Raw genomic sequence first — 72,089 nt, 5'->3', positions numbered from 1 at the left:
TGGACAGAATACAGGCTAGGGTGGTACCTCGTAACCAAAACAGGGTTGATATCTTATATCTACAGCGGTAACGTGCCATCTGTGGCATGGGTCTTAAATAGTTCCAGTAGCTCATCCCATTCCAGTGCTAGGGGGTTTTCCTCAGCCCTCTGGCTTCTTCACATTTAAGCAGAGTGCTATCAAAGTCAACCCAAAGGAGAACTGAACTATGCCACATTATTACCATCAGAGGACCACTAACTTTCCAGCGACAGGTTATGCAGCACACAAGTAATAGTATAGCTAGGTCCATAAACTGGTTCAGGACGTTAGGTTTGTTCCTACACACAAAAACCACAGAAAGCAAACTTCTAAGTAGGTTTCTATGACAGAACAATCTGGTCAAGAGTTCCGTCACTACTGTCCGATAGTGACCCAGTCCAGATTATGACCAGAACATGTGGCACACAGCAGCATTCGTTTGAGGCAGATTCTACAATGCTCCAGCTCCCGGGTAGTGATCATTAATCTTTGTGGGAGTCAGATACGCTCTGTGTAAGACCTAGAAGCTAATTAAGCTTGAACCTAGCTTTCTTGGAGAGGATGCACCAGTATACTGTCCCATTTGGCATTGTTTAATTATTTGCCTAGTCCAGTCTCCCATCTGTCATGTAGCGAGTCAAGTAGAAACAATGTGCGTCACCATCCCTTTAACTAAACATTCAATGAAGTGTTGAGCACTGCTTATTGTATGGATTATTTGCATGAGGTCATGTGTCAGTGGTTCATCTGCTGTTTTGTACTTGTTGTGCTGCAGCATGCAACTTAGGGTGTTGTGAGAGATGCAGTTGCCCCATAGTACGCCATACTGCTCACAGAGTTCTTCAGAGGTCAGCAGGTGTCCCTCTTGAAACAGCTTGCCCGTAGGTTCCAGTTCAAGAGTGTGCCACTGTCTAACAATAACAATGGCTGTCATGTCACTCTCATGGAACAGAGTGACAAGGGTAATGGCCGGTGGGTAAGGAAATATGTGAGCCATCAGAGTAAAGGTTCTATGAAAGCACATGTGCGAGATTTACAGCAAGCAAGGGGATGGTTGGGCTGCATGATCTACTGAGCAGTAGCTCCCGGTTACTCTCGAGATCAGCCATAGTCCTGCCATGGTTGCGGTATCCTCCAGACAAGTGCTGGTTGCCCAGAGGCAAAGCCATTACTGCTGTGAAGCAAGATAATAGCGCTCAAAATTTGGGACTCCGAGGCTGCCTGCTTCTGCTGGTCAAAGAAGCTTAGCTAGTGGCACCTTTCATCTGCCATTTTCCCAGATCAGTTCCTCTATAAGGGCATTTTAAGGCTCAAAAACAATGTGCAGTCTGATATAGTGACAAATTACTGACGTAATAAAGTTGACAAGTGAGCATCACCATTTTAGCAAGGGCAATTCTGCCCATCACAGATAGTGGCAGCATCTTCCAGAAAGACACCTGACTCCTAAGGGCCACAACAGTACATGTCACATTACCATCAAGCAAATCCCGATCACCATGGAATATGTGTATACCCAGATGTCAGAAAGTGCGCTGTTGCCATTGAATTCTGCTACCATCTAAATCCAATGCCACCAACTGGACTGGTTGCATGATGTTTTGTAACATCTTTTAGAAACAGCATGATATTGTCTGCATAGAGGGAAATCGCATATGCCTTGTCCAATGGAATACCATATTCCTCCCCCCATGCAGATGGCTGGAGAATGAATCCATGGCCAGGGCAAACAGTAAAGGTAAACCAGGACCTAGGTGCAATCTGATGCTGATTGTGCTGCAGCGCAGATCCGATACCCCAGCCAGGTTTATACTGGGATTTTAATTTCTGACTCAGTCCTTTAAGTCGTAATTTACCACAGGCATGCACTTCTAAAGCCCCTCAGGAGAGGCACTAACAGATTCACTTGGTAGCAGGCAAAGAACAATAGTAGGGTCTAGGAGATCAACCTAATGATTTTTGGAAACCACTTCTTTGTCCTGGTAACAAGAGGGAGCAGGTGCAGTCCTTCAGGGCTCCTCACAGGTCACCGACAGCAGGTCTAGTCCTCTACTGATCTTCTGCAGGTCCAGGAAGGAAACTAAGGTGGATGACTGGAGGTGCAACATTTATGCCAGGCACTAGCTAGTGAGTGGGAATTACTTCTGAGCACACCCTAACCAATGGGGTAAAAGTTCCAGGGGCCAACCCTACCCACTTTGGACAGTTTGAAGATGGTAATATCCTTCTACCACACTAAACTTATCCTCTAAGGGCTGGTTGTTTATGTGGGGAGTGTACTATGGTATTCCTAATGTCCTCCAACATCTATAATGCTAAAATAATGTTTCAGACAGCTACTGTATCCACAATATACCCAGAGCCAGACGTATGGTAGAACACATCAGAGTCCTTCAACATCCAGCCAGTAAATCCACAAGAATTGTCTTGATATCCTTTTTTTCCCCTTTCAAGTTTTCCCCAGATGTTGCATGTGAACCCAGCAGACCTGTCAAGCAGGATTTGACACTCAAGCAGGACTTGATACTATAGAGTCAAAAAGGACAGCCCCACCCTGCATATTCTGTGCATTTTTCAGCAGTCATTTCTGCTGATTAAGGCACCTATTGTTAGCTCCTTGGAGGCATTTCACACTTGTTCACACCTATTTGGGGCGAATTACTAGCTGGTTGCTGCAAGCTGTCAGATGTTGATGTTTATTAGCCTTCTGACAGTTCAGACAGTTGAAGAATAACTTTCTAAAGTTATTTTTCCTCAATATTTATTGAAAATATGACTTCACCATTGCATTGGATTTTTAATAACTATTAAAATAGTTCTTTAATCATTTTTCTAGTTGGTCCCTTTGCCGAGATACAGCATTAGTATTTTAATTTGTAATCTGGTTTTCTATATAGGGCAGCTAGGCCTGCCAAATCGATTTTGCGTGCTAGTCACTGTAAGGGCATGTTAACATTGTATTGTATTGCAACATTTATGTAGCGCTTACCACCCCTATGTGGGATGCTGAAGCACTTGCCTACATGGGTGTATGGCACGTGATTAAAAGGATATTATCTTTGTTTTGCTCCAATATGGGAGGTGTTTCCATGTTGTGCATGACTACTGCTTTGCAGCTATTTTGTTATGGGAGGCAGCACTTAGAAGTATTATGAATGAAGAAGTGTGAGAAACAGGCAGACAGTTTATGGTTTTCTATTAGCTGGCAGCTTTGAGCTTCTCTGCCGACTCCCTTATGTATTTCTTAATTTCATGTTCCACTGAGCAGGTTACTGCACTGGGTTGTTCATTTTGAGATATCTTGTTTAGGTTTATAGTCCTGAGCAGGCATATGTTGGGGGGGACATGGTTCAGACATCTTCTGGGATGGAATTTATTACTATAATCTCAATAAATCAGGATTTGTAAAGCGCTGCTGCTTCACCCATAAGGGTCTCGAGGTGCTGTCGGAACTTGTTTGCCTATTGGTTAAACATTCAGGTCTTGGGGTCCTTCCAGAAATGCTGGAGTGATGGTGAGGATTTGAGGTGCAGGGAAGGTTGTTCCAGGTCTTGGCCACCAAATGGGAGAAAGAACGGCCTCCGAGGTTTGTCTGGCGGATGCGATGGGTGGCAGCTAGGGCGAAGGATCTGGATCTGACTTTGCTGGTGGGCTGGTGAATAGTCACACGTTGGTTGAGGTACGCAGGCCCTTCATTGTGTAGTGCTTTGTATGTGTGGGTGAGTAGCTTAAACTGACATCTTTTCATGACTGGTAGCCAGTGAAGTTTCTTGAGGTGAGGGTTATGAACATCTGTCTGGGGAGGTCGAGGATGAGCCTAGCCGCTGCATTCTGGATTGTCTGGAGTTTGTTTATTAGTTGGGCTGTTAGTCCTACGTAGAGGAAGTTGATATTTGATTGCCATTGTGAGATGCCAAAAATTGTTTTTGTATGTAGGTAGTTGGAGCCCTCAGTGGTGAACTAAATTATAGTCATTCATTGGCCAGGGGCATGTGGCAGATCTCTTCAATTATTCCATGCCTGTTAAGTTGGTGATGGGTGGTTTATTGCTGTGGATTGGTACAGTACTGGGTGATGGATATGACTCATAACAGTTTTGTCTTATGAAAGTGTGGGAGTATCAAGCATTATAAAGAAATTATAAAGCAGTCTGTATACACTTGACTGCTCAACTGCTGAGTGTAATAGAATAAGTATTATTATGAGGCAGTAGAGTTATATATGGTATTATATTATTTTTGGTTATTGGGATCAATCTTGTCCTGTTAATGAAATCATATTTGAACAAATAGGTCAACCCAGTAGTCCAGCAGCCAGCAGGAAATTGAGTAAAAAGTCTCATAACAAAACTTTCCTGGAGGAATTGCTTCCAGTATAATTCAGTCTTGTTGGTGTACTAATCCAACGCTCTAATTTAGGTCAGCACACGAAAAATGTTTACATGAAATAAACAAGGTGATTCTCAGGCATACCGTAAAAAATCTTTCATTTACATTTTCTTCTATCATTTCTCTTTCTCCAAACATACAAAAATAATTTATCACATCAATAATATACAATCAGGATTCATGCTACAAAGTTCTACAATACCACTGCCGACCCCTACTGATCAAACCAAACAGTTGCATGATGATTCAAAAATGGTCAGTGAGTAACGGTATGTACTCCTAAAAACAGTTCAATAATGTCTCTTCCTCCTTAATCCAACATTTTTACTGACAGTTAAATGGATTTTCTCTTTTAATGTTGTTAGAAAGGAAGAGACGTTGATGTTTCGGTCTCTCAAGGCCAAACAGTCTACAAGAACATCATCAGAACACAGTGAAGATAAGCCAAAACAAACAATCCCCGGACTAGTCTAATGAAACTCAAAATTGTGGGTGCAATGTGTTTGGTAGTCACTATTTGTGGTGCTGAGGTCTCACATTGTGGATAAATGTTCCACATGTTTTCAATTGTTGTGTCTGGCGTACATTTCATGGATTGTTCTTTGTTGTTTTGATTTATGATACTGTTAAGGGCATTGTCCATTTTGGCTTATCTTCACTGTGTCCAGATGGTCTTGTGGACCGTTTGGCCTTGAGAGACTGACATTTCACCACTTCTTTCTCTCTAACAACATTAAAAGAGAAAATCCATTCATATGTCTTTGTAAATGTTGGATTGGATTATTCAGGCAGGGACATTATTGGACTGTTAATGTATATACTTTGTTAGGAGGATATACCGTTCCTCGCTGACCATTTGTGATTGATTATTCAACTGTTTGGTTAGATCAGTGGGGGTCGGCAGTGATATTGTAGAACTTTGTTACATGAACCCTGATTGTATATTATTGATGTAATAAATAATTTTTGTGTTTTTGAAAAAAGAAAAACAATAGAAAAAAAATAAATGAAAGATTTTGATCAGTAGGCCTGTGTATCACCTCATTTGTTTAATATAAACCTTTTTTGTGTGCTGATATAAATTAGAGTGTTGGGTTAGTATACCAACAAGACTGGAATTATACAGGAAGCATTTCCTCTAGGAACATAGGAGTTAGGTGAGATTCTTAGGTGAGATCCTTAGTGGGAGAGAGGGAATTCATGCACTGGTTGGCCATATTAATAGAGAGGCTGCAGGAGATTAGGTATTGTTAGGTCCCCTTTAACGTTGCAATATTTTAAAAGAGATGTGCACAATTTGCAGAAATACAGTAACAGGGATTAAGGCAAATATTCATGTGTGTTCAGAGAGAGAAGGCATGCAGAGGATAGAAATGAAGGAGAGTGTTGTGTGAGTGAAAAAAGGAGAGCTGAGAATTTTCCGTTTTAAATTAAAGTCAGTTTTCAGGCACGATTTTTAGGAATACTGTGGAGGGTTTTAAGACCTCATGCAAACTTGTAGAAAGAAATAGCAATATTTACATATGTTGCAATATCATTGTAGGCCAGGAGAACACCAGTGCGCGCACACACACACACACACACACACACACACACACACACACACACACACACACACACACATAACCATCACCCATAGTTAAATAGTGAACTAGTGTAAAGTAATGCTTATTAGGTCAGATAGTACTGGTGCACTGTCGATTCGTGAGCACCCATAATATAGTCACAATGAAGTGCAAGATTTTGCATCTGGATGACATTCAGCCTTGCTGTAGCAGTAATCAGACACACAAAAGGAAAGGCCCTGCCTACAAAATTCCCCATCTGCACAATAGAAACCAAAGCCCCACTTTTTACCAAACCTTCAGTCCTCAGGGAAAGAAGTAAGCAGCTGCCCTATCCTAAAAAGGCTCTCATTTATATTTTAAGGGGATGCCTGTCTCCATATTTTTTCACTTCAGTGGCTGGTCTGGTGCTCCATCTCCCTTCTCTGCTCTCTATGCAGAGTACTGTGCCCCTCCTTCTATCCCCTCATGCAGTGCACTCTCTGTATATGTTCTGCTCAGTCCTACCATGCATCCTGCTTTCTGGGCTACAAGGCTTACCATGAGGTGACTTATATATATTTAAAAGGAAGGTTTATACGTGGCAGAAAGGGTTTATTTTGACAGGTGGCGCTGCATGTTTTGCACTGTCAGACTATAGTAGTAAGCCTGGAGCCATGCTTGTCCAGTCAATATAGTGGATGGCACAATAGGTGTTGCAGTCCAGTAGTGGCATTTGACTTCCAGGCCCTTGGGTCCACTGGGACTATTTTCTAGTGAATTATAGGCAAGTTTAATATACCATTTAGGAGTATGCCAATTTGACTATGTTTAAGGTGGGAGCACAAACACTTTACCACTGGTTGTCGTGGTTAAAGTGTGCAGAGTTTTAATGCCAGCAAATATATATGGTCTAGAAAAACGAGAATTTGTTTGGGTTTGCTGGCCAGCCCTGCTCTGATATATTATTACCAATCACATTCTTTGAAGCTAGTTAAATGGTAGGAATTATTGAAACTTGCAAAGCACAACGTTAATTTATTGAGATAGATGTAATATGTGTCCCCCTTCTAATGTTTTGGCTTAGATAACACTGCAATGTTTCTTTAGAGCCTGTGTGGGAAACAATGTTGTTTAGTTCATTTGGATGAATACCTAATTATATGAAAATCATTAGAGGATTTAGGCACACAAGAAGTTGAATGTTTAAAAATGTCATCTTCCTTCCCATGACAGATTTGCCAGACCATCCGAGCCTATAGGCTGTTTGGTTACTGTAAAATCATAAGAACCATATTGTATGAAATCAATAAAGACTTCATTCAAAACCAACATTGGACAACTGTCTTCTTCAGACAACATTGAATTAAAGAAATATTGGTTTCATTATATCTACAACTTTTAAAGAGGACCAAATGCTCAACACTTAAAAATACGTTATTGAATATGAGGCTGGAGTGGTCCTGGGCCTCGAGTACAAGCTCCTCATAACAAGATTCAATTGAATAAAGGCAATATAATATCCAGCTGTAGGATTCTTGGACCTCGCTTCATTTCTTCTTCCATCCGAGCCTATATGTGTGGGTAACGCCAATGCCTCTCTCAGCCTTTTCCATCAAGTCAACTTTTTTCTGTGCCCCCTCCCTCTATTGTGAGATTCATTGTGCTGTCATCTTTTTCCACCAGGGATAAGCCTAAACTGATACAACTACAAACAATTGGTATAGAAGAGGGTACCTGCGAGCTTCTAAGAATAGAATGGTCAACAATGCCCTCTCCGGCAGCCCTAGTGGAGTTGCAATGTGAGGAAAGTAATTCTCTGCCCTCAGCTGCAAACTGGCTGAAATTAATGGGCAAGCTATTTGAGCGACTCTCAAGCAAGTCCCAAAACACAGGTAGTATCTAAGTCTAAAGGGGACCTTGTAATCCAGTGCTGATGGTCCTTGAACGAGAACTAAATAAACTGAAGAGATTGGCACACAAAAGAACTGTTACTGCTTCACAAGCAGATGAGATCCAGAAGGCAAGGAAAGCTTTCAGATCAAAAGTCTGGGAAATCTCATGGGCTAATGAAGAACAGGCATGGGTGAAATTATATGAGTCCCTAAAAACGAAAATTCCAGACATTTTTTAGAAGCTCGTGAAGATGAGGTTGTGTCAAAATATGCAAAAACCTTGCCTGTCGTGCTGGCGCCAAGTGGTCAGAATATATTTTCAATCTGTATTACGCTGGGAAAAATGAAGGTGGTCAGGAGGATCCTGTGGAAGAACTAGTGGACCACTCTAGCAAAAGTCTGCTGCACTGGGCAGAAGAACTGGTGCCCCAAGAACTGATTAAGCGTACATTGGTATCTTTTTGAGCTGCTGGAGCTCTGGCCCAAATGGCTTCCCCACAAGAATGTTTAAAATTGTTACAGATGAATGGGCATCTCTACTTAGTCCCCTCTTCAGAAATTATCTGAGGGAGAACACAGTGCCGGATAACTTGCGAGGTGCCATACTCACTCCAATACATAAAACAGAGGCATGTGACAATCCATCCAACTTTCGACCTATTGCCTTATTCGATGTGGAAGGCAAATGCTTTGCCAAAATATTAAACAAGGATTTAGAGAAGAGGTCCAACACTAAGACCCTAATACCCTTCACTCAATTGGGTTTTAGGCATGGACATGGCACTGAAGACAATTTGATGATTTCCTCTTCATTGAGTAAAGCTGCAAACAGCAAAAAGGCTCCTCCACTCTATGTCATCTCAATAGACTTCAAAACCGCCTTTGATAAAGTGGATAGAGAGAGACTGTGGCAGAGTTGTCCAGTTGTTGCAGCGCAGAATATCTTCTAAGAACAGGCAGAAGACTATCCACGGAAACCTGGGTAAAAGTTAAAGTTACAACTAACAAAGTCTCTACCCATAAAATCAAGACCACCTCTGGAGTAAAGCAAGTCTGCCTTCTCGCTCAACTATTGTTCAACCTTTACTTGGCGACATTAACAAAGCGCAGGGGGCGGCACACACTGTTCCACCTGAATGGGTTAGCTCTCATGCACAATGCCTTCAGTACCCGGATGATACTTTATCATTTGATCACATCGCGGTGTGGCTGCAGCATTCACTGGCGGACCTTGCATCTTACCGTGTGGAAAACAAGCTGGAAGTTAATTAGGCCAAAACGACAATCATGGCCTGTGGGTTTAGAAACAGACATACGGCTAAATTACATTTTTTAATTAATAACATGGCTCTAGAACAAGTGACAAGCCTTAAATATCTGGCCATCTATTCCAACAACCGTGGCTCTCATGTCACACACGCTGGATACCTAAAGAATCTTGCTTTGTCAATGATAACAAGCTTTAAAAAGTGGGATGCCAAGATGAGTGGCCCGATGTAACAGGCATCTGTAAAGTGCCTAACGCCAAATTTATGCCAACACTCACGCATGGTTAACTGATTTTTCAAGATCACATCTTGGGTTGGCTGAACAAAGCACAATTGAGATGTTACGAACATCTATTCAACCTCCTGATGCAGCACAATCTTCACAGCTGTGGCTGGAGTTTGATCATTATAAGCACTTAATAGTGTTAAAGGCTCAGTTTTTGGAATACTATGTGAAGCTCAGGCTAAAGCACCAGGGTCCCTGAAGGAAATGATAAAGCGAGGTATCCGCTACGAAAAACAAATTTGAGAACCCTACTTGATGGAGGCAATGGAAGTCCAGGCTGCGTCAAACATCCTTGATCACAACTTAACTCCAAAGCTTCCTGCTAAACTGCTGGTAAAAACTACCAGGATACATCCGGAGTTGATGACAAACAAGAACTTGCTCAAAAAGCACATGGCAGTTTATGTGACGCAGTGTATCGAGAGCTGGGAACGCAGTGTACTTGAAACTGGCCGTTAAAAAGATCTGCTATAATTGAGCGGGAACGAGACGTAGACTGGTGCATGCTGGCTGAACGAGCGGTCTATAAAAGCAGGGGACGCCCCAGAAAGTGGGACAAGATATGGGGGAAATGGAATGCACATCGAGACAATATCTGCACCTTCCCATCAGTACAGGGACACGGATTGGAAATGTCAAGTCAGATGAGAGCGGGGGAGGGGGATACATGAAGAGGTTGTGTGATGGAATGTAATTAACTGTTCATGATCTGTTGTGATGCATTGTCGTGCTGTTTATGTCATTATAACAAATGCCAATAAAAATGTTAGAAAAAAACAAGAGCTGCGGAGGCTGAGGTTTGGTTTAATCCCCCGAAAAGGCTATAAATGCTGGCGTTTAACAGGTTCTATGGAGCCGCACTGCCACCTATGCAACTATAAGAAGTAAAGTCTTTCCCACCTCATATGCGTGTGCCCGGCTTTGAAAAATTTGAGATGTTTCTTATTGAAACCTCTGTTTCGTAAATTTAGCATAAGACAATGCAATATGGGTTGTGTGAATCCGCAGCTGTCTGCTAGATGTGTGAAATTGCTCAAAGAAGCTCTAAAGCTACTGAATCCACAGTCGGAGAGTTTTTGACTACCTTACCCGTTGAAGAGTCATCCATTTTTAGTCAGACTACAATGTTTTTTTTTCTGTGTATGGAGTAGGTTATTATTTTCATTTCATTTGACAAACCTTCTGTGTATGGAGTAGGTTGTTATTGTTGCTTTATTTGATGGCCCTTTAAATCTATGCAGTCATCATCGCATCTTGCACGCTTGTGAATCTGGCTCCTTACAGTCAATGCTGCTACATATCTTGATGGATTAAGCTATGAATTGCTTGTTGCTCAGTTTTATATGTTTTGCCCAGATTGCTTTTTTATATTGTGATGGTTTTAAATACATTGACACAATATCTATCTATCTATCTATCTATCTATCTATCTATCTATCTATCTATCTATCTATCTATCTATCTATCTATCTATCTATCTATCTATCTATCTATCTATCTATCTATCTATCTATCTATCTATCTATCTATCTATCTATCTATCTATCTATCTATCTATCTATCTATCTATCTATCTATCTATCTATCTATCTATCTATCTATCTATCTATCTACTTATTTCCACTATGAACGGATCCCACAGTTAGTGGTGCCGATCGGATCTAAACAACACCTACATGAAGCCTACGCAGAAGGGCACATTTAAAATAAGAGCAATTATTGATTGCATAACTGCTATGCCTTCAGCTGACTGATTCCTTAAACTAAACATACCAATTGATTCAATGGTTGACTTTATTCATCATATTGGCATTGTTGTTGTGTAAATCTGTGAAGTCTTCCAACTCACAAGGTTCTGAAATTTAAATAAAAAACACTTGAGCTTGGCAAAATATAAAGTGTCCAAGGTGTTTATTGAGAAAATGGGGCACAGCAACGGTGTCTCTTTGCAGGAGCAAGAAACCTTTTGGTCTGTTGGTGCAAATGGTCTCATATGGCAGATGGTGGTCTGCTGCTCCATGTCACCAACAAGACATTGCTCCATTGAAACTGCACCATCCCCTCTTACCTGGTTGCCACATTAGGTTTGGAGGATCTGATGATCTCCTGCCTATCCAACCCACTCATTTTCTGAGTCTGAAAAGCACAATAAGGCAGTCAATACTTTTATCCATGCTGCACAGCAAATCTGGTTGACTTCATAAAACGTGTAGTATGCAAGTATAAAAACATATTTCTACCATATCTGAAATATATATTTAAGAAAGTATCTAACTGATCATATCATTCTTACTAGATTTAGATTTGGAAAAGTAACCATACTTTAGCTTAAACAACTGCATGAAAAAGACAAAAGATTGAAAGTTAAATGTACATATATTTACATTAAGCATAATCCCTCAACCTAGACCCATGCCTTTCCTAACACAAAAAGTAGTGTCAGGAATCAAGGTAGGAGGATCCCAGGGCAGACAGGGGGTACTGGACCCCAGTTGTAGCGCCTGACTTCTTTTGTCATTGGTGTGCTGGGTCTCCGATACTGCACACCCTCAGTACTCCTTTTTAGCACTTGACACTCAGGGTAATGAATCAGGCCATTCCACAAATGGACGGAAGCTGAAAGCAGGACTCTCCATTAGGAGGAAGTCAGAAGCCTTCGTATTTGCCACATAGCCATTGTTGAGATGCTATTCTAGAGAAAGTGAAGGCAACATTTCTACATGATGTATCATCCAGTGGGGGTTCCTTTAGGTGTTATCTCCCCAAACTGTTGTTTTGCCCTATTCATTGCTTGCTGCTAATTGTAAAAGGTTCAAACTATCTACTTTGTCCAGTCCAGTGTGAACCTCATCATTCTCTTTTCGACTTCTCCCCTGGAGATTCCTGTAACAGTTGCACACCAGCAAGTCCTGAATCCTGAAAACCGTATGCCACCCACATAACGCAGTAGGTGCATTTATCAGAAGTCATGCCTAAAAGCTGTGTCAAAGTGTCAACATCATAATTAAAGAACAAATTATAAACCCAAAACTCAAGACAATCAATATAAAAACAACACTGGATGGTACCACATTTCAAAACCAGAAGACAATATTTGGCATGATTTACTGTGATCAATGTTTGTACCAATATAGCTTTTAATGTTCAACATAATGCAGTAAATGAGTCTTTCTTGCATCCTTAACCTTGATGTAAAGCAGCCACAGGAACGAATAGCAACGGTCTGTGTACTCCAGAGCCATAAAACTAAAGTCCATTCACCAGGATTGCTTAAAATGTGAGCCAAACACTCCTAGGATAATGCTTTTTGTGACCAAGAATAATTATGGTACCACCAGAAAACTTTCATGTGTTTCACTGTTTCTCTTTGCAGCCTTCAAAACTGGTCAGGACACCTCTGTGGTACTTTTAGGGGTGTACCTGCCCTTCAATCAATCAAACAACATTTGTAGAGCGTACTACATACCAGTGAGGGTCTCAAGGTGCTAGGGGGGGGCGCTACTGATCGAACAGCCAGGTCTTGAGTAGCCTCCTGAAGGTCAGCAGGTCTTGGGACTGTCGTAGGCTCAGTGGGAGGGTGTTCCAGGTCTTGGTGGTGAGGTGGGAGAAGGACCTCCCGCCAGGGGTTGATCTTCGGATGCGCGGGACGGTGGCGAGTGCGAGGTCGGCGGAGCGGAGCTGGTGGTTGGGGGTGTAGAAGGAAAGTCGTTTGTTGAGGTAGGCTGGGCTGGTTTTGTAGAGTGCCTTGTGTGCGTGCGTGAGGAGCTTGAAGGTGATCCTCTTGTTGACGGGCAGCTAGTGCAGGTTTCCAGGTGGGGGGTGATGTGGCCGTGGCGTGGTACGTCGAGGATCAGTCGTGCCGAGGCGTTTTGGATGTGTTGCAGTCGTTTGATGAGCTTGGTCAGGGCTCCCGCGTAGAGGGTGTTTCCATAGTCGAGTCTGCTGCTGACGAGGGCCTGGGTGACTGTTCTTCTTGTATCTGTCGGGATCCACCTGTAGATCTTGCGGAGCATGCGGAGGGTGTTAAAGCAGGAGGAGGAGATGGCGTTGACTTGCTTGGTCATGGAGAGCGTTGAGTCAAAGATGATTTCCAGGTTGCGTGCATGGTCGGTGGGTGTTGGGGCTGTCCCCAGTGCCGTCGGCCACCAGGAGTCGTCCCAGGCTTAAGGGTTGGAGCTGAGGATGAGGACCTCCGTTTTGTCCGTGTTCAGCTTCAGTCAGCTGGTCTTCATCCAGTCGGCGACGGCTTTCATTCCTTCGTGGAGATTGGCTTTGGCGGTGATGGGGTCCTTGGTGAGGGAGAGGATCAGTTGAGTGTCGTCGGTGTAGGAGATTATGTTGAGGTCGTGCTGTTGGGCGACGTGTGCGAGCGGGCCCTGTAAATGTTGAACAGTGTCGGGCTGAGGGAGGAACCCTGGGGTACGCCGCAGATGATCTCGGAGGATTTGGATCAGAATGGGGGAGGTGGACGCTCTGGGTTCTGCCGGAGAGGAGTGAGGCCATGAGGCAGTGCAAGCCTATGCAGCAAAGCTGGCTTTGCTCCCTCCCTGGCACACTCTTCACTGGTGTGGAAGGGGAGGGCAAGGTGCAATTTCTTGTTCCTGCCCGCCAGTAATCCTTATAAGTAGGAAACCAGCTGTTATGTGCTCCCCGCTGACTTGAGTGCAGAAAGCAGGGGAAGGAACACAGTGATTGCACCTGGGCTCTCTCCCTCCCCATGAGAAAACACAGAAAGAAAGGGAGTGCGGCACTTCCAAGTGGATTTTCCCTGATGCACAGTTGCGTGCAACAATGTCTGAAGAAAAGCCTTCTGCCCCCAAGGCATGGGTTCTCTCCAGGGGGTGCATGATAACAAACACTGATTGTTTTGGCCTGGGTGCATGGACTTACATAGAATTTGCAGTGTTTTGCTGCTAGTGGTGTCCTCCAGTCACCTGTATAGCCAGTTACAGGTTTTCAGGGCTCAGATTTGGTGATCTTTCTGGAGCTTGTTCGAACCTGTTCTTCTGCCCCGTTTAGCGCCTCAGGCTACCTTTTTTTAGTTTTTTTTGCAGGTCTACTACCCACTCCCCCCTCCAACAGCAGGGAGATGCACAGAGCTTTGGGCCTGTACTTCTGTCTGGGCTCCTGATAATCTCATTTACTTGGAGTCTTCCTCAGCAGCACACCGTGGCCCTGAAGACAGGTTAGACCCTCTGCCTGCTCTCCTCAGGTCTCAAGACCTCCTGCCCGCTGACAAGCTGCCTGTCTGTTTAGCAGTACTCAAGAGATCCCCTCTAAGGGTCCTTACATAAGACCAATCAACAGACTTTCCATGGGGACCATTGCCTCCGGAGTCTCCAGGTCAATGATCCTGGAAACACATGTCCAACAGATTCCAAGTCAATATAAGTCAAAGGCACCCTAGGCAGGAGTCCATCCACACAGGGTCCATCCTTCTTGAATTCTTCTGGTCCTTGTGCCTCTAAGACTTCTTCCCTTGTGCAGGGGTTTAATATGGAGCTGTAAAGTTTTAGAAGGTGAGAATCTCTGCCCAGTCCAACAATGCCAAATCATTGTTCCAGACCTGATCCATCCTCCAAACATCATTTTGGGATTTTTCAAAATCATTAATTCCAGCTTTGGTCAGTCACAACTCCTCCTGAGCCTTTAGCTCTGCCCGAGCATCTGTGGATGCTGGCAGCAGTCTGGCTGCCTCCTTTTGTTTCTCTGGGAAGGCAGTAGCCAGGCATGTCCATAAGTAGGGTTTATTAGCCGATACAGATTTATCACTCATTCTCTTCCTCTTCCAGGAGCAGCCTAATCCACAGCAAGTGAGCCTACTGTTTAAAAAATGATCTACCTGCTGGCCAGCAGAGTTATTAACTTGGCCAATCAGCATAGCTCAAAGTCTGAATTTTATAAGGGGCAAACTCAGGAAAAACTGCAATACCCCAAGTACATGAATATGTGTAGGTATGGCCAAATTAATATTATATTCACACTTGAGACCTTTGTTAATCAATAGAAAGAGTCAGTAATATTTTCTCTAGGGTGAACCAATGTCAAATTGATATTTTGCCGCAGCTTTCACATACAGCGCGAATACATTAAAACACTGTAAGCTTACAATGGAACTCTACAGACACTCACTATAGTAAAAATGAAATCAGGATTTTTGATGCCCAAGTAAATTATTAAAGCAAAAAGAACAGATGATGGATGGAATGCTGAACAAATCAAACAATCACCCCAGTCACAGATCTGGGTTTAATCCATGGTGTGCCCAGGCGTGGCTCCTGTGCTCACTATGCCACCAAATACAAGCTACTCTGGTTGATGAAGGGTGATGAATGAAAAGGGAAAAGGTTTTACAAAAGGGTCTTCTCTATCGTCGTTGATGATTTTCCAATTCATATTGATTATGTTTTTTATTTGGTTACTCACTTGGGAGAACTTACTGACGAACACAATCTTTTCAGTGGTTTTGTTCTTCTCTTTCTTTCTGTTCATGTCAAGCATGGCCTCCCTATCATAGAACCTAGCTCTTTTAAAATAATTTTTAATCACTTTTTTGGGGTAACCCCTATCCGCTAGTTTCTTTTTCAAATTTTCAGAGTGAACATTAAAGTCTTCTAAGTTAGTGCAGTTCCTGCGCAATCGTAGGAATTCCTCAAAGGGAATGTTATCCTTTTCTCCTTTGGGGTGATGACTTTTATAATGTAATAAAGTGTTTTTATCTGTAGGTTTGCTATATAGCTCAACCTCTAAAGTGTTGTTGCTATTTTTGATACAGATGTCTAAAACATTTACATGTGAGTTACTCCACTGAAAGGTGAAGTTGAGGTTAGGGTCACCTAGGTTGTGCCAGGCTATAAATTCTTCCAATTGGTCACTGGAACCGCTCCAGATGAAAATAATATCATCAATAAAGCGGTACCAGTGACTGATGTTTTCGAAAAACTGAGCTAATTCAATGAACACAAGAAAATGTTCACAATTGCTCAATTAGAGACAGGCCAGACTTGGGGCGCAGGTTGCGCCCATGCTGGTCCCTTTGATTTGGTGGTATGAATCCTTCTTATATAAGAAAAGATTATTCTTCAGCACCATGCTAACGCAACTCATAATAAAATCAATATTACCTCCCCCTAGCTCTTCTGTTTGGAGCATAGTTCCTACTGTTTTAATAGACCCGTCTTGGGGAATGTTAGTATATAGGGCTTCAATATCTAGGGTGACCAAAAATTGGGTCACCCCATTGAAGGTCAAGCCCTCAAAAGTTGCAATTGCATGCGCTGAGTCTCTCAGATAAGATCTCTGTTTGGCGACAATAGGTTTTAGGAAACAATCAGCATATTTGCTTAAAGGTTCTAAAATAGAACCTATGCTGCTAACAATGGGTCGCATCGGGGGATTATTGATATCCTTGTGGATCTTGGGTAATCCATATATTGCTGGAGTAATAGGATCTAAATTACATGAAAACTTATATTCATCCTCATTAATCCAATATTCTTGGGTGGCTATATCTAGCAGTTCAAGCACATCTTTTTTAAGTTGGGTGTTCTTTGAGTGGGACACCAGCTGGTAATGTTCTCTCACGTTGAGTAGACTCATCATTCTTCGATCATACTCGTCTTGATCGAAGATGACAACCCCTCCGCCTTTATCGGCGGGTTTGATAATAATATTAGTATCCTCTATGAGTTCTTTAAGTGCCTTCCTGTGTTCAAATGAAAGCTTATTGTTGGATTTGTGAGGTCGGTCCAATAGATTTTTCATCTCTATCTCTACAGTTTTTTCAAAGACAGCAATATTACTCTTCACTTGTCCTAAATTAGGAGTGAAAGAAGATTTACCCCGAAAGCCCGTGACGTTAGTCCTAGGGTGACTCTCCTTTACTTCAAAGAAATCTTTTAATCTAATCTTTCTAAAAAAGAGTTTAAGATCTTTATCAAATTCAAATTTATCAGGAGCTGCTGTAGGTGCGAAGCTAAAACCTTTCTCTAGAACCTCAATTTCTGCTGTTTTTAATAACTTAGAAGAAAGATTGACAATAGGAATTTTATCTATCGCCAATACCGGCGGTTCCTGGTCTTTAGATATTCCTGAGGATGATAGTTCCTTGCTGAATCTGCTCGATTGGGGTTCCTCAAATTTCCCTGTTCTCGCTTGTGGTGTTGCCCTAAAAAAGAATCCGGATCTTGATTAAATCCCATCCGGCACCTAGTGTCAGGATGTTGATCTTCTTCATCAGTACTAGAACAAAAGTTATCAGAAAAGGTGATCCTTTTGTTTCCACCTCTAGAGTATATGGGTTTTTGATAGTTTGGTTTTTCCCATCTCTGGTCTCCTTTGGCATTATAATAGTCTTTCCCTAAATAGGCATGTATTCTCTCGGCACTAAATTTCTCTGTCATTTCTTAATTTATTAGTCTTTTTGTTCACTAAATAATCTCTATAACCCTTGGTTTCCTGTTTCATTTCTTCTAATCTTTTTTTAATTTCCTCTATCATTGTAGTATCTTTAATTTTACTCTCTAGTTTCTCAATTGCTTGCTTTTCAATTATTATTATCTCTTGGTATGTTTCTATAAGAAGAATAAGCCAATCGCGACTGCAATGATTCGCTATGTGTGACCAAGTTTCTAAAAATATTTTGTGTTCAATGAACAGACCCGGCTCATTTCTAATTTGAAGCCCAATTGGTATCACACCTGCTTTGAGGTATTCGATGAGAAACTCCGCATGTAGCTCAGTGCGGATGAGTTTTTTCTTTAAATCATAGAGTTTGAGAAGTTGTTCATTATTTGTTAAGTTAGTTCCATTAGTCGGTCCACTACGGGTACCTTGGTTGACAAGTTTATTAAATTGTTCTTCTGAAAAACTGAACTTTTTAAAATTGCCCATGATTTTGGTAATATAAATGTACTAACACTTCTTGGCTGCAATACGATACCCAGCCGAATAGCTGTCGCTACCTCTTCAGCCACAAGGGCTGTACTGAAAACTGTCAAAGGAAGAAGAGGGGCCCCTTTAGAACCGAAGGAGTAGGGCACTGTTCAGTGAAAAGGGAAAAGATCCTTTGGGCAAAACTGGATTGCCTAGACGTGTTACAAATTCTACACTTAAAACCAGCCTACACCATTACCATTCTATCTCACTCATTCATACTAGAGAAGATTGAACCATATATAATCAACAGATGAATAAAAATAAAATGAAATTCTCTATAAAGCAAAATTATATATAAATTAATTTATTAACAAGATCTCAGATAAAAAAGAACAATAAATTCATTGACATTACACCTTGCAATATTCACATAAATGGTTCATTACTAAAGTCCAATGGCAAAAGACAAAAACAATAAAAAATAAAAAGAGAGAGTATAAGCCAGACAAACAAAATATGTCTAAGATTTATATATCCATGGTATAACAATGCATAAGGCGTGGAACTTGGTATTTTATTGTTTCTACTCATTCACCACCTCCCATGTTCACGAATTATGTAGTTAATAGGGCGTCGACGCGTTTCGATGGGTGTAAAATATTTCCATCTTTATCAAAACCAAACGATAAACTCTCTTGAACTGTTTAAAAGGCTTATAAAAGCGACCAATAAAAACCTGTGTGATGAAGCACAAACATCAGTTCATTATCCCTGGTCTATGCAAGATTATAACTGAAATTAAGTTGTCATATTAACAGTTATTATGTGTAGCGGTTACAGGAACTCGCTCTTACATAGAAAACATTAAAACATTTTGGAAGTACTTCGTAGAATGTACACTATTCACAGAAAACATTCTATTTTACTATAAATCTTCCAATTATATGCCCCTTTTGATTAGATACAGACAAGACATATAATTGAGTCATTGAAAGGACAGTTCTTAAAAAATAATCTCTAAATATATATAGTACAATCTTCTCTCCACTTATACAGATTACACGTAAAGTGACAGTTAGGAAAAACACTCTACAACCAGGCAAGATTTGCTCATGCCTTCATAATTCCAAAGGGCCCAAAATGGCACCAAGAGTAACATACGCTCCAATCGCAGATACATAATATTCATACCTACATCTAGTCATGTAGTACTTCCTAGATCCACCTCTGTATTCTATATTCGGGTCGAGAAGTAGTTCCAGGACTTCACCCAGGGGCCTCTATATCAGTTATAAAGGGCCACGCAGAATTTCTGTATGCGTAGAGATATAGTCATAGTCAGGTAAGCCACAGAGAATTTTTTTTATCCAAAACTAGCCTGACTAACGGCAAGAAAGGAAAAAACCTCACCTTCTATAATTTAGGACTAGTTGCTTTAGATATGATTCTTAGGACCAATATGCGTAGTGATGGTCCCATTCGAGATTAAAACAAGTGGTTTCTTTAAGGCACAAAAATGTTAAAATCAAGATTCGCTAGCTCAATACTCCAATGTCTCAAAGAGAAACAATAAACTATTAGTTTTTACCTTAAGTAAGGGCAGCTGTAACTTAAATGCAGTCTGCAAAATTTCTAAAGCCGTATCGTAGTTGCTGAGAATGCTGTTCAAATGATTATAGCCTTCAAGTGCTCCCATGCAAATCAGGAAGGGTCTATAGAACAAAAGAGAGGGGCGAAAGACTGATTTGAGTATTGGCTTCTAAGAGTCTATAACTGCTTTCACAAGCCAGCAAAATATGGCTAGAAAGTACAAGGACTACCCTGGATAGAAAGAAGCCCCCCTACTTTAGCGCTCATAGAGGTTAAATAGCGCACAAAGAGAAAGTAAAGCCTGTGTTTCTGTGGGAGCTACGCGCAGATAAAACCCATTAATCGATCACTCTACGCTGGTCAGCCCCTTTGAAAACTACTGTGGTTCATGCATTGCATGCTCCGGTTTGGCCGATGTGACTGCCCAAATGTATTGGACCAGGCTCCTTGCAGATATACTGCCACTAGTTTAAGTTGTTACGCTAAGAACCCTGATCCGGCTCGTAGTACTACCTTTCTAGAAAATTAAAAATGCCACCACTTACTTCAATGGATGCACGCTCCCGCATGGAATCAGTCGGGAAATGGTAGAGGAACAGAAATTACCTGATGTATTTATACTTATAAAGGTTTACAAACACGTCTTTTTCTTGTAATTGATGTCACTCCCATCAATATGACGTCGTGACCTGATGCGTACAATCACTATAGTAAAATAGAATGTTTTCTGTGAATAGTGTACGTTCTATGAAGTACTTCCAAAATGTTTTAATGTTTTCTATGTGAGAGCGAGTTCCTGTAACCGCTACACATAATAACTGTTAGTATGACAACTTAATATCAGTTATAATCTTGCATAGACCAGGAATAATGGACTGATGTTTGTGCTTCATCACACAGGTTTTTATTGGTCGCTTTTATAAGGCTTTTAAACAGTTCAAGAGAGTTTATCGTTTGGTCTTGATAAAGATGGAAATATTTTACACCCATCGAAACGCTTCAATTCCCTATTAGCTACATAATTCGTGAACACGGGCGGTGGTGAACGAGTAGAAACCATAAAATACCAAGTTGCACGCCTTATGCATTGTTAAACCACTGATATGTAAATCTTAAAGACATATTTTGTTTGTCTGTCTTATACTCTCTCTTTTTATTTTTTTATTGTTTTTGTCTTTTGCCATTGGACATTAGTAATGAACCATTTCTGTGAATATTGCAAGGTGTAATGTCAATGAATGTATTGTTCTTTTTTATCTGAGATCTTGTTAATAAATTAATTTATATATAATTTTGTTTTATAGAGAATTTCATTTAATTTTTATTCATCTGTTGATTATATATGGTTCAATCTTCTCTAGTATGAATGAGTGAGATAGTATGGTAATGGTGTAGGCTGGTTTTAAGTGAAGAATTTGTACCACGTCTAGGCAATCCGGTTTTGCCCAAAGGATGTTTTCCCTTTTCACTGAACAGTGGATTACCCCTTTGGTTCTAAAGGGGCCCCTATTCTTCCTTTGACAGTTTTCAGTACAGCCCTTGGGACTGAAGAGGTAGCGACAGCTATTCGGCTGGGTAGCTTGTTGCACCCAAGAAGTGTTAGTACATTTATATTACCAAAAACATGAACAATTTGAAAACGTTCAGTTTTTCAGAAGAGCAATTTAATAAACTTATCAACCAAGGTACCCGTAGTGGACCGACTAATGGAACTAACTTAACAAATCATGAACAACTACTAAAATTCTATAATTTAAATGAAAAACTCATCCGCACTGGGCTACATGCGGAGTTTCTCATCAAATACCTATAAGCAGGTGTGATACCAATTGGGCTTCAAATTAGAAATGAACACAAATTGTTTTTTAGAAACTTGGGCATTCATAGCGAATCGTTGCAGTCGCGATTGGTTTATTCTTATAATAGAAACAGCCCAAAGGTAATAATAATTGAAAAGCAAGCAATTGAGGAACTAGAGAGTAAAATGAAAGATACTACAATGATAGAGAAAATTAAGAAAAGATTAGAAGAAATGAAACAGGAAACCGAGGGTTATAGAGATTATTTAGTGAACAAAAAGACTAACAAATTAAGAAAGGACATAGAGAAATTTAGTGGCGAGAGAATATATCCCTATTTAGGGAAAGACTATTATAATGCCAAAGGAGACCAGAGATGGGAAAAACCAAACTATCAAAAACCCATATACTCTAGAGGTGGAAACAAAAGGATCACCTTTTCTGATACCTCGTGTTCTAGTACTGATGAAGAAGATCGACATCCTGACACTAGGGGTCGGATGGGATTTAATCAAGATCCGGATTCTTTTTTAGGGCAACCCCACAAGCGAGAACTGAGAAATTTGAGGAACCCCAATCGAGCGGAACCAACAAGGAACTATCATCCTCAGGAATATCTAAAGAAGAGGAACCGCCGGTATTGGCGATAGGAAATTCCTATTGTCAATATTTCTTCTAAGTTATTAAAAACAGCAGTAATTGAGGTTCTAGAGAAAGGTTTTAGCTTTGCACCTACAGCAGCTCCCGATAAATTTGAATTTGATAAAGATCTTAAACTCTTTTATAGAAAGATTAGATTAAAGGATTTCTTTGTAGGAAAGGAGAGTCGCCCTAGGACTAATGTCACAGGCTTTCGGGGTAAATCTTCTTTCACTCCTAATTTAGGACAAGTGAACAGTAATATTGCTGTCTTTGAAAAAACTGTAGAGATAGAGATGAAAAATCTATTGGACCGACCTCACAAATCCAACAATAACCTCTCATTTGAACACAGGAAGGCACTTAAAGAACTCAAAGAGGATACTAATATTATTATCAAATCCGCCGATAAAGCCGGAGGGGTTGTCATCTTCGATGAAGACGAGTATGATCGTAAAATGATGAGTCTACTCAACTTTAGAGAACATTACCAGCTTGTGTCCCATTAAAAAAACATTCAACTTAAAAAAGATGTGCTTGAACTGCTAGATATAGCCACCCAAGAAGATTGGATTAGTGAGGATGAATGTAAGTTTTTATGTAATTTAGATCCTATTACTCCAGCAATATATGGATTACCCAAGATCCACAAGGATATCAAGAATCCCCCGATGCAACCCATTGTTAGCAGCATAGGTTCAATTTTAGAACCTTTAAGCAAATATGCTGATTTTTTCCTAAAACGTATTGTCGCCAAACAGAGATCTTATCTGAGAGACTCAGCGCATGCAATTGCAACTTTTGAGGGCTTAACCTTCAGTGGGGTGACCCAGTTTTTGTTCACCCTAGATATTGAAGCTCTATATACTAACATTCCCCAAGACGGGTGTATTAAAACAGTAGGAACTATGCTCCAAACAGAAGACCTAGGGGGAGGTAAAATTGATTTTATAAAGGGTTGTGTTAGCATGGTGCTGAAGAATAATCCTTTCTTATATAAGAAGGATTTATACCATCAAATGAAAGGGACCAGCATGGGCGCAACCTGCGCCCCTAGTCTGGCCTGTCTCTATGTGAGCAATTTTGAACAAATTCATGTGTTCAATTAATTAACTCAGTTTATCAAAAACATCAGTCACTGGTACCACTTTATTGATGATATTATTTTCATCTGGAGCGGTTCCAGTGGCCAATTGGAAGAATTTATTGCCTGGCTCAAACTAGGTGACCCTAACCTCAACTTCACCTTTCAGTGGTGTAACTCACATGTACATTTTTCAGACACCTGTATCAAAAATAGCAACCACACTTTAGAGGTTGAGCTATATAGCAAACCTACAGATAAAAACACCTTATTACATTATAAAAGTCATCACCCCAAAGCACTAACGGATAGCATTCCCTTTGGGGAATTCCTACGATTGTGCAGGAACTGCACTAACTTAGAAGACTTTTATGTTCCCTCTGAAAATTTAGCGGATAGGGGTTACCCCAAAAACTTAATTACAAATTATTTTAAAAGAGCTAGGTTCTATGATATGGAGGCCATGCTTGACATGAACAGAAAGAAAGAGAAGAACAAAACCACTGAAAAGATTGTGTTCATCAGTAAGTTCTCACAAGTGAGCAACCAAATAAAAAAACATAATCAATCGGAATTGGAAAATCATCAACGACGATAGAGAATAACCTTTTGTAAAACCTTTGTTCACCTTTAGGCGCAACACAAACCTTCGCAATTCCTTAGTTCATACTTATATGGACAATGAACAGAATATTCTAACCACTATGTTCCAAACTACAGCACTAGGAAATAATAAATGTGGAAACTGTTCAGTTTGTGAAAAATGCATAGTTGATAAGAAGATAGAGTATAGAGGTAATACCTACTTATCAAAAGATTTGACCAACTGTAGAACGAAAAACGTGGTTTATCTCGTGGTCTGCCCATGTGGCCTAGGATACGTGGGCGAGACAGGACGTGAACTACGGTTAAGACTAACCGAACACAAGTCTGCTATACGGACTAAAAAAGAAAATGCACCACTGACAGCCCCTTTTCTCCAGAATAACCATAAGTGCGAGGACCTCAAGTGGTTCATATTGGAAAAAATCAAATATAATAGACGGGGTGGTAATGTAGACAAACTGAGAAAAACGATGGAACAATGGTTTATGTGCAAATTGGACGCGATAAATAAGGGCCTCAAGTCTAGGGAAAACTGGATGGCATTTATCACGTAGAGAGATCTGCGTGTGTAGGGTGTGAAGGAATAGGTTTCTGTGCTTTAAACACATCAGGAAGTGAAAACGATCACCTCGCAATTTTGGGCATTTTAGCCCCTTATTTCATCACTGTGAAGTTCTCAACCTAATTAGAAGTCTACCCTTTTACTAAAAAATAAAGGATATATTTTCCTGAATGCAAGTCTTAGGTGAATAGGCTGCCGCTCCGCCAATTGCAAAGGGTATATATACCACAAGGAAGTCCCTTAACTAAATTTTTCACTTACTATTTTAGATAACTCATTTGAACTTAGTCCATTCCAAGATGGCGTCTTCTATTCCCTTTTCTCTCGTAGATTGGTTAATTTCTTTTGGAGAATATAAAATCGCCCTCCTTCCATAAACATATAAGGCCAGTTATGCCCAAGATAAATATATAGAATTCCAGTTTGAGGTAGATTTAGACACTTGAAAGTTTACTGTAATCGGGTAGTGTGAGTAGCCTTACGGGCAATATTTAAACAGGCAAAGATGGCACTCATAGCGAAAAGCGCATACTATCACCCAAAGTATAGACTCTATGGTTGAGCTGTACCCGGAAGTGATTGTACGCATCAGGTCACGACGTCATAGTAGTGGGTATGACATCAATTACAAGAAAAAGGCGCATTTGGGAACATTTATAATTATAAATACATCAGGTAATTTTTGTTCCTCTACCATTTCCTGACTGATTCCACGCGGGAGCTTGCATCCATTGAAGTAAGTGGTGGCATTTTTAATTTTCTAGAAAGGTAGTACTACGAGCTGGATCAGGGTTCTTAGCGTAACAACTTAAACTAGTGGCAGTATATCTGCAAGGAGCCTGGTCCAATACATTTGGGCAGTCACATCGGCCAAACCGGAGCATGCAATGCATGAACCGCAGTAGTTTTCAAAGGGGCCGACCAGCGTAGAGTGATCGATTAATGGGTTTGATCTGCCCGTAGCTCCCACAGAAGCACAGGCTTTCCTTTCTCTTTGTGCGCTATTTATCATCTATGAGCGCTAAAGTAGGGGGGCTTCTTTCTATCCTTGTACTTTCTAGCCATATTTTGCTGGCTTGCGAGAGCAGTTATAGACTCTTAGAAGCCAATACTCATATCAGTCTTTCACCCCTCTATTTTGTTCTATAGACCCTTCCTGATTTGCATGGGAGCACTTGAAGGCTATGATCATTTGAACAGCCTTCTCAGCAACTACGATACGGCTTTAGAAATTTTGCAGACTGTATTTAAGCTACAGCTGCCCTTACTTAAGGTAAAAACTAATAGTTTATTTTTTCTCTTTGAGACATTGGAGTATTGAGCTAGCAAATCTTGATTTTAACATTTTTGTGCCTTGCAGAAACCACTAGTTTTAATCTTGAATGGGACCATCACTGCACATATTGGTCCTAAGAATCATATCAAAAGCAACTAGTCCTAAATTATAGAAGGTGAGGTTTTTTCCTTTCTTGCCTTTAGTCAGGCTAGTTTTGGCTAAAAATGTGTATCTGTGGCTTACCAGACTATGACTATATCTCTATGCATACAGAAATACTGAGTGGCCATTTATAACTGATATAGAGGCCCCTGGGGGAAGTTGTGGAACTACTTCTCGACCCGAATATCTAGGAAGTGCTACATGACTAGATGTAGGTATGAATATTATGTATCTGCGATTGCAGCGTATGTTACTCTTGGTGCCATTTTGGGTCCTTTGGAATTATGAAGGCATGAGCAAATCTTGCCTGGTAGTAGAGTGTTTTTCCTACCTTTCTTTTTACGTGAAATCTGTATAAGTGGTGAGAAGACTGTACTTTATATATTTAGAGATTATTTTTTTAAGAACTGTCTTTTCAATGACTCAATTATATGTCTCGTCTGTATCTATTCAGAAGGGGAATATAATTGGAAGATTAATAGTAAAATAGAATGTTTTCTGTGAATAGGGTACGTTCTATGAAGTACTTCCAAAATGTCTTAATGTTTTCTATGTGAGAGCGAGTTCCTGTAACCGCTACACATAATAACTGTTAGTCTGACAACTTAATATCAGTTATAATCTTGCATAGACCAGGAATCATGGACTGATGTTTGTGCTTCATCACACAGGTTTTTATTGGTCGCTTTTATAAGCCTTTTAAACAGTTCAAGAGAGTTTATCATTTGGTTTTGATAAAGATGGAAATATTTTACACCCATTTAAATGCGTCAACGCCCTATTAACTACATAATTCGTGAACACAGGCGGTGGTGAAGGAGTTGAAACCATAAAATACCAAGTTCCACACCTTATGCATTGTTACACCACAGATATGTAAATCTTAAAGACATATTTTGTGTGTCTGTTTCATACTCTCTCTTTTTTTTTGTCATGTTTTTGTCTTTTGCCATTGGACTGTAGTAATGAACCATTTATGTGATTATTGCAAGGTGTAATGTCAATGAATGTATTGTTCTTTTTTATCTGAGATCTTGCTAATAAATTAATTTATATATAATTTTGTTTTATAGCGAATTTCATTTTAATGTTGTTCATCTGTTGATTATATATTGTTCAATCTTCTCTAGTATGAATGAGTGAGATAGAATGGTAATGGTGTAGGCTGGTTTTAAGTGTAGAATTTGTAACACATCTAGGCAATCCAGTTTTGCCCAAAGGATCTTTTCCCTTTTCACTGAACGGTGTCCTACTCCTTTGGTTCTAAAGGGGCCCCTCTTCTTCCTTTGACTGATGAAGGGTGATACCACAAAACCGGTCCAAGGATGCTTGTTTCTGGTCCAGGCAGGACCTGGCCATGCAGTTCGGGCTGGACTGTTCCCATGGGGAGCAGGGTGAAGATTAATTTTGGATATGGCTGGATCCAAACTGGAATGATGTGGCAAGCAAACAAACAAGGGTTGTAACCTAGGTGTGCCTGGGGGTGATTGTTTGATTTGTTCAGCATTCCAGCCATTATCTGTTCTTCTTGCAATTATACATTATAAGGTCTAGACAGGTCATAAACAATGTATTAAAGGCACAATCTTTGATAAGCTACCTGTGTGCACATTCCGGTCTAAGTTAGACAGTTGTCCCACTCACCCATTATACAGGCACACTGTATGTACATGTGATCATGTGTGATCATCTAATAGCCTCTTACCCCAGCTGAGCAGCAGCAGCTCCTATTTAAAAGAAACCTCTGGTGGTTAGCATTTAAAGCCATTTTACTAGAGCTTTCAATGAGTGAACCCCACTCACATCAGAGAACCAAAACATGTTGGTCCGAAATCCAAAAACAGAGTGGTCCAAATTCAGAAAGTCAGAGGAAGTTAAAGAGGATCATGACCCACTTCCTCACAGGGACAATTAAAAAAAGAACATACTGCTGCGGATGCTGCCTATTCCTCTTCCCTTTTCTGCCAACTTGAAGAATGCCTCAATAATTTCATCTATCTTCATCGGCCACTGGACAATATGCCCCTGGCCAGCCACTGTTACCAGTGATACACCCTTTTACCCCTCTATTTTACCGGGCTATTGTCCTAATTAGGAAAATATATATTATTTAGCACCATTTAGGCATATGTTGAGTCACAAAAGTCATATAGTTCAGTTACAATTACCACACCAGTTTCAGACCACTCCTATCTCATTAATGATGCTGACAATATAGTTCTTCTTTGGAACAAAGCTTACTGTTGTACTGCAAATAGTTGTCCTTCTTTTCTATGCTCACAAATTTCACTTTCACCATATTGGTATCCAGAGATTCAAAACCATTGACAGTAGTGATCATTCAAACTGCACCGGTCCATATCCCCCAAATTCCTGTGTCTTGTCCTACTTCTAGGGTTTTGACTGCCTGCAAAATACAACCACAGTGATCCAAATTCTTTTTAGTGGGAGGGCAACACACTATCTATTAACCCATTCATGTTTCCATTTTTCTTGCATGTAGCTGTAATCACTTCAGATTCAAAGTTTATTAGCACAGTCCTTTACTTATGTTGGTAATTAAGATAATACTGCTGCCAAATATATATTATTTGGGTTGCAAAGCCACAAAACATGACACTTCACAAAGAGGCCCAACATTTCCTGACTACTCCATTCAAGGCAAATATTTACCACCGGTGCCCAGCTCATACCACTGCAGACTATGGTCTCACCTTACAGGCAATACATTTTCTGACTGTCACTTAGGTCCTCTCATAGGTCCATGAGTGGCAACAAAAAAATATAATTGCCACTGAAGGTCTGAGACAGAAGCAGGATCATTGACATTTTTATGCAGACTCCATTATGCTGACTCCTATGACATTTGTCCATGATGGTCAAAGTCTGAAAAGAGTTATGTGACTGTAACTTCAAGCACTATCAACAGTGGCATGCGTTAAAAAATATCACTTAATAAGTTGATTATTGAAATAACAAACTAATGCAGTTAAGAAATAATAAATATGGTTTCACAACATCCATTGCTGTTGACGCTTTTTCTTCCAGAGACTGAGGAGATGCAGCACATCCTTATTCCCAGAAGAGATATCTATACACTGGAGTGCCACCAGTCGCAGGGAGCATCTGAATCTAGTTGTCTGGTGCATGTTCCTTTTCACAGTCCAGTTCATCTGTTTGTCTGAGCCTGGCATCCTTTCCCAGGACTGCACTCACCACTAGTATACGGAGGAATAATGTGCGTATTAAACATATGAGCACTGCCACCTTCCCATAGAGAAAACCCAGCACTTTCTGCTGATACTCCAACAGGCATGGCCCCAGCCTTATTCTGGCATGTGGTGTAGTGCTGCTTATGTCTAAAAAAAGTTTACAAGTAAAATATAAGAGCAATATAAAAAAACACATTCACAATTTGTTTTATAGCAGCCGCAAAAAACATCGCCACATATGACCCCTGCAACTATCGCTAATGAGATGCAGATTAGGCATTCCCGTGCCAAAAGCCGCGACAACACCACTCCACAACATTCACAACGACCAGACAGAACTGCGATAAGATCACAAAACAGGCGATAAGGCGCGTTAGCAGCAGGAAAATAACACCTGCTCTGACCTGGTGCTAAGTCGGACCACAGCCTGCACCACAAAAGGGAGCCCAGCCCAGAGCCATGCCTGAAGAACAACATATGCACCCGGGCAACTGAACATGCAGCCCGGTGGGCCGAAAGGGAAACAACACCCGCCGCAACCACCCCCAGGACCCCCTCCCCAGCCCTCCCGACCAAAGACATGCCACATCAGCCACACCCCTTCACATACAAAATTATCCGCATGACGTCGCAGAATCACAACTGGTGACATGCATGTGTCATCACAAAAATGAGCATCACACATTCATTTCCACAACAACAAATCAAACTTTATTAAAATGAACACAGAAATGAAATGAAGACAAATTGCGGCTCCCCTCGGGCCAATCCGTAGGTCACAGCCTGCAAGACAAAAATCATGATGAGAAGGTGTGTCCTGCGCACATCAAAGGACAGAGAGAGAGCAAAGGAGAGAGAGGAAGAAAGGGAGAGAGAGAGAGGAAGAGAGAGAGAGAGAGAGAGAAAGGAAGAGAGGGGTAGAGAGAGAGAGAGGAAGAGAGTGGGAGAGAGACAGAGAAGAAGAGAGGGGGAGAGAGTGAGAGGAGGAGAGTGGGAGAGAGAGAGTGAGAGAGGAGGAGAGTGGGAGAGCAAGAGAGAAGAAGAGAGGGAGAGAGAGAGTACCACCCCTGCACACCCAGGCCACCCTGCTCACCTGCTGCCACCGGTGTGTTTCCAACCACTTGCCGGCATGTAGTGCAGTTCATTAGGCCACACATCAGAGACAGACCCGTCATCTGAAACAGAGTCCAGATACATGTTTGGCACAGTACACACAATCACACAAGACAACATCGCCTGCCCACCCATGCACACCCAGATTGAGGCACCCCAGCCCCTCCCACCGCCCATCAGAGCATGTCTACCCATGCCACACTGCTCACCTTCCGCCATCGGCATGCAGATAGGAGGTCCCACCATGTGCTGCTGCAAGCCACAAGCCCGGGGCCCATGGACATGTAATAAGTAATACATTTTATTTGCAAAGTTAATAAAAACCAATGCAATTTCCACTTTTAAAAGGGGAAAAAAGAAGACATGAACATACTGTACAATTTCCATCATAAACTTGATAGTCAATCTAAAATGATAAAATTCCCCCTTTTTTATTATTATTTTTTTTTTTTAAACTTCCAAGTTAAATATTTCAGTAACCCATTTCCATCACTGTAATAATTATGATAATAATAAACAATGTGTTGGATATAGTTCATACTAAACAAGTAGCTACAAACTAAGTTAAAAGTCATGTTCCGTCATCCTTTTCTCCACCTCCTTCATAAACTTCACCAAGTTGCAGTTTAGCTGCAGGTCGTCGGGGGAGAAGCAGGCAAGCACGGCATTCCTTCGTGTGCGTATTCCTCGTTGATTAAACAGAAATTTCAACAAACGTTTTCTTTCCTCTAACAATTTGTCACAGGAACACAAAAGGTGTGGCATGTCCTCAGTCCTAAACGGTTGTCATTCCAGAACCAACTGTTTGATGTCTTTCTTTTTTTGTTGATTGACATTGTTTTGGTCTTTTCCAAATTTATTATCAATTGGTTCTCATCAGAGTATCTTTTTGTTGCATCGATTAGATTTTGCATCCCTATTTTAGTGTGACTGATTAAGACCAAATCGTCTGCATATAGTAACGAGGACAGTATTTGGCATCCTAGTTTTGGTGCATGAGAATTACAATTGTTGAGCACCGGGGTAAGATCTCCTAAAAACAAGTTGAAGAGTGTTGGGGCCAAGACGCATCCTTGTTTGTTGGGATGCGACTTGACAGATGGGAGCCATCACCCAGCTTCACCTGTATCCATGTATCGCTGTGTAAGTTTATCAACAAGTCTAATAGAGGTTTTGATATCCCCCATCTCTTTAGTTTTGCCCATAAAAGGTTCCGATTAATATGATCGAAAGCTGCCTTGTAGTCTATGAAGCACAAATGAATTGGCATTTTTGTTGTTTTTGCCTTATCAATTAGTAGACCCATAGCCAAGATGTTTGTTGATGTCCCAACAGATTTAGCAAAACCTGTCTGGTTAGCAGGAATTAGAGAGTGTTCTGTGGCCCAAGCCTGCAATTCCTCCAAGAGGATTCCAGCAAAATATTTTGCTTCATTATCCATGAGGGCAACCAATCTGTAGTTGCTTGGTAGAGTTTTGTCCCCTGCCTTAAATATTGGGGAGATGATAGAGCCCTTCCAAGAGACAGGCAAAACGTTGGAATATTTAATTTCCAGAAACAGTGGCTCAAGGGCTTCAGCCCATTTATTTTCGTTCAATTTGTAAAGGATAGGAGGGATACCATTCGGACCTGGTGCCCGATCCCGCTTCCCTTTTTTAATTTGGCGCTCAATTAATTTTTGGAATTTTTGGAATTTTGTCGCACATGTGCTCGTCGTTTGCGCTGGCTGATCATGCCAAATATCGCACAAAGAAATTGGTTCATTGTCATCCACAGATGTCGTCAAATTGTTGATTTTATGTTGTGTAAAGTGACCTTTAAGATAGTTTACCCATGTTTGTTCGCTAATGTTTGAAGAGACTCCTTCATGCCTAGGATTCATAAAGGAGTTAAATGTTCTCCAAAATTTTACCCCGTCATTCAGCTTAGTATCAGAGTGTAATTTTGCCCACAGGTAATTGCTCTATTTGCTTCCCTTTTCGTTTTTTTTTAGAGATTTTTTAAATTCTTGAAAATGGTTATGTCTTACCATGTCACTTGGGAGGTATCTAAGTTGACGCATTGTTCGTGCGATGTCCTTTTTTATACTTTTTATTTTTATTCTACTGTCTTTTGTGAGAGGGAGCGATTTGCTGGCCTTCTTTGTATGTTGGATTTTCACAATTGTAGTATAGCCTGCCAAAGTGGTTGTGAAACTCTCCCATTTCTCAACCTCGCTTGCTCCAATTCTCCCCTCTAAATGTTGATTTGCCATAACTTCTATGTCTCCATCCGTGACTGCAGAGTACTTGATCCTTTTATAATTGATGGTATAAATTAGCTCATTCGGTACCCGCGATTGTTCAAGTTTTGGTTTTGTGATATTAAGTATAATTTCCTGAGGACAGTGATCGCTATCAGCATTCTCCCCTATTTTAAATGAGACAATATGGCGGAATAGGGATAGTGGCATAAAAGTATAATCCAGTATTTTGCTTACTCTTGTAGAGTGAAATGTGCATGCTGGTGGAGTATCTCCGCTAAATCTCCCGTTCAATGCTCTGAGATTATAGCGCTCAAGATTCTCTAAGACCTCCTCTCCAAGCTTCGATTGTATAGATGTTAGTATAGCCTCTTGATGTGGAATATTCCAGGCTATATTTTGATTGCGATTCTCGTCGCTCGTTGAAATTCCCATCAAGTTAAGATTAAAATCCCCGGTGATCATAACATCTGTTATTAAAGTATCAGTTATGATTTCGTCTAGGCATTTATATAGATCTTTTGTGACCTTTCTTTTCCTTTTTGGATGAATATAAGCGTTGATCAATGTAAGATCAAGGACTTTCTTACTTTGGGTAGAGGAAGACAAATGTATTATTTTTAGATCTGAAGTAGAAAAACCTAGGTCCTTGATATCATAGCCACTTACAGCGGAGACATAAATTGCTAGACCCCCTTGTAGGTGACCAAATTTTGCTGTTTTCACCGCGCTGGTGAAGACGCGAAGAAATCCATGCAAATGTGGAGGTTCTAATTGCCATGTTTCTTGCAGGGATATAATATCAAAGGATTGTAAATAACTAACAAATTCCAGATCGGTCATTTTAGAGGCACGACCGTTAATGTTCCATGAGCATATTTTTAGTTGATTTTGCCTTTTTCTTTCCGTTTGGTTTTCCATTTGTCAGTTTAAATGATTATTTATTGTTCTTGAGATCCATCTTAAATCGGAGTAGCTTTGTGATGTGCCGGCAGAGGTACAACCACTAGCCCTAAGATCTTCCACGCTTCTTGCTCCTTCCATCCCTTTGGCGCCTCTAAGTACTGTTAGTCCCGTCCTATTAGAGGAATGCTGTTCTCCATCTCCTACCCCAGGAATTAATAGGTCAGGATATTTTGGCTTTATGTATGGGGTCGTTGTTATTCCCCAATCTTTAAAGATCATAGATTCTGCCAAAAATTTTTGTGCAACTAAAGATGTTGTCCATGTTGTTATTGTTTTTTCAGCCTTCATTCCGGCTTCTGATCGAAATTGAATAGAATCCAGATCCTGAGTTGTAACACCTGATAAAGATGGAATATGAGCTAGCAGCCGTAAGATGTTTCCTCTATTCAGTATATCGTGCTTACCCTTTGAGATGTAGTCCAGAGTAAACCAAACAATATTTGAAGCTTCTTTTATTGTATTCATACAACTAGTTTTGTTTTTGCACTCGTTATTGTGTCCTTGTGCAAGTTCATGTCCTTGCGGTATTCTCACTAGTGCTTGCTCTGATAGGGGTGAGGCAGCTTTCCACCCTCCATGGTGGAGAATTTCCTCTCCAGTGGTTGAATTTAAGTTCCCATTTCCAATTCCTTCTTCCCTTGTATATTCTTTAATATCATTTCTATTAGTTGATCTTGTGTCAGTGGATTGTGGTATTTGTCTGATGGGGACCAATCCATTTTCGTGTATTTCTTTAAGTTCCCAATTCTGTATCGCCTGCTGTATTATCTGTACGTTTTTTACCCTATTCTTTGTACCATATGTTATGATGGAGGTCGTTTCAGTAGCCATGATCGATGGATCAGTGATGTTCTACTTTACTATCTGGTTCAGCCCTTGCTCCGTAGTTTTGCTGCCGTTCGCCAATGTCAGTGGCGATCTGCTGAATTCTCTAGATTGTGAAGCATTTAATGTTACGGTTTTATTGGTTCCTTTGTCGGTCTCCGCTTCCTCCTTTTTATTAATCTTTTCCATAGGATTGGGGTCAAATTCGTCAAATTGAGATGTTGACCCAAAGAGACGCCTGAAACCTTCTTGAGCCACGTTTAATTTTTGATTTCTACCTTTGCGTTTCTTTGCCCTCTTTTGTTTTGCGTTGGATTGCTTCTCGACCTTGTCTTCCGTTTGGACTGCAGGTCGTTGATCTGTTGTTGCTGCCGTGGCTTTTACTTCTTTATTTGTTTTTTTATAAATCAAAATGTCCGTCTCCCCCCGAAGCCCATTTATCCCGGTCGTTGTCGATCCTGTACGTTTTATTTTGTCGATCGGTATTGAGATGCAAGTTTCAAGGGAGTGCTTATCTGCTTCCATGTCCATTTGTCTGATGCACGAATAACTGTCCTTTCTTTGCAAGGGATTTTTTAATTGTGTACATAGGTCAGACAGCATTGATGGTAGTGTGGCCAGTTTGTCAATAACAGGGCCGCATCCACATCCCGTGACCCTGTTGTGGGTTTGGTCCTGTTTATTTTGTAGCAGTGTAGTTAATGCTCCCAATTTCCCGTCGATAGCAACTACAAAAACAGCCAAAGTGTCTAAAAGAGTCAGCTGGGCGTCCATCTTATCTGACTGGTAGTGGAGTGCTTCTACAAGAAGTTGTATTGTATTTAGCAAGCTGGCCCACGCCGTTCCCTGACCGGAATTTTTTGATGAGTCATCTGCGCAAGCTGAAGCTACCATATCCTTTTGATCTTCCTTTTTCCTTTCCTTTTTCCTTTCCACTCCGTCCGATAGCTCGTGTGGTAAATCGATTATATTGCCTGTGTTTACCATGTTCGGCCCATTCCTGTTTGTATCTTGACTATAAACTGCCATTAAGTCATTCCAGTCTTCTGTTCCTAGAAATGAAGAGATCTCTATGACATCTGTGTCATTAACAGCGTTTTTTATTGTGGTAGGCTCCTTAGTTCCCCCCCTCCCTCTGCATGGATCCGGTTGGTGATTTGATAGGACTTTATTTGTGGGAAAGATAGGTCGTAGCACTTTTAGACCCATGACATCCTGCGCCTCATCCTTCTTTGTTTGACTGCAGTCAGTTCCCTTGGGCAATGGTTTTTCCCCAGGACTTGTTTGGCTTCATTGGCTTAGTTGGCTTAGTTGGTTACTAATTGTAAAATTGTTAATTGTGTCATAGTCATCAAGTTTATTTTCGCTGTTTGCGGATCTCCGATCGCCATTTGGATTGAGGCCAGTTGCTGATATATCGTAATTTTTATCTTGATCATCATTGGTCATCTTAATTATCTCAAATATCTCCTCTTGTCTATGTACTTGAGCTTGGACTTGCTCTGTGTTTTTAGTTAATTTTCTTCCTGTTGTTACGCAGCTTATCCGTAAATTGCCCTTTTGAGGTGTTGATGTTATTTGTAAGGGGCTGGTAGTTGTTGTGTTTACACTTCTCTTTATTTCAGGACTTTTCCTTTCATAAGTTGATTTCAGGTCTTCAGTAACTGATATTGATTGACTTAATTGTATGGGCTGGAGAGGTGATTGAAGGCCTGTAACATTTGATATGTTTGAAAATAGAGTGTCCCCTGCGTTTTTTAAGAAAGAAAATTTTGTAAAGATTTTAGGTTGATAAGAAAAGTGCTTTTTTATTGTTTTTTTTCTTGTCTCCAAATTTTGTAGTTGTCCAGAGGCGTTTCCAGCTACTGATGTCTCTATTAGAGAGCAATTATTCCTGATTGCTAGCTCTATTTCTGATGGTGGTACAGTTCTTTCTTCTTCCAACATCATGTTTTTACGCTTTTGTTTTTTTGACTCTTTTTTGAGTATTACACTATCCCGAACACGACCTGACCTCATAGTGCCCTCCAATTGATTGTGCTCTAGTTTTTCTTCTTTTCTCCTTTGCTGCACGCAACTTGCCTTGATGGCTGTGCCTTAATGTTTTGCCTGCGATTTATTTGCGAGATCAAGAGCTAAAAATGGAGCCCGAATTCAGTACCTCAGTAGCCCAAGCCCAAGCCCAAGCCCAAGCCTGATCTCCACAAGATCTCCTTTCAGCAGCCTGATTCTCAAGCTCCTTTCAGTATAACGTGCAAAAAACAAAAAACAAAAGGCAAAAGGCAAAAGGCAGAGGACAAGCTCCCCCTTTCTTCTTACCTCCGCCTCCACCTCCGCTGCCCCTTTGCCTATTCCGCCTGCTCCCGCCTGCTTCCTCGCAGCTTCCTCACAGTGCAATCGAGTGGCAGACGAGTGGCAGACGAGGAAAGCCAGAAGTAAAGCCGAGAGGTCAAAATCCTTGGACTGCAGAGGAGCCGAGGTAAATTACAGGGCAAGCTGCCGCTACGCCACTGCGGAAGTTTGGCGGGAGGGGTAACAGCACTGCTGCCGCAAATGAGATGAGATGAGATGTGCCGGTGCTGGTGCCAAGAGAACCAGAGCCCTGAGTGAGGCCCTTTCCCGTACCCAATTGAACTTGGGCTCGGGTCGGCTGGGCTCGGGTCGGCTCGCTTTTTTCCCTTTTCTGGTGTCTGGGATCTTCACAGCATTCCCACAGCGACCAGCTCAGCAAAAACTTTCCTCGTAGCTCGTAGCTCCTCCCCTCTTCCAACACCAGAGTCCAGATACATGTTTGGCACAGTACACACAATCACACAAGACAACATCGCCTGCCCACCCATGCACACCCAGACTGAGGCACCCCAGCCCCTCCCACCGCCCATCAGAGCATGTCTACCCATGCACACCCAGGCGACACTGCTCACCTTCCGCCACCGGCATGCAGACAGGAGGTCCCACCATGTGCTGCTGCAAGCCACAAGCCCGGGGCCCATGGACATGGCACACTCCACACCATGCAGCCCCGCTCCGCAGGCCACCAGGTCTCACGTTTGGTGCTGGGTCTCGATTACTCCATGGCAGAGGACATACAAGGGCACCCGGCCTCATCGCAGGCTGCACACCCGCTCAGCCCAATAGGTGCCACCAACTCTGTGATGCCCGCAGCGACACCACGTGGTGGTAGGCCCGCGCTGCCCGCTGGCTCTTGCCTACACTGCGGTCCAGCAGGGCACACAAAACCTGAGCTGTCCGGACAGCCAGGACGGGCATCATTGCAGGCTGCACACCCGCTCAGCCGCTTAAGGTGCCACTGACTCAGTGCACCCAAAGTCACCGACCCGTGGCGGGGTGCCTGCACCAGTCGCAATGCTCCAAGTACCATTAACCCTGTGCAAGCCCAGTCAGCGCCACGTGGTGGCAGGCCCATGATGACTGCAAGGCCTCGGGTGCCATTAACCCTGGGCAAGCCCAGTCAGTGCCACGTGGTGGCAAGCCCGTGATGGCTGCAAGGCCTCGGGTGCCACTAAACTTGTGAAAGCCCTGTCAGCACCACGTGGTGGCAGGCCTGTAACGGCCGCAAGGCGTCGGGTGCCACTAACCCTTTGTGCAACAACTCGCGGGCCCTTTATGATTGAGAACCGTGGAGTGTCCATCATCCAGTCACCACCGGCAGAGGGGAATGTGACAGAAATTCTTACCAAAGCGATCACTGGAAGTGCAATAATGGAAAATGTATGAGAAGGGCAGTAGGGCTGGGGATAGGACTGAAAGAACAAGTGACCATAATCATTAATTGACAGCACTTGAAGTGAATCTGAAGGTATGTACTAAATATTCCAACCCATTCAGCTGAACAAATACACTTGATCCCAAACTATAAAATGTATGAGAGAATTGTCAAAAGAACAGCCCCATATCCCCAAAATTATATTGATATTAACATCTCAAATTCCCTAAAAAATGTTCTTCCACCTGACAACCATAAAAGCTAAACAGGTATGTTAATCTCCACAAATATCAGAATCTTTCATCCTCAAATGAAGTACAGTTTGGATAATGTATGGGACATTCATTCGCCTGCACATTTAGCCAAACATACAACCTTCAAGAAAAGGTAAATTACACTAATATTCACCTAATGTATAGCTTACTGCCAGAGAAATGCTTCACAACATTTGCTAAATTAATAACCATTTTTTATAAAAAAACTAAAATTATCCCTGAAAAATAATGATAGATTTTGAACTCATGACTAAAAGCACTAAAACGTTTACTCAACAACACAAATAAAGGAAGGGTTTTTCATCCACCCCTGGCAATTTGGATGGAAATTCAAAGCAACTTCCACAGTGAAGAGTATATGCCTAACAGTAACATTTCTGCATTATTATAAATTGAGTACTACTGAAAAACAAAGAAAAACTGGCATCAATAATAAATTACTATGAAGACTAATAGATTAGCAGACTAAACAAGTCAGGTTGAATCAGACAACCACATTGTAGACTAGTGGAATTATTTTTGCTTGACCTGTTTAGAAGTGGGTGCAAACACCAACAATGCCATAGAGAGATGGTATAATTTCTTTGCAAGAATACAAACAATATTTTACAATTTCCTTAAAATTCGAAAAGGAGCAGACTGCCCAGGAAATGAGAGACACTGAGTCCATTTAGGCATTCACATCTGAAAAATGAAAAAATAAACATTGCACAACTTCTAACAAAAGTGTGACAATTTGACATGATTTCACCTGTAGAAACGATTGCTTACCCCCTACATTCAAAAACGCATTTTCTACTCAACATTCAACCAAAACTCATCATTTTTCAAATTAACTTTGTAATACATTTTTAAAAATGTACATATTCCATGAAATCTAACAGCACTACCCAACACACATGTCCAATTCACCTAGAATTCATTCCCACAAAATCCCTTTAATTTCAGGAAAAAAGCAGACCAAGAATGGCTCCAAGGACAACCAAAAAATAAAGATGATAGAAACATATTATTTGTGAATATACTGCTAGGTCTAAGGCATATTTAGGGTTTGCCAAAATCTAATACACCCAACAGTCCCAAATAAGCACCTGACCCAAATGAAATATGATGGAAAAAATACTTCAACTAGGACCAAGGAGAAAAATAGGGGCAAGATACTAAAAGTTGCCAACTGCAAACAAGGCCTTCTCAAAAACTACTGCTCAATAATCTTAGGAAAAACACAGAAAAACAACAATTAATAGTTTTGCACTCTAAAAAGTTATATACGATTTAATTATGGAATAATTCTCCCCTCTCACCGGGTTGAAGAGTGCCATGACTAGGCCTGGTCCTAGTTCACACTTGGAGCTATATACTTGAATGAGAGTACTGATGTACCAGCAAGATGGGCGGCTGTTATGCAGCATTAAGACTGGAAGAGGATCGCTGTGGCTTTAGGTAAGGACGGGAATGCAAATAACCAAGGAGGGCTGATAAGGTCCAGAGAAAGGAAATGTGGATGTGGGAACTGTAAAGTTAAGAAAACAATGAAGTCTATGGACACAATATGATAAACTAAGCAACAGGAAAACAGTGCCAAAACAACAGGAAGAAATTGCCAGGTATCATGCCTTTAATAGTGTAACCCTTATAAAGCGGCTCTACCACTCTTACCTGGAGTTCCACCAGTAACCTGGAAGACATGATGGAAAGTTCTCATTCTAGCTTCCACCAGTTTCCAGGCTTGACCCTTGGTTATCTTATAACATGACTGAAAGCAGTACCTTTACCTGTATGGACCCTGACTCCCTTCCTATTCATTGCAGAAATTCTACAAAATCCTACTCACCTCTATTAAAAAAAGGTAGCTCCTCAAAGTATCCAAGGGGTCCAACCTATTGAATGTCCTTTCCCAGAAATTAAGTCAATCAAGAGTAGCTGCATGAAAGAAATATGTAATGAAGATGATAAAAGTATATTATTCTGGGGATCCTCCACTCCCTGAATCTGCCACCTTTAAAAAAAGAAAAAAGAGCACTGCGTGTGTGAGGAGCTTAAACTGGCATTATTTCTGAGCCAGGAGCCAATGCAGCTGCCTTAGGTGGGGGGATGTGGGTGCGACGAAGATGGCCAAAGATGATTCTGGCTGTGGCATGCTCGATGATCTGTAGTCCTTGGAGCATGTTGATGGTATTCCTAAATAGAGTACCTTGTCATAATCCAGTCTGCTTGTGGCGAGGGCCTGGGTGACAAGAGTGTGCCTTGTGTCCTTGAGGCGCCTCTTGAAGATCTTGCATAGCATGCACAGGATGATGAAGCAGGAGGATGTGAAAGGATTGATTAGTGATACCATGGAGAGTTTGCTGTTGAAGATAATTTCAAGGTTTCTGACGCAAACAGTTGGGTTCGTTGTAGGGCCGAGCTCTGTGAACCTCCATGTGGGGCCCCTGAGGAAACTGTCTTCATGATGGAGGATGTGTCTTGGTGAGTGAGTTGGCTCCATTCGATCAGCTGCATGTTTGTTGTGCTGGTGGTGGTGGGATGGTTGATGCAGTCGAACGGCTTGGGTTGAGGCTTGATGTTTTGGTAGATTTTGGTTATCTTGTCATGGAAGAAATCGGCATGGTTGTTGTTGCCGAGTTCTGGTGAAAGGCTAACGTTGTTTGCAGTGGATGAAGGCGTTGGAAAATTCCTTGATTATTTGGGAAGAGTTCCTTGCTATTGCTGTAGTTAGTTTTAAATCTTACTGTGAGGGCTTTTTTCCTTGTTTCCTGTAGTTGATAGTGGTAGTGGTTGAGTGCAGTTTTGTACATAGACCTATCGGTGATGTCTTTACTGATACCCATCCAGTTGTTTGCAGTGGCACTTGGAATTCCTGTGGTCTTCAGTATACCATCTTGCTTGCTTGTTCTTCTCTGTTTGGTGTGCTTAAGGTGTGATCCAGGTGTTGAAGTTTCTGATGCTGAGTTCCAGGCTGCTGCTGGGTTCCGGCTGATTGAATGAGTGCATTGATCCAGTGTGACTCTGCGACTTTGCTCCAGTTGCGGCTGGGTTTGCTGGACCTTCGTCCGGGGGGGCCTGAGAAGTGGTGATGCTGCTGAAATATACTGTGGAGGGGTCCATCCGGGTATGCTAGGCGGTGTGGCTGTATGTGATTCTGTTGATGGAGGTAAAAATGGGTTTGAGTGAGTGTCCTGTGGCATGACTGGGTCGTTGCTGAGTTGGGAGAGACCTCGGTAGAGTGCTTTGTGAGCACATGTTGCGGAGTGTGCAAGTGATCTTCTGTGGTGTGGCTGATGTATTGTGTGGAATGGTCTAGGGACAGAGAGGAGAGGGAATGTTCATGGTCGGGCAGTTGAAGTGGCTGGTGCTGCAAGCATCAGTTCCTACCGTGGAGAGAGGGCAGCAGAGCAGCAAATGATCATGGTGGCGTCTGGTGTCGAGGGTGCAGAGCTCGACAGAGGTGTAAGTCCAGAGAGTGGATGAACCAGGGTTCATGGCGCTGGGTGCGGACGGGCACAGACACGGACAGACGAGCTTGCACTTGGTGCGCCAACAGCATGCCAGAGGCGCACCCATAATGCGGCCACCACTGAGTAGGTCCAGGGGTGGGCAGGGCTTGTAAGGCGGTAAGAAGAGTCAGGAAAACACGCAGAAGAACAGATTAATAGAGGGGGGGTGGGAGGAGGGAATGGGTGAATGTCAGTGGGAGCAGCAAGATGGAGTGAAGAAAAGCAAAAAAAACAAGGCAAAAGCTGAGAGAAAAGAGCATAAGTGAGAAGACAAAAGAGAGACCCAATACGACAGAGAGAAGCAAAAGCTGAGGAGGGCAAGAGTGTCCTTAGTGAAGCATGAGTGAATGCGAAAAAAGAGGCCCAGAGAGACAAAGAGGGGCAAAAGTTGGAAAGAGCAAGAGTGAGCTGAATGAAGGCATGAGTGAATTGGGAAAAAAAGGCACAGAGAGACAAAGGGGCATATTATCAAGCATGGCGTTAACATTATCGCTGCTTTGGCGGCAGAAAACTGCCGCTAAAGCGGCGAGAATTGGCTTGATAATATGCCGCAAAGAATTCCAATAGAAGCCCATGTTGACACCAGAACATGGGCTTCTATGGGAATTCTCAAGGGCATATTATCTGGGTATTCTCAAGGGCATATTATCAAGCCCATTATCGCCGCTTTAGCAGCAGTTTTCTGCCGCTAAAGCGGCGATAATGTTAACGCTGTTTCTTGATAATATGCCCCAAAGAGAGGCAAAAGTTGGACAGAGGAAGAGTGACTGCACGGAAAACAGGAGTGGCATGGCAAAAAGAGATGCAAAGGTGAAAAAAGAGCAAGAGTGAACAGGGTGAGTGAGAGAGCGTACTGAGAGAGAGCGAGAGGTCAGCAGCTGGAATGTGGAGCTGGGTCCTATAGGGCCTTGACTGGTCAGAGGACCAGTCCAGGCAAGAGGAGAGCTCGATGGCACACAAAGAAAAAGCTCAACTAAAATGGCAGCAAAACTGAAGAAAACAAATACGTCTGAGGAAAATGAAATTAAAATACCCTAAAAATAATTTTCATGTACCACAAAATATATTTAGTTTTTAACATATATTTCAAAAGATGTGATAGGCGTCTGTGCACATCCCATGTCTGGAATAAACAGGATTTGTTGTGTGTGGTGATGTGGCGATGTGACAAGCACACCACTCCAAGAAAGGTTGGTATTGATGCAAATTACAGTTTTAGAGCAGTGGTATGTTCAATATTAGTGCCTTGTTGGGATCAGTGAAAGTGCAGTCTTGCAGTGTGAGATCTGACAAATCCCATGTATCTACCAAAATCTCAGCAGCCATCTTGGCTGCTTAAATTGACTAAATAGAGATACCCCCTTGCATGATGCTGATTAATGAAGGAATTAGGTTAGGGTCCAGCTTGGGTTTTTTTTTCCAGCGTGGTTTGTGCAGTTTCCCAGAAGTTCAAATGAGAGTTTGTTAAAAAGCATTAGTTGTCAGGCATCTTTGCTAAATCAGAGGAAAACAATGTTCAATAAGGAGACTGTTGTGCTTATCCATACTTTTATAATGGTGAAATAGCTTGTGCATTTCCAGTGATTAGAGAATGGCGCAATAAAAGAGAGTAGATATGAGTTTCATTGTAAACCAACAAAAGGATGGAGAAAGTCACACCAAAGCCACTGAAAAAGAAAACAATAACAAAAGTGATTTGAAAAAAAGGCCTGAAAGGTAAATGGTCATCTAGTTGGCACTTATTGTTGATTTCTTTATTGTGCTGAAAGTGAAAGAAGAGAGTTTATGTTTATTTCACATATAGAGTGCATGGCTGCTTCGAATAAAGTGCCCTAGAGCTAGGAGTCTATCGGGAGTCTATCATAAGGTTGATGGGAGGTTAGAAAAACCAGGTTTTCAGATGTTTTCTAAGAATTGCTTTGGAGTGGCACTTCCACAGGTGAAGAGGTAGGCTGTTCCATAGCTTGGTGGCAAGGTATCTGAAAAAGCACCCTCCTTGTCTTGCTTTGTAAATTTGAGGCACCACAACCCATAAAGATTCAGATGAACAAAGGGCTCTTGAAGGAATATAGGGCATGATCAGATTGTGAAGGTAGTTTGGGCCAGTAGTCGAGAAAGCCCTATAGGCAAAACATAGTGCCTTCAATGAGATCTATCTGCTAATTCACAGCCGGTGCAGTTCTTTAAGACCTGTAGTGATAGGACGTCATCTGGGGATGTTCAATAGGAGATGAGATGCAGAGTCTGTATTGTCAGTATGCATCTTAAAAGCACCTGCGAGGTGAGAGGTGACAATGGCCTGGAATGCAGTTTTCTGGGCTGATGAAAGAAGAAACTCCAGAACTTTCTTCAAACATCTCAGGATCACAAAGCAGCAGGATGAGAGTCTTGACTTGATGGATAAAAAGTACTCCAGTCAAAGTCCTAAGTTTTTAACTTTGGGCTTGGGAGGGTAGAAGATCTCAGGGTGTTAGGCCACGAGGCAATGGACCTTATATTAGGTTGGTTTCCCACCACCATCATCTAAGTCTTATCACCATTCAGCGTGAGGAAATTAAGGTCCATTTACTCAGCGACAGCAGGAAACAGAGTATCAGCTGAAAGGCCGCCTTAAATGAATCTTGGGCGACTGTAATAATAAGCCACGTGCCATCTAAAAGCGTAAGTACGGTGGATGTAAATGATTCTATAATATCTGCTAGGAAGCGGATATAAACATTAAAAGAGTTGAGGGCTTCTAATGGAATTCTGAAAAAGAAAAACAAAGAGATATATTTTTGGGAAATAATTTACTAGTCACAGGACAAGCCTTAGACTGACTCATGATTATCCCTATGTGTGAGGTAGCACCACAGAGAGAATAATAGCAAATTAGTGGTTCAACTATATCAGGCAGAAAACAGAATTGAATTACTAACAATTGAGGGGCTGCAGTGAAAACACAATTGTAAGGACCAATTTCTTTCTGGTATGGTTGTCTAGAAAATGTAATTGCAAAGTGGGTACTCATCTATTAATCAAATTATTTTAAATTGTATTATTAACGTTAATCATAAGAATCCACCTAGGTAATTTTAGACCTGCCATCCTTGGCATGGTTTTCCCCCTAATTTTTTACTTTCAACTCTCCTATTTGCTAACTTTGTTCTGCTGGCTTTAGGTCTCTGCGCACATTACCACTGCTAACCAAAAATAAAGTGTGTGTGGTCTCTCTTTAAAACATGGTAGAACTAGCTTATACCCAGTTGACATATTTAATTTACTTATAAGCCCCTCGTAAAGTTGCACTGCATGTGCCCAGGGTCTGTAAATTAAATGTTACTAGTGGGCCTGTGGCCCTAATTGTGCCATGCAGTTAAGCATCCCTTTAAACATGATTCAGGTCTGCCATTCCAGCTTGTGTGTGCAGTTTTGAAGTGCCATGTCAACCTTTCTTTCTTATACATGAAAGTCACTCCTGGGTAGGCCCTGGACAGCTCCAATGGCAGAGTGCATTGTTTTTAAAAAGCGGAACATATGCTTCTAAGTTTTATATGTCCTGGTAGTGAATAACGCCTACCTCTCCAACAGGCTAACATTGAAGTTACCTTATTACAAGTAATAGTGATAATTTCCAAATGAGATCAGGTTACCAGCTCATGTTTGGTGGCTTTGGACTTGCAATGAAGAATTGTCTTATGGTGAAGTCGAATTTTAAAATTACAATTTTGAAAATGGGACTTTTAGAAAGTTGTCATTTTTTGGCCTTAGCTGTTTGGTGCCTGCAGTATGCCTCTGGGTCACATAACTAGGTGCAGCTGATAGTGGGGCTTTGTTTATTCCTCCTAAACAGCCACCCACTCAATATAGAGCATAGGTGTGCCTGTATGGGCCATCACTGGCAGGATGGGAGGACGGAGCTGGGCACAGTCCAACTTACACTTGAGTAGGCTGTGCCCTGCCTCCAAAGAAAGGGCTGCATACCCACTGTTTTCAGTCTGGAGCCAGGAAAAGAAAGACAGGTTGCCTGTGGACTGTAAAGGGAAACCTCTAGAAGCTTCCCCCACGTGAAAGGAAGGCCCAGGTATAAATATTCGACCCTAGACACCAACTTGCCAGTACACTTCAGGACCTGTGAATACTCCACAGTAAAAATAATTCTCCCCTTGGGAAAACCAGTCCAACATATAAGCGTCTTCCGACCAAAAGTCCACACTCCTCTCATACCACAAAACTTTGCAATTATAAATTGATACCACATCAATATTGAACTACCTGGCTGCATCCATATTTCACCATTCAAATTATTGTAGAGCCATTATTTTACTCCATTCATTCACATCCATAATGCTGCCCCCAAGGGTACATAATCAACTGGCTCCCAGGTTATCCTCAAGGGTGCACAATTCACAGATGTGATCATTCAGACACATGGTCAACAGGCTGCACCATTCTGTTCTCATTAAAATCATACTACTTTAATTTCCAAACTTCCCTTCCATTCTCACAGAAACCCCTTTGACACTAACCAATAGGTGAGATAGAGAACTCCCATATACAGCCTTTTGTTTTCAATCAAAGTGCCAAGGGTAGTTCTTCTTTGTTAGTCCTTCATAATATTCAACGTTATATAGTCACTCTAGGGGTAGAGGGAAAATAGTATTATTTATTAGAAAATATTTTTCATTTTTTGGGTTATCCCAGAAGTCTTTTTCTCACTAGCAAGTATTTATGTATTAGTTTTCCTTACCTTTAGGTTAGATAGTGACAGTCATGGTTTTTTCCGTGTCCACTTTGGAAGCTCATATTACAAGGGGACTTAATCCTCCTCGGTTTCTTATTTCTATAAATCTCGAGCTTCCCTCTGCCGGGGTCTAACAATAAACAAAATGGATTTTGTGAATGTCACATCAAATCTGATTTTATTAATATTTTAGATCTATAGCTGAATACCCATTTATCCAGTACTTTATCATCAAAAGGAAATGTGCCCTTTTTAATTTCCTGGGGTCACTTGATTCATTTGGGAAACCAATAGGGGCTCCTAATTTTTTAATTAAAAAAACAGGTAGATATCACTACCGCTAGTATTGCATCTGAATATGCCTCTATTCCGAACCAATCCATTTTTTAAATTAATTAGTCAGTGGTCACTCTGATTTCCCATGACGAGTACCACTTCTTGCTGTGTATTTGTGTATTTTTCATTTCTTGTACTGAAAAGGTGGTAACATATTACAAGATCCGCCAAAATTGTTTTATGCAAGATCCGCTTCACACTGTAAAATGGTAGATGATTATCCCAGCGAAACAGGACATATTAGTCTTTGTATTTATAGAGGGTCAGCAGCACTGGAGTAGATTAATGTGTACTGTCCTGTGTTCTCTCCCTTTTTAAATGTATTAGTAATTTTTTTTTTTTTTTGTATAGTTATAGTAACTTCTACGCAGCATTGTGGAGAGGGGGTTGATTAATGTTTAATTGAGATTCTGGATAGCGCAACCTCCTTTTTAAAGATAGTTTTTTTAAATTGAAGAACTATTACTGTACAATAATGGACATGAGCATTTTACAGTAATGGATTGCTGTGTGCTAACTTAGATGAATTTAAAGCTCTGTAAAAATTCAGTATTGATATGGTACCAATTTATGATTGCAAACTTTTGTAGTATGAGAGAAGAGCGTTGACTGTTGGTTAGAAGACCAATATGTGTTGGACTTGTTTTCCCAAGGGAAGAATTGTTTTTACTGTTCATTAAGTGCTCTGTCCCTTTTGTCTGTGGAGCCCCTCTCTCTTGTCTAGTAAACCTTTGGATACTCTGCCAGGAAAAAGTACTGTTGTGCTGCTAAAAAGAGTGCCACGCTGCTGGACTGCTGCTCTGAAGGACCTTCTGCCTGCTGCCCTCTTGCCTGGGTGAGAAAGACGTGACCTGCATCTGTTGAACCCAGGACCCGAAAGTGACTAAGGGCTAGCTTGCTGGCCTCCTGACTGGAGCCTCATGGACAGAAGGCTCCAACAATCTTGAACTCAGCACCTGGACCCTGCCCAGTGATGCCACCCCAGTCCTGGACAAGTGGGTCTGAAGGTGCTCTGCCAGACCATCCGTGGACCCAGCCGAAATGACACAGTAATCACTTCTGCGTGCAGCACAAACCCGAGTATAACCGACCCATTGCCTCTGCTGCTAGGATTCTTCCAGCACCAGCACTCTGCATCGAATTTGCAGCCTGCATCAAAACTGCCTCTGTGCGAAACATCACCGTTTGGGGCCTGCGCATCACAAATCTCTTGTCAACGGCAGCTTCAACACGTGATCTCTCATTGTAGCTTCACCTCACCTTGGAATAGATGCTTCGCTCTGGCTGTGCGACGCATCCAGGAGTTAAGGCACTTTTGTTCAATGGGCCTAACTGTGTCCCTGTAGCTGGCCCATGCTCTATCACGGTCGTCCTGAACTTGTAAATTTGTCCCAGTCCGGCCCTTTGCACGTTTTGGCACTATTTCCATAGAAAATCTTTAAACTTTCATATCTCCGGTTCTACTGATTGGGTTTTTGTCCTTTTGATCTTGATTTATTTATTGAAATTGACTCAAGTTTTCTAAGATGGTGTGGGGGTTTTATTGTTTCGTGTTTTCACTTTATTACTTTATTACTGTTTGAATTGCATAAATACTTTACACAGTGCCTCTAAGTTATGCCTGGCTGCTCAGTGCCAAGCTACCAGAGGGTTGAGCACAGGTTAATTTGGGGTTTACCTGTGCTGCACCCTGACAAGGATTGTGGCTGCTGCTTGTACAGGGCTCCATCCTCCTAAACCGTGACCCATTTTTTTACAGGTATGAATTCCATTAGAAGCATGTGGATATATTCCAAGAAAGTTTTTTTTCCATTGAAAACAGAAACTTAGTAATTGCCTGAAGACAAAGTGCAGAATTCTTATCATCTGTTTTTGGCATTCCACATTTCTTACCCCACAATACCCTCCCCAAGACCCTTCCCTTCTTCTAGCCACTCTGAAACTTAGGTGCTTTGATTAACAGAGTCAGCTGTTGGAAGGTGGACTTCCAGAAGTGCTGCTCCTGAATAATGGTAGTCTGAAACATTAATAAAAGAATTATTTATATTATTTTTTAAATTCTTTAAAAAAAAGAAATGTGTAAAAGTATGTAAATGGAGGTATTTCAACAAATTTATAGCACATCTTCTACACTTTAAAATTTTGCAATGTCATCTTTATACATCAGAACTTTAAACATCAGGAGTAAACATAGGGCCTGATTTAGATCTCGGAGGAGGGGTTATTCTGTCACTACGGTGACGGATATCCCGTTTGCAGAAATATAAATCCCATTATGTCCTATGGAATTTATATTTCGGCGGACTGGATATCCGTCACCATTGTGACTGAGTAACCCCTCTGCCTAAGATCTAAATCAGGCCTCTTTTTTTTACTAAATTTACCACTTTTACATTAAATGAACTGAAAACCCCTAACTTGCAATATACTGACTTCTGACGTGTTCAACTATTATTATGTGACTCCGTATACAGTTGTTTCAATTATGTACTTGTTGAGGTAGAGTTCCGATGTGATGTGTAACTTGTGAGGCCATGGTGGTGTAACTGTCTGTATTTGTGATCAATGTTCAAAATTCTCCAGATACTCTGGAATCTTATTTAATCAAAGACTAAAGTGAGCTTTGAAGTTAGAAGCAAACCAAATAAAAACTACTACTTGCATGAATGGGATTGTGAGATTTGTGAGAGATTTTGTAAAGCGTTTGATTACCAATAAGGCGTTCTGGCACGGACTGTCACTGAACCAGCTGAAGCATATGGGATTTTAAAACTAAATTTTGAAACAAGCACTAGCAATGGCAATAGGTTCAGCTTTTGAATGAAAGTGCATTTTGTGTCACTGATTTGTTAGGCACTCAACAGTTCATACGTGCACTCATCTTTCCACTCATACATCCATTCATCAATTCATTGACTCATTCCTGCATTCACCCTCTAAAACAGTCACAATAAAACTCACACAAACTCAACAACATATACAAGATAAATTAAAAGAATACAAGTAGAAAAAAGAAAAACATGTGGCCATCTACACACTGCGGGCATACGTTTATAATAACAAAACTAAACATAGCAGAGGGTGTCTGTCTATAAAGATATGGTAAATAGTCTATTGTTGTTTTGAAGTTCAAGCATGGTAGCCAAATTTAGAACCAAAGTGTTGGCCAATTTGGAATGGTAAAACAACAATTCGCTGTGGACAACAGCATTCTATAATGCTTTCCTGGTTTAAAGGAAGTGGTCATGTGGAATGCGGTGCACTGAAGATGAAATGGGAGGCAAGCAAGCAACATATTAGCATTGTATGGAGAGCTGTAGTATCTTCTTAGGAAACATTAGAATAAAAATAGAATTTTTGTAGGCTTGATAGCTGGGATTGGAGTCCTGGAAGGGTCAATGAGAAAAGAATAATATCATCAGCATATGCCTAGTAGCTTATTGTTTTGCCTCCTAGCCTTGGAGACAGTGCCTCAGGATGGTTTAAAAATGTGTCCAAATCCACGATATACAGTGAAAAAAGAGGTTGACCTGTTTAAGTCCTCTCAGTTTCTATAAGGATATATATATTGTGTATATGGATGCATGTATTATTAAATTATTTTTTGATTCTCCCTCTAGAATTTGTTATGGGACATAACCAACACTAAAGTCATTCCCTACAAAAGTAATCTGCAACATTTGATGTAACAAAATACCTATCTGTAGGCTTAATACAGAGAGACACCAATCCACTCTTAAATGGCTATCGACTTTAACAAATGCCTTTCACATTCAATTTGGTAGGCCTACTACCTTTATCATAACTTTTCACTATAAACAATCAGGCATATATGCTTTATCATTGGCTTGTCACAATACTCTGCTAAGATCTCCTGAGTTGATGCATAAGCATTCCCACAGAGCAACCATCAGGTATACAATAAGAAAATTACAAATATGCACAAAATACAGTTGGCAAAACAATATAACATGCATACTAATAGAGCCTAATAATAATTACCATAGTGCAAATTAACGAGTGCCATGGTTTGTTCAGGAGGGTCACCATTATCAAAACCCTGGCCTACTTTATTAATCTGTGGAATTCCATGTAACAGCATTCTGTCTACAGGCTTTAGCATAGTGTAATAAGAATCCACCCTTAAAAGTCAATTGCCTTTAACACAATTCTTTTTACAATAATTAGGTAAGCTTTGTCATATTTTTTTTTTTTTGTTTTGTTTTTAATTGTTTTTTTTAGTCCTCATTCTGCCAGTTCACTTGTTGGCAATACTCTTATCCTTCTCTGGTGATCCAAATCAGGTTAGAGTCGTTCCACACAAGAGGGAGGCCATTTCCGCTTCCATCCTTCCCGGGAGTGCCCGTAGCATGGAAGGAAACAGGCTAAACATTGGCTTAATCATAGGACCTCAGGTTTTGCGACCAGTCCACCAGCTTAACCCAAACCTTCTCTCGGCTGCTTGCATCACATAGCAAGTCCTGTTTACTTGTATATATAACGCTTCTTTTACACGCAAGAGAAAGAGCAGGAGCATCTGACTTCCACAATTTACAAATCTCCCGCCTCCCTAAAAGAATTACATTAAAAAATACATCTTGCATCCAACCTGCTAATCGCAATATCATTGTTTTGCCAAACTCCAAAAAAAACCAGGACAGGACTTACCCTCACAACAATACCTATAACTTCAATAATAAATTCACACACCTCCGACCAAAAATTCACAATATAAGGACATGTCAAAAACATATGAAAGTCATCAGCAGCGGTATTTCTACATTTTGGGCATACATAATGAGTCCCTGAAAATTTCTCTAATTTTTGCTGGAGACCAATATACTCTATACGCAGTAAAAAGATGATTACGTTTCAGATATGCAGGTTTGACAATTTCCCTGAGTAGGGTAAAAGAAACTTCCCAGGTTTCCCTCAAATTGATACTTGGGATAACTCTTCCCCATAGTTTCTGTAGATCACTATCTAAATCGTCTTCAGCCTTGATCAAAATATTATACCACAAAGCTACCTCCTTCTTGACTGTACCAGTTTTTAATGCTTGATCTAACCAGGAATCATCCTCTTCTTCATTCCATTCTTGGCACACCCACCATGCGGAAAGCTGATAATATTTGAACCTGGTAAGTTGACCTCCTGTAATTGCATTCAAGGTTCCCCAATCAACCAGCTCAATTCCCACCTTCAAGTCACCCCAACAAGAAATTCCCGCGTTCCTTAAGGGGAGACTGAGGGAATCATCCAGACACTCAGGGGTCCCGGGGGATTCCCAAATCGGGGCCCTAGATGAATAATAAGTGATTCCCAATTTCTTTCGAATTAGGACCCATAATTTCAAAGTTTCCAATAAAATCTTCAACCTTACTTTTTTGAAAAATTTTGGGTCCCCAAACTTAAAAAAAATTGATCTTGACCCTCCCTCAGTTCACCAAGCATTACTCCAAAAAAAAATTTCCTACCACAGAGCTATCTACTTTACTTAAAAGCATCCGACAATTCTTGAAGAAAAAAGCCTACCCATTTATCAACAGATCTACATGGGCCAGCCCGCCCTTCTCCAACCTCCTCCTTAGTTTCTTCCATGATATGCGGGTACCCTTGGAGGCCCAAATAAAACTGCCTAGCCTTCCCTGAAGCTTATCTATCTCTCTTTTATCAAATAAAAAAGGAATAGAATTAAACAAAAAAGTAATTTTAGGCAAGATCACCATCTTGATAAGATTCACCCTACCATATAAATTCAAAGGTAAATTTGCCCATCTCACCAGCAACTTCCCTACTTCCTGGCTGATCCCTTTCCAATTCACCGTGGTAACATCTGTCAAATTCTGAGTTACAATAATGCCAAGATAGCGCATGCTCAATTTTGCCAACGGCTGTTGCTTAGGTTGGTTCCATTCCATAATTATGGTTTTATTTATGTTTACCTTACATCCTGAAATTTTCCCGAATAGTTCAGCTTTGGTCATTAATAGGGGGATAGACACCTGTGGGTTCTGGGTATAAAGTAAAAGATCATCGGCATAAAGGGATAACTTAATCTCAAAATTTCTATATCTAAATGGAACAATAGCAGCATCCTTTCTAATCAATATGGCTAGTGGTTCAATATACATATCAAACAAAAGGGGGGATAAAGGACATCCCTGTCTAGTTCCACGAGAAATACCGAACCAATCAGTCAATTCACCATTTACAAGCACCCTTGCTCTAGGTAAGCGATAGAGGAGTTGGACAGCTTTAATTAAATTACTTGGAAATCCAAATCTCCTTAAGACCTCCCAGAGATATGGCCAGTGTACCTGGTAAACTGCCACAAACGTCACTGACAGTTTATATGTCTCCACCAGATCAACTACTCCAAGTATTAAAATAGTTAGTTCGTTAAGCTGCCTCCCTGGAATAAAGCCTTTCTGGTCATTGTGTATGATATACTTAATAACCTTGGCGATCCTCGTAGCTAATACCCCAGCAAAAACTTTATAATCCGTATTCAATAAAGATATGAGCCTATATGAGTCAGCCAACATAGGGTCCTTATTCGGTTTTAAAGTTAATGTTACTGTTGCCTCTGCCCAGGTTAATGGAGGGTCTTCGCCATATTTTAAAATTAGATTGAACAACTCTTTTAGTACAGGTATTACTTCATCCGAGAGGCAATGATACATCTCAGTTGGAAGGCCGTCAGGCCCTGCGGCCTTGCCTCTCGCCATTTTCCTGAGCTGCTGTCTAATCTCTTCTTGTGTTATCTCAGCCGATAACACCCTCATCTGATCTTCACTTAGATTCGGAACTTCAATATCCTTGAAAAAACCTTCAATTCTGACCATCCCAGTAAAAATATCTTCAGTATAGAGATGGCTCATATGTCTCGAGATTTACCGCCCTATACTGGCATTGGTGTCAACTATGTCTCCCGTCACCTCCTCTCTGAGACTTTTGATTACATTTCGAGCTCTATCTGTCTTTGCTTTCCAAGCCAGTAATGTACCACTCTTCTCCCTGTATGCAAAATGCTGTAATTTACTAGCCCTCCATCTATCCAATAATATTTTATCAAGGGCTCCATGATATTCCGCTTGCAGTAATTCTAATTGCTTTGTAAGGGGGATCACCACACTAGGGCACTCAAGTGAGGCTTTTTGTACCTCTTGTTCTTTATTCTTAATAATTTCCAAAAATTTTTCTTCTTGTTGCCCCAAACTACGTTTTTTACCCACCATAATACCCGTACCTTTAGATCTTAAAAAGGCCTTGAAGGCATCCCACGCGATTTGAGATTTTGCCGACCCTATATTAGCCTCAAAGAAAACGACTGCCTCTTCTTTCAATTTAACCATAACCCCCTCATCTAATAAAATCGTCCTATCCAGCTTCCACCTGATTTCTCCCCTCTTATATGGAATATTCAATGATAAAAAAACAGCAGAATGATCCGATATTATGGCGGGTACATGATTAACCATTTCAACCCCTGACACCAACTCGCGATCTAATAAAAAATAATCAATCCGTGAATGGTGCCCGTATTTTTTACTAAAAAAAGTAAATCCTCTCTTATTCCCCATCTTAAATCTCCATATATCGATTAAATTAACCTCCCGGATCATAGTTTTAAGAACTGTCATGGTTTTACCGGGGGTAACATATTTAGCCTTGGAGGTTCTGTCTAAACTTTTATCCAGAACTAAGTTAAAATCCCCTCCAAGTACCACAGATGCGCTAGGGGACAATAAGCATGATTCCAATTTGATCAAAGCATCAGGGTTATCCTCGTTTGGCCCATAATAGCTAGCCACAAGTACTGGTGTTCCTTGTATCCTAATTTTAATCACCGCCCATCTCCCAGAAGAGTCTGTCTGATGGCTTTCCAATATAATACCCTTGTTGCATCAAATAAGAATGGCTACCCCCTTCGTATTGCAATTCTGATCTGAACAAAACATATCCTGAACCCAGGCCCATTTCTTAAAGGCATCAATACATTAATGCCTCCGCAAATGAGTCTCTTGCAACAGAATAACACTGGCCTCGGTTCTCTTAAAAAATTCCATTACACGAGCTACCTTTCTCTTAGACCTCAGACCATTCACGTTCCAGGACATAAAGTGCACTAAATTCTTTTTCAACTGTCCCTCGTTAGAACCAAATTACTACCAATCCCTTCCACATCCTTCATCTGGTGTGCTACCACTATACATTTAACAGATTCCACAAATGAGTACTACCTAAAAAAGGACCGCCAACTATATAGCAGAATGAAGACAATATTTTTATTTTTTCTCCCACATGCTTCCAACCACCCGTACTCCCCCGGGGGAACCCCCATCCTTTCCTACCGGCAGAGCCTATGAGGTCTCGCCATGTCAGAGTGAAGTAAAAAAAAAAAAAAAAAAGACTAAACAAAGGTGCACTCCCCAATAATGTCATACCTCTAAATAAGATAGTAACTACCCATGTTACTTCTTAAACTATTTATATATATAGTGCTCTATACATTTAATCCCTAATCTGGGCTTCCCATCGATTTTAACAGGCAATCGACCTCCGTGGGGTCTCTCATAGTATGCATTTTGTTTTGCCACATGATCTTAAGCATAGCAGGAAATTTTATTTGTACTTGAGTCCTCCTGGAGCGTAATTCATTCATTTTAGAACCAAGTTCCCACTGCCTCTGAGCAGTCCTTTTCCCCAGATCAGAACGGATCTGATACGTTACATCTCCAAATTTTAACTGCCGTTCTTTCAATGCGCGCCCCAACACCAACTCCTTCACTGAAAAAGTTAAAAAGTTCACCAAAATTCTTCTGGGAGCCTGTAGGGGGTCTCTATGTGCTTTCCATATTAAAGAGATCACACCTAAGGAATCTGACATAACTTTTGTCAGTGAACTAATAAGGCCTCTTGCCAATGCCAATGGCTTGAGACTATATGAAGCAGCCTACTGAAGTGTGAATAAGCTGGCAGCCACCAGGCATACCTTTATAAAACCAAAGCTTTTGCCTACTACAATAATATGTGAAATACCTACCTGCAAGCTTTAGGACAGTGTATTAACAATCCACTCTTAAATGCCTATTGTCTTTAACACATGTTTAAGTTCATGATTTCACTCCTCCCATCTGTGCTGCTGCTAGAGAAAAGCAAACACCATCAATGATCTAGTTATTTCAAACAGATTAATAGGATTACAATGTCATTTGTGTACCCCTGAAAGTTCAAACTCCGGCAGCTGGAATAATAAATTAGATGACCACTGCTGTGTGGAGGGCAAGTGCTTTTTTGGTGGAAGCACACAAGCAGCCTCTGCAAAATAAGCCAAGGAGTTTCAGAGCTTGGGTGGATGGAAAAGGAGTGACCAGGGGGTGCCACATTGTTTAGCTGACATTATGAAAACCACCCCTAGATATGTATACGAGTTCTGGTGACGTGAGAAGATAAAATAGAAAACAGCTGTGTCTTGTCCACTGGAAAGATGCTGTTTCAGAAGGTTTAGGTTGAGGCTGACATGTGGTCAACTGAAAGAGACTAGGTAGGCCTAACTAATGCCAATCACCTATGCATAATATGTGAACACAAATTAAAACCTTCGGGAACCTGATGGGCTGATGTAGGCCTGACATGCTATCTTGATAATATTCAAATGTATCTCTAGAAAGAAAGAAATCGCTTTGTTAATTACATCTACAGTGAATTACATTTGTACATGTTAGAAACTAGTTTATTATGTTTTATGAGGTTAATTGTATAATACAATGAAATCTAATTATTTGGAAATTTGACAGTAATTAAATGCATGCTGTTTCATGGTTAGTAACCTAGAATAAATGCAATTCAACTTGAACTTATAGCATGAGAGACAGGTGACAGGGTAGAGGCAGCTGTGACATGATAGGGAGGACACTGACAGGACAAAAGTGGAGCATGCATTATTCTTGCTTTGCCCATAGGTACCAAAAAACTATACCCACACCCCATGTCACCTGAAAAAAAGGCAAAAGATGGAACAATGACCTTTTAATCAGATTGTGACCGTTGTACCAAGTAGAGTTGCTAAAACTAAGTTCAACAATTCCAAACAAAAGCTACTGATACGTCCACGGTTTAACTACAGGTTTAAAGGTTCAAGCAAATGTTTGAGAGTAATAACATAATCTAAAGATAGTGCAATTTAAACTAAAGGTGACAAGCCACTAATTGCCATCTATCAAAGTTGTCTAAAAATTGTGGACGTTTTGGAATCCACTGTGGAGAGCCCAGGTTTAGGAGCACATAACATGGCAACGGCCCTTCATCATTGATTTCGACTAGAAGTCTTGCACATGCACATTTCCCCAGAGAAGCACTAAGTAGTAACAACTGAAGTGCAAAAAAATTGCATGTTTACATTTTATTATAAATTTAATGTATTTACTTCTGTGAGGATAAGAAAATGCAGAGTATTGGTAATATTTCTTTATTCAGGTTTTTAAAAGAAAACCATGAAAATACATTAAACTACAACATCAATACAATCTAAAATGCATACAATTACTACAAATCTGCACATTTGTTCCATAAAACAGTAACAACCACATTCGTGCTAATAGTCCATAAATACTAATAGTAGTTTTATAACAAGAAATGAGAATCAGAACAGCCTGGTCAATTAATCTAGGGTAAACAACATGATGCAAAGACATCATAATAATCACTTTGGAACCCAAAAAATGCATACCACTTATGTGTAATGGTGATCAACATTGGGATTATCCCTGCTCATATTACAGAATTTCAAATAGTATATTTCCATTGGCTGAACTCAGATGAATACACCTCCATCCTAAACAGGTCGTAAAGTGGCCATTTGTTCTCTAAATGTGCCTCTCTGTCACCAAGCATACACTATGGTGCCGATTAGGATCCTGGAAAAAATTTCCCCAACCGAATTGAATCTGGACTTTTTTCCGTACAAATGGTAAAAGCGCCGTACAAACTGCCAAGTACGATTCGTATGGGAAAAAGTCCATACAAATCGCATTGGGAAAATTCCCCCACACGTCCTCGGGTCGGGAAAAGTCTCTGACACGTCCCCGGACATTTTTACGTACAAATGGGAAAACTGAAGTCCAAATGCGCAAGTACGATCCGTCCCATCCGTCCGATTGTACAACTGTATGGAAAAAAGACCGTCCGGAGCGAACTCCCATAGCAACCATGGAGATGTCCAAACAAGTGCCCGGTACGCGCCGTACCCCCCCCCGCCCCCCGAATGTTCGCGCCGTACCCCCAGCCCCCCCGCGGATGGGCGCGCCGTACCCCCAGCCCCCCGTATGTATGGAGCGTGCCCCCCGTATGTACGGAGCGTACCCCCGTACCCCCCAGCCTCCCGTATGTACGGAGCGTACCCCACAGCCCCCCGTATGTACGGAGCGTACCTCCCAGCCCCCCGTATGTACGGAGCGTACCCCCGTACCCCCCAGCCCCCCGTATGTACGGAGCATACCCCCCAGCCCCCCGTATGTACGGAGCGTACCCCCACCCCCGTATGTAGGGTGCGGACCCCCAGCGCTGGGGGTCCGCACCGTACCGACGGGGGTGGGGGTACGCTCCGTACATACGGGGGGCTGGGGGGTACGGGGGTACACTCTGTACATACGGGGGGCTGGGGGGTACGGGGGTACGCTCCGTACATGCGGGGGGCGGGCGGGGGGGGTACCGGGCCCCCTAATCAGCTTGCATCGCTGCGTACTTAGCTTTTCCGGCACTTTTTAGGTGCCGTAAAAGTTTTCCCATCCGGACTGCAGTCGGTGCAAATCGTAATTGCTGGTACGTAAAAACATGCCTAACTCGGCCGGACGTCACGTCCGCGGTGTCCCGGATCACATTTGTATGTATTTTTCTGTCGGTTGGTCTTTTTTCCGATTCATACGGAAATGGTGTTTCCGTACGAATCGTAATTGCACGTTTGTAAAGTTTTACAACCCGGTACGAGTCGGACGGAGAAAAAGCTCCGACCCACGGTTTGTACCGGGTTTTTCCAGGATCGTAATCGGCCCCATAATATCTGGACAGAGTGAACACTAGCCATTCAGTACAGTCGCTCGTAAGAATTCTTGGAATATCTTTTAATTAGCCAGGTCTTCCTGATAACAGTTGAGTCTGGACAGAAAAAACACAAGCAAGCATTGGTAATGCATCGGTTTCACCTATGTAATAAATAAAGAGCTGTTTTCATCAATCATCGTCGGGAGAAGGAAAGAGCTCCCTGACAAATAAAAACAAGAGTGGAGGGGATGTGGTGCAGTGGCCAGAGCTGCTGACTCGAGAGCTGGGGATCCTGGTTCGATCTTGGCGGCGCCGCCAACATCCTGTGATTCTATGCAAATCTCTCTGGGTGATAATTTGTTATGTAAATATGCTGCAAGAGTAAAAGCCAAAACTTTATGGAAATGTAGTTCCACCAAAGCCGATGTTAACAGTATTTTAGCGGCAGGAAACTGATAAGAGAAGCAGACAAGGCACAAGCATTCCTAACTGCTAGAAAATATGCCACAGCCAATAGAAATGGAAAAAATTTAAGCAGCACGCACAGGAACCAATGAGAATCCAGGAAAGAGAGGAGGAGATAAGTTTCTTTTAAGTTTATATTAAAAACAATAGATTTCTCAAGCACAGAACAAGCGCTGTGCAAGTGAAACCTAAAAACGGTCCAATGTTTCAGAATTAGTCAAACAAGCTGGACAGTTTGAAGAAATATTACAGCTCGGCCATTTGCTGCGCAATGCATTTAGACGTAGGGGAACCATACATCAATTTTAAATACAAGGTTTTAGCCTGGGTGGGGGCTTAATTAGATTTAGGAAGTGCTACCCTTTTGGAATGTCCTTAAAATCCAAGAATCTACCGGTCAGCGACCCTACGGTGGTACAACCTAGCCACTGAGGCTTTTTATGGTCCCAATATCTCTTCTTTGTGCAGTTTAAGGGATTTCTTTGTATGTGTTCAAGGTTGAACCATGAATCAGTCATCCCTAATGTAGTTAACTACTATCGTTTGACATACTGTGGCCGAGGTATGGTTCCTTTAGAATCGAGCACAATAATATCACGCTATGGCTCTCATGGCATAAGAGGTGAAACGTTTGCCCAAATTCTGAGCCAGGAAGCCAAGGCCCAGAATGCAGCCGCAGGTGCTATGTCTTTCACGCCTAGGTCTAATCCCTTAGGGGTTAAAGGCGTGTTTCGGGGGAGAGCTAACACTGATCTCATGAACATGTTCTCAATTTTTTTCCATGCTCTCAATATTGTTTAGACCCCAAAATTCAGCCCTGTACTGGGCAGGCCCAATGCCCTTCGCCCGATACATTTCTATTGCTGTATATTTCATCAGGGCGGGAGTTACAAGCCGTGATGGGGCTCTACATGGCACTGGCACTGACAGGGATGAGGTGTGAAGAGAGGTGACACCTCTCTGCACATTACAGCTCAGCTAGCACCGCAGCAGCCAAGTTTAATAAACTGTGAGCAGCCTAGCACACATTTCAGAAATGGCAGGAAGGCCCTTCGAGCCAGTGAAATAGTTTTAATTGGAGTGTTTAATGCGGTTGCTATTTTGTGGTCTGTTATATGATTTCAAAGGTGTTACGCTTGGCGTAATAAGAGTGGCCATTGAAAATACAAGCAATGGGCCAAGTACCGAAATTGTTAAAGTTTTCATTTTCCTGCTTGTTTTTTGGAGATTATATTTCTAGAGCAGATGCTTAAAACACACAAACATCCACTTACAGGATCTGAAGGAAGTATGTTGTATTCAGGCATAAAATGACCTGCAATGTGGTCTCTGCCTTGGTAGAAACTGCGATTGGAATTGAAATTGGTGCTGCATCTTCGCATCTTCGCATCTTCTCTCTCTGGTCTATTCTTTTGTCATATAATATTACACATTGTTCTTTTTGATGACTTTCTCTCTGTAAACGTAATTTTTCTGTTTATGTTGGTAAAAGTAATCCTGTGCAGCTCTTTCTTTATTCAGATTGATTGAATTGTTGCTTAAGGCCCATGGCCTATGTTTTGACTTGCTTCCGCATGCTTCAAACGTCTGACTTGAAATGGATTGAACCAAGACCAGTGCTTTCAAGTGCTTTTAAGGGGTTTTCACTCCTCCACCTCCATTTAATGCCAACACTTTCCTGATGATGACCACATCAATTTGATGGCATCCATTTGATTTTCTGGCTTCCCTTTATCTCCTCTCATATCTTTATGCCATTATATCCTTATGTCTCTACCTTATCATTTGCTGTCTGGTTGTAGTGGTATGCCTTTGAAAGGGTTTCTCTCACGTGGTGTTCTGTTGGAATCATAGAATGTTTATTCATGGTTGTTCTGGCATTCCAGGTAAGTTGAGCCTGGTGTTGCTAGAGGGTTGTTGTGTTGAATACATTGCTGTCTTCTCTGTGCTTTATGCTTCCAAGGATCTTTCATTTATGGTAACAGTAATTCATAACACCCCTCTCTGTGCCTTCATAAAATCTCCCCCATATGAATACACTTGCATCCCTTCTATACTGTGTAGCGCATTCGTTAAACGCACTCAGATTCATATTGCGGCACCTTATATACCCGTCTCTCCATTGACTGCTTGAAAACGACAGTACCCCATAGTTTATGTCCTAGAGAGAAATGCATGCATTCTCCGATTAAAAGTACTCCCCATCCCACTGATAAGTGAATTTTGTTTCTAAGAAATCGCTGTAGGTAGTCAAAGCCTACCTGTCATTGTATGACAGGCTTATATGAACCTGTTCAGCTCTCTTTTCTTGATTTAGTTTGAAAAACAGACATTTTAACAAAAAACTACAGATTCCAGAACCTCTGAGAAAAATAACTTGCAACTATAAATGGTAAAAATAAGACTTATTTTTTACTCCTTACAGCCAGATCAGAGCTTCTTCACATCCTTCATATACATTGTTTTGTCATTATTGAATGCATGTTCAGAGATAAGGTTCACAAATCCAATATAAAAAAGTGTAATTTCTAATATGAGGCGAGTTGTAAAACATATAATGTAGTTTCGAATAAACAATATTTCTTTCTAAGGCTTTGAAATAATTGTACAAAACTTACAAAGGAGCCTTGAAACTACAAACTCCGTAGTGTAACTTTTCGGAAGCACATTTTTTAAAAACGTCAGACCTACAATTAAAAAACATACAACGGAATGCTCTATACTTACCGGTAATCTTCATTACTCCGGGTCCCGTTGTAATGGTCCCATTCATTACTATGTGGAGATAACCATCTCCCGACAGAAAAAAAGGATCAGAAGAATGCTGGGACACTAACCCCGCCCCTCCCACTGGTACTTAGGGGTACTTACCCAGCATGCCACCTGAACAACCAAGCCCACAACAGGAAGGCCGGCCGTCCGGGAGGGAGGGCGGGTCGTATGAATGGGACGAGGACAACGGGACCCGGAGTAATGAAGATTACCGATAAGTAATAGTACATTACCCCCAGGTCCCTTATGTCCTCGTCCCATTCATTACTATGTGGAGAATACCAAAGCAGAAAAGACGGCCTTCCCAAACAAAACAGAAGCCAACCCAGGAAACCACACCAAGGAGCAACCGCAGGAAGCAAAAGGCAGAACCGGCGAAACCCCAGGCAGAGCCCCCGACAAGAGGGAGCCCCACCAATCCAGGACACACCCAACAAAACAATTGTGAGAACATCCAGATGACCAGACCGACAACCACAGAGGCCAACCAGCCCTCAGCAGGAACACCCCACAGCCAACCAGAGAAAGGGAGGGCACGGACACACAAGCCATCCGAGGCAAGAAGGAAGCAACAGCGAGGAGGCTACCCAAAGAGAAAGGCCAGGAGCCAGCAAGCCAGAACCGGGCAACAGGAGCCAAACCCAGGCACAGAGAACCCATGCCAGCCAAACAAACGCCATAGAGAAAAGAAACACCCAGGGGACAAGACGGGCAGAGAAACGCGAATCCCCAACCAAAAACAACCAAAGTCGTCTCCGGAAAAAAAGGCAGAGAAGCCCACCAAGGGCAGGACCAAACCAGAAGAGAAGGGAAGCAAACGACCCGACCCCAGAGAGACCAGAGGACAAACCCCCGGAACCCCATAAAAGAGCAGCAGGCCCCATGAACAAAAGGCCAGCAGCAGCCAACAGACCACCAGCACCCAGCCCGGAAGGCGAGAAAAGCCCACGAACAGTGAAAGAGGGAAAACCAAGGCACCGGGAAAGGAAGAACAAACCCCGGAAGCCAACCCACTAGGCCCCGAGAGACCAGGAACAAGGCACCAAGGGAACCAGCACCTCCAGGAAGCCCGAGCAGCAAGAACCGACAAGGGCAACCAACCAGGACAAAGAGACCCGGAAAAACAAGGAGGAAAAGGGAACAGGAGGAACCACAGGAACGCCAGAACACAGCTCCAGCAAACACCCCAACAACAAACCAGAGGAAACCGGAGCAGGAAGCAACAGCCCGAAGAAGGCACACCCCGAACACCAGAGAAGGAGTGCAACCGGACAGACAAATGACCCAGAGAACCCAAGACCAAAGCAAGGGAACCCTAAGGGAGCCAACACCGACAACAGACAAGCCCAACCAGAGACAGGTAAGGCAGAGACGACCCCAAACAACCCAAGCCAAAGGCAGGGGCAAAGATACAGAGGCCAGCAAGATCGAGGGCCAACATTCCCTAGAGGCCCCGAAGAAGCGGGACAGGCCCAAACATCACAGCATGGAACCTCAACCCACCAGGGGAGAGGAAACACAAAACTACCTGACCACAGAAGCAACAGAAGCCAGGGCGGAATGCACAAGCAACCAAACTCCACAGCCCGGCACAACCCAAAGCAGGGTACGCGCAGGAGAGGAACCCCTAGGGCTAAAAACAGCAACTGATGACACAGACGGGAAGCCAAAGCTGAAGCCAAAAAACCGGCACGACCAGAAGGACCCGAAGGCCCAACCAAAAAACTGGGGGAAGGCCAAAGAAGGGAAGGCCCCAGCAGAGCACGGGCCAGAGAGCAAACAGCCCCGGCACAGCTCAAACGAAACTCAAGAGGAGGCAAGCAGGGAACACAGGAGAGGGTGACAGACCCAAACAGGCACAGCCAGACCAAGAGGCCACACCGCCAGGAACACACCACACCTGCAAGGACCGGAACCCGATAGCAGAGGGACCAGCCACCCCACAGGCAGAAAAAGACACCCGCAAAGAAGTGCCAGGCCACCCAATGAACCACCAAGACAGCCCCAGTAGGCAAGTCAGGACCGCAGCAAGAGCGGAACCAGGCAAACCGAGTAGGCCGCACCAAACAGAAACCAGCAGACAGCCAAGAACAGGAGCCAACAGGGAGAAAGCCCGAAGGCAACCAAAAGCAGGCACCACTCAAGGGCAAGTAGAAGCCACCGCAAGCAGGCAGACCAGGAGAGACCAAAACACGGCCCCCGGAACAACCAGAGTACAGGGAAAAGCCGAGGCAAAACTCCGGCAAAACAACCACCAGTAAGGGTAGGGACACCACCACCCACCCCACCAGCGAACCAAGCCGGAGAAGAACATCGCAGGCCAGAAGAGACCCAGCGGAGGCCAACAGCACCCGGGGAACCCAGCCAGGCAACAAACACCGACCACCCAGCAACATCACTGATACAATACCAGAAGAAGCAGGGAGAAAAGGCTGAAGAAAGAAGCAGAGCCACAGCCAAGAGGCCAAACACAAGAAACCCCAGGGGAAGCAAAAATCCACAGAGGCACCAGAGCAGGTAGCCACGAAGGCAACGGAGAACACAGGACCCGAGCAGAGCCCAACAACATGCCCCAGCCCTGTCCAGAGAAGCCTGCCAAATGGGAGGAAAAGGCAGCAGCCCAAGGAACAGGAAGCAAAAGACACTGCCAGTCCACGGCAACAGCGACGGACCCGCGCCACCAAAATGCAGGAAAAGCAAAGCAGAAAGCCACGTAGAGCAGCACGCCGCCAGGGAGACCAAGCGAATGACCAGCAAAATAAACCAGTCAACCTCGGGATCGTGCGCAGAAAGCTAACCCCTCCAGGCCAGACCTATGGCAGACACGAAGCACACAACCGTGTGCCAAGGAGCAAAGGGTGAGTGCAAGAGGCCAAACACAAGAAACCCCAGGGGAAGCAAAAATCCACAGAGGCACCAGAGCAGACGAGGCACCAAGAACACCACGTAGCAGCAAGGAGCAGAGAGGACAGACCAGAGCATCTCGAAGCACACCGGCAAAGGAGACAGACCCCGAAAGTAGGCCAGACCAGCACCACAGCGCCCACCAAGAACCAGCAGCCCGTGGAAGCAGAAAAAGAGGAACCAACCCCAACCAGACAACCCAAGCCGGTGACTCCATCCAGGAGAGAAGCCGTCCTCAGGGACTAAAGGCCAGAGGCAAAAACCCCAGAGGCCAGGACCGCAACAACCAGGCCCAGGACACAGCCAAGGAGCACCATCCCCAAGCCAGGACGACATCCAGGGCAAAATGCAGCACAAACAAGCGTGCCAGGAAGAACCATGCAGAAGCGCAGGCAAAGGCAACATGGAAAGGAACCACGAGAGGCAGAAGAGCAGCAGGATGTCACAGACAACAACCCGGCACCGCAGACACGGGCACATCCTCCAGGATAAGCAAGGACATGCACATAGCACCAACCTAGAGACACAGGGAAAGCCAAAACCCGCAAACTCGGAGAGGAGGCCAGGACATCACCAGGAACAAGGCCCCCACCCCAACAGACAGCCCAAGGTAGCCACGAAGGCAACGGAGAACACAGGATCCGAGCAGAGCCCAACAACATGCCCCAGCCCTGTCCAGAGAAGCCTGCCAAATGGGGGGAAAAGGCAGCAGCCCAAGGAACAGGAAGCAAAAGACACTGCCAGTCCACGGCAACAGCGACGGACCCGCGCCACCAAAATGCAGGAAAAGCAAAGCAGAAAGCCACGTAGAGCAGCACGCCGCCAGGGAGACCAAGCGAATGACCAGCAAAATAAACCAGTCAACGTCGGGATCGTGCGCAGAAAGCGAACCCCTCCAGGCCAGACCTATGGCAGACACGAAGCACACAACCGTGTGCCAAGGAGCAAAGGGTGAGTGCAGGACGCCAGACCGCACCCATGTGTGCCACAAGAGAATGCACATACAACAGGGAGCACACAAAAACAATGCACACCACACAGCCCAAGCATGTCACAAACGTGGGAGACCAAGTGGAGCGCCCAGAATCACATGATCCTGAAGCAAGAACACTGTCCGGGACATTAAACACGGGACTCCAGGCCCCAAACCCGGCAGCACCACGAAGCACAACACAGCGCCACCCAAGCTGTACAGGAGGCAGCATACAGACCTTCCATGGTGCACCCACACACCAACCAAGAACACCGCGCAGCATATGTGACACAGTGCAGAAAGGGAACCGGAGCGAAAAACCGGCAATGACCCAACGCCGGACAGATGGACACCCCACAACACGAGGCACGGGGTGTAAGAACCCCGGCATCATCAGACTCATGCCACGCGCAACAAGAACAGAGTCAGAAAGCCAGGCAGGCATTACGAAGAAGGAGTAAAACAGGGGGTGTACGCAAAGCACCGCAACATAGCGGTGCACCGGAGCGCAGCACAAGAGCACCGTATCCACATTACACATGCAAGCATGGGAAGGGGAGAGGATGTGATCTGCCTAGAATCACAGGACATGGACGTGACCCCGAGGCTTGAACCCCGGTCTCCAGCACCAAAGTCGGCAGTCTAGCCGACGGCCCACATCCTCACCACTGCAACAGGAAACACAGCAGCCAAATGCCCGCAGCCCACCATCAGACACGAACCCGGAACCCATCACCAAAATCGGCCGCAGTAGCCAAATCAATATGGAGCCAGCTCAGCATGTGAGAGGCAGCGCGATCGATGCCCGCATTCACCACCCCAGTTCAAACTCTTGAGGGCAGAAGCGGGGATGCAGCACAGCGGTAGAGCGAATGCCCCGCATGTATGAGGCCCCGGGAGCACCCCTGGCATCCCCAGGATTCACGTTGCGTATCCAGGCAATCTCCAGAAGCTGAACCAGCCACCGTGCCCCCCAGGAAGGAAACATCGCATATAGTACTGCACGAACATGCAACTGCCCAGGTCGCAGCAGAGAACCAAAACACCGCTACGCAGGACTTATCCCGGAGTGGGGGCCGGAACACCAACAGGAACAAGGCCCCCACTCCAACATCCGGCTCCGGAAATCCACGGGACATCAAGCGCAGTGTGCCTTCCACCCGGCCAGGCCCCAGAAAGACGCGCTCAGCGACCCGGAAGCAACCGGGAGGTGGTGCACCAGCCGCAAAGGGCCAGTAACCAGGATTTCCAGCCAGGAACAGCCTCGCCTCCCAGCAAGCCCGGAAGGCCGGGAGGCAGACCAACAAAGAAACCCTCCCACCCGTGAAGCCAGGCAACCAGGTGGGGGGAGGAGAGAAGAAGCACACGCCACCCCAGCCCAGCAGGAGCAGCACTAGCATCCAAGACCATTCTGTCGACAGACAGAAAAAAAGAACAGGCGGCATGCTGGGTAAGTACCTCTTATGTACTCCCGGTGGGAGGGGCGGGGTTAGTGTCCCAGCATTCTTCTGATCCTTTTTTTCTGTTGGGAGATGGTTATCCCCACATAGTAATGAACGGGACGAGGACATAAGGGAAGGTAATCGTTCTCCTCTTTAAACTGCTTTTTTAATCATTTCATGACCGGGTCTAAAATCCGACGTAGATATGCACACTGTGCAGAGTCGCTGTACTCTCCTGCATCTGCAGTTGTGTGGATCATTTTATGATCATATCTAAGATTTTTTAACAAATACCGACATCTTATATTCAGGCAGATACAGAGTGGTTTAGTCTAGACACATAATTTAGTATCTAGACCAAAGAAGCAGCATGGATTGTTAAACTCAGTCCCCAATGTTTGCCAACAATTGCTCACTGTTAATGAATGAAAGTATCTCAAGCAGTGGCACCAAAGATGAATGAGCCTGAGCTTAGATATCAATAGGTCAATTAAGCAATGTTGGTCTTTTAGAGACTCATATCTTGCCTTCCATACTCCTAAACTTGAGCAGATCATCTCTGAAACTACAGGCTCTGATGGTCTACAAACTATATTTCTGCAGAATTCTATTTAAATATTCTGTACCTATTTTAATAATCTCCATATCATATGCAGGTCGCATATTTTATCACTGTTTCAGCTTTCCCATAGAAGAGCTGCCATGGAATAATGCGTAGCTGATCTGAGGCAAAGAACATGAACTAGTATCTTCTACTGAATGAGCTTCTACTCTGGTATTTAACTGACTACATTTTATAATTTCTCACCCACGTACCTGTGATCCAGCGGATTACCAGGTTAAGTTTACACACACACCATATACTCACCTGGGCCCATAAACATTCATACAATAAGCTAGTAATACCGCCGGAGTTAATATTGAGTTTACCTGCAAGATTTTGTTATCTTTACTCAAATCTTACCATTCAAATCTCCTTGTCGATAAATTTCCTCTGGTCAATGAATCTAGTTGTTAGTGGTATAGGCAAAAATTAACATTTAAGGTTTTCTCCAATAATCACAGATTCAAAGAGTTTTATCTAATCAATAATTTTATGAGTCAAGGATCAATTACAATGTTAACATCGAGTTTCATTCAGGAAAGAAATCAAATTTAGTTCAATAATAAATCTCAATAAAATATTGTGATGACAGTACCTGTAAAGGGAGGAAAAGAGAGAACAGGTACAAAGACAGACTGTTCAGATGTATATTTACCTAGGGGGATAGATGAACCCAACTTCTTGAAGATGGGCCAGATGGAGTCCACCGGGACAGGAGGAAGACAGAGGATCAGGACAGGTTCAGGACCAGGAAGGTAACCTCTTCTAAGTGCAACGCCAGCATCGCACCCCTCTCTGGCACTACTCTCCTCTATTTTTCTTCCGCAGCTCCCATTCTATATAATTGGATTATCGGTCAGTATTTCGGTCTCTCGAGCAAGGTCTCTGGAATCTGCAGGGTCTGAGAGAGCGTCTCAGACAGCGTCTGTGGCAGCATATATGTCGGGTCTTTGACGGGTCGGAATGACGGGTCTGACAGACGGGTCTCGCACTCTGGTCTGACAGATCTCTAACTAACTTACCTCAATTATACTATTCTGTGTTCGTGTACCACCCCCAAATGTTTCAATCTCGTGTTTTCCCCTATTTCTGATTGGACAGGGCAAGGAGGTGAGTTCATCACACCATATTAAATGTAATATTTTTCTTAGGTTCTTTGTTCTATGTTTCCGCTCCTTAATTTACTTTCCCAAAGCTGTATTCCTACCCGCATTTCACATTATACTTAATACAATTTATACAATTTTACAATATGTTGCTCTTGTCCAGGTTGAAGGGCTAAGTTCCCATGTGCTTCTTGCCAGCTTGACCTTGGCTGGGTTTCAATGGTGTCATCATAGTTCCGGGTAGCGTTTAGTGCGCGTGCGCACCGATCAGGTGGGGTAGGGATTTCAGTCACCCTCCAAGACCCAAATACGAACTAATAACAAAGTCAGAAAAAGACACGTTAGGGTATGGAAATAAATGAATTCACTGTATACCACTTATCTCTACTCTATCCCCATTTACTTATAATAATCTTTGGCATTAGCATTTAGTAGAACTTGCAAGGTTTAGTTTAAGCAGTAGCATGCGCATTAATATGTGAGTTTCAAGCTGCCATTTTAAACGCTATTGCACAGCTGCAAAAGATTCCCTCCAAGCATAGAAAATGTCATACTACGTAGATGCAGTAGAAGCATGAGTAGTAAAATTCCCGTGTTTTGTCGGCCATTTTAATACACTCGGGTTACTGGTTAGTAATACACATAGGAGAGCTTCCCCTAGATCCGTAAAATATTGTGTGTAATGCAATTTTAGTATTTACAAGACAAATTGATTGTATTATACGTTAACTGAGAGGATTGCATACAAGCAAGTTTCTTCTTTATGAAACCTTACTCCATCAATCCCCTCTCTGATGGCATTTTATGCCATCACCAATTTTCTATTACCAATTCAGATGCCAACTTTAGCACTCTTCTATTTCGATTTCTTCATCAACTCTTTCATTTCTTTCTTTTTCCCTTTTGTGTTGTAAACCCCTTATTCTGTTATTAAAATCTCCTTTTATTTCTTCCAGCTGTATTTCTTCGTATTTTCTCTTCTTTCCCTTTTCATTCACTCCATACTCTTTTCTTTTCTTGCAACATTTGTGCCAAAACATAATTGCTAAAACTAATAAAGTTATTTACATTATGGGATTATTATTTGACCTAAGATTCCCTCTCCTATATTAGAAAACCAACTACCTATAGTAGAAATGTTATTTGTCAATTTCTTCCATACACTGTCAACTTCCAGTGGTTTCAAATCTTCTTCTAATTTCGTAATATTCTTAATATATCCTCCGATTTCAACACTTTTATCAGGAATGTAAGTTCAACAATGTTGCGTTTTCAGCATTTTACAGACTCCGCCCTCTTTTGTCAAGAGCAAGCCGATTTTGCAAAACCATAGATCTGATCGCAACCAATTCTGTATTGATCATCAAGAATCCTCCAGCAGTGTCAGTAGATAACCGACCTACTACTGTAGACAATTGACACATTTTACGAGAATTCAGAATTACTCCCACTGAAGGTACCAATGCACCAAAAATGTCACCTACTATTTCAGAAAAACTAGCTCTTTTTTATACGAGTTAGTTCTTTTGCGTCTTCATTGCTTCTAGTGATTCTTTTCACATGCTACACTTTTGTAAAAATTATTCCAAAATAGCAACTCCCGTACCAATGATCAGGCAATCTGAAATAAGCTTTATTGCCACATACATAATACATTCCAGGAAATACTGGATCTGTTCCACCTTTTAGTCCCCATCACCCAATTAATAAGAAATTATGTTCACATTCACTGGAACCAATACACACATTGTTATATTCTGTCTTTAATCTATGGAGGCAGATCTTCCCTTTCTTTTCAAAGTCCAAGAACATAGCAGCATGAGTCTTGCCAGTTTTATAAATTTCATCTTTCTCAGCCCACTGAGGTATCTGTGGTTTCGGTTTAGAAGCCCTTCTCTCAAAGTCCTGTCTCCTTTGCTCAACTAAATTCAGATATATCTTTTCTTCTTCGTGTAATTTACATGTTAAATTGTGCTTATGTGCTTCAGCTATATCTATTGCTTTCATAGTTAGAAAATATTCACCCATGAATTGTGAGTCTCTAGTACTAAGAACTGGGTTCATGCTCTTTCGCATAGGAACCTTGGAAAAATCACATCTACATTAGAATAATAATATTGCAGTTTTCCTGTTCTATAAAATAAACTTGCTAAAACACTACAAGAGATACCATATGTTAATGGAATATGATGATATGTCACTCCTTCTGCTACTGATGCCGGTAACTTCATACACACATAGCAATGACTAACTTACATAGTGTCCACGTATTGCACTAATAATTTTGTAAATACATTTAAAGCAGTGTCATTGTCTGTCACTGTGTGTGATATGTCTAACTCATCTATTGCTTTTAAATCTATTTTGTCTCGTCTTGTCTTATTCTCATCTGGTGCTTCTAAGGCTACCCTATTTCTTTTAATGTTAGCTACTCTCTCGTGTGTGCGTGTAATCCTTTTCTACTGTATCTATTATATAAGGAATAGCAATTGTTAGTGCTAACCAAATTACTAAAAATATGCTACATATACATATTCTACAACATTTCTTTACACACGTTCGTTTCGGGTTTCCAGAAGCTCTATTGTCAGCCTATTGTCAGGATAAGAAGATTTTCTCTTCTTCAATTTGGAATTTCTAATCTGCGACGGTATCTTTGGGTAACAATTTTTCTCTCAGGTTGGTCTCACTTCCTCCTCAATTTGCTCTGTATTTAATTCTTCGTCACTCCCTTCATTTAATTCTAGATTCTTGAAGTCTTCAAGAATAACGTACGTCCATTCAGGACCTTTGAATTTATTGTTCAGTATTTTCAATCTTGTGCTTCTTCGTTTGGGATTTTCCTTTGAGTGTTCAGTCTGACTG

Source organism: Triturus cristatus, chromosome 2_1 (assembly GCF_964204655.1).
Source record: "Triturus cristatus chromosome 2_1, aTriCri1.1, whole genome shotgun sequence".
Taxonomy (NCBI): Eukaryota; Metazoa; Chordata; class Amphibia; order Caudata; family Salamandridae; genus Triturus; species Triturus cristatus.
The sequence above is the reverse complement of the archived record's forward strand: the minus strand, read 5'-3'. Positions refer to the sequence as shown.